The sequence below is a fragment of the Saimiri boliviensis genome, chromosome 7, assembly GCF_048565385.1.
Source record: "Saimiri boliviensis isolate mSaiBol1 chromosome 7, mSaiBol1.pri, whole genome shotgun sequence".
Classification (NCBI taxonomy): domain Eukaryota; kingdom Metazoa; phylum Chordata; class Mammalia; order Primates; family Cebidae; genus Saimiri; species Saimiri boliviensis.
Window position 1 is genome coordinate 44728241 of NC_133455.1, and position 72089 is coordinate 44800329.

At 35.6% G+C, this 72089-nt stretch overlaps 1 protein-coding gene and 1 pseudogene across 2 annotated transcripts; one reads left to right on the forward strand and one right to left on the reverse strand.

Annotated features, from left to right (window-relative positions):
- Nucleotides 1–737: 737 nt before the first annotated feature.
- Nucleotides 738–37730, forward strand: C7H12orf50 (chromosome 7 C12orf50 homolog). 2 transcript variants are annotated; one of them, XM_003927858.4, is made up of 12 exons: nt 2066–2185; nt 2523–2643; nt 20267–20422; nt 21430–21507; nt 21590–21703; nt 23309–23419; nt 28659–28766; nt 30088–30204; nt 31639–31740; nt 31989–32192; nt 34050–34142; nt 36874–37730. In XM_003927858.4, the coding sequence occupies exons 1-12, from the start codon at nt 2174–2176 to the stop codon at nt 36897–36899; spliced, it is 1242 nt and encodes a 413-aa protein (XP_003927907.1). In that variant the 5' UTR covers nt 2066–2173; the 3' UTR covers nt 36900–37730. The 2 variants fall into 2 exon arrangements, with proteins under 2 accessions (XP_039328113.1, XP_003927907.1); XM_039472179.2 differs by lacking the exon at nt 30088–30204 and having other exon boundaries at nt 738–2185.
- Nucleotides 37731–66560: 28830 nt separating this feature from the next.
- On the reverse strand, nt 66561–67400 carry LOC101044830 (small ribosomal subunit protein eS4, X isoform-like; annotated as a pseudogene).
- Between the last annotated feature and the right edge of the window lie 4689 nt (nt 67401–72089).

The following is a 72089-nucleotide window of genomic DNA, read 5'->3' on the forward strand; positions in this document are numbered from 1 at the left end:
GAAAATGGCAGAAGTTGGGAATGACTGCTATTTCTTTTTTAATTCCACATGCATAAAGGTAAATATTGTACTATTTTATAGTACTTCACATGCTTAATCTTTTTAGTAGAATGAAGGAAGATATGGCAGTAACTTGCATTGCTGAACCAAAATTTACTATTTTCTTGGAAGATATCTTATATACTTAAAATATAGATTAAAAAAGCCTGTCATGTATTTCTGACATACTGAATTTATCTGAAGAAATCTGAGATAATTTAAAACTATTATTTGCTTGAAACTACCCTTATATATGTCAGTTACATGCCTATAGCTTTTGAATATTCATATGGCACTTTTGTCTATATGATGGCACCTTGAGACATTAAATTTCTAATATTGAAACATTAAATGATGTAAGATTTTGTTTTAGTTAATATGATTCCAGTCATTATAAATTCAAATAGTTGAATTCAGGTAGCTGTCAAAGTTAGTGTAATAAATCTCTTTAATCTGTTTCCTTATTTGAAATTTTTTAACCCAATTACTAAGTTTTTATTTGTCAAAAGTCTAAGTAACAATAAATGTTTAAGTATCATTAAAAAAAGAAAAGAAAATTAATATAAGCCAATTGGCCACATATAAATTAAAGTTTATGAAGTTAAATGGGAAAAACTGATAATTCCCCCAAGGAATTAGGCTGAATGGATGTTAATAAAACCAGATAAAGGTTAAAAACTCAGTATTTGAAGCTTTGTGCTCATGCCAGAAAGAATCCAGTGAAAAAAGATGATATGTCTGGTTTTAAGTGCTTCCTCTCTGTTAGGAAACCTGAATAGAGTCAACCTCTCTGACTACAGGAATTAGATTCACTTCTATTACCTGTTAGATTAAATGCTAGGATGATAAAGAATAACAACAGAATCCATGTCCAGGTGGGCAGAGTGTCTTGTCTATTTTATTGCTGTATCCCCAAGTATTTGGCACAGTGACTAATGAGTAGTAAGTTACCAGTAAATAATCAAATGAATAAATAAAAATAATAATAGCTCACAACACCTTATCTCACGTTATTTTTACAGCTAACTTGTGAGAAAAGTATTTTTTTAATTTCCTGTTGACATATGAGGCAACTAAAGCACAGAGAGTATGAGTTAAGTATTAACTTTGTGACGATGGGCAAGTAGTGGAGCCAGATGTTCAAATACCAGTTTATTGACTTGAAAGCCCCTGCCCACTAACCCATGCTATGAGAGTACATGGATCTACTTTAACAAGGGGAAGAGAATGAATATGGAAGTAGGAGAGAGATAAAAGATAACTAACAACCGTGGAACATGTGTCAAAAGAGGGAATAATGTTATCCTCTCTGCCCACACAACAGGGGCTTATAGTTTTACCAAGTGTGCGTTTATATGTGAAAGAACATAGAATTTTTAAGAATAGCAGCCTATTGAAACAATCCACATCTACTTTTGTTGGCATAAAGAAGTCAGTGAGTATAGGCAATTGTTTATCTTTCTAAGCCAAAGGCACAAAACATATATATTTAATATATTATATCAAAACATAATAATTAAAATTCCACAATAACATACCTTTTAAGCTCCATAAAAACCTAACAGTATCTCCATAGACCAAGAAAACAGATTATCTAATAAAACGATTGATTCATAGACATCATTTTCACAATTAGAATATAGTTAGAAATTCTTAAAAATTTCATCTGGCTTTCTTCAGAAAGAGAAATTAAGTTGTTCTGTCACTGGATTGTGATCAAAGTGCCACTGGAGTCTTACATCTCTATTCCTAGTGGACCATATGGATTAACAGATAGCAAAAGGTAGCATTTTGTTAGTCATTTGTGGCATGTTATGCTATTTAATCATTAGGTTATCTTATTGCTTTCTCACTAAAGTTAGACCAATTTGCAGAAATTTAGACTTATCGTCTAATATTGGTAGAGTATATCTTTGTGATTCTAATTTAATCTACTCATATTTTCTTTTACTGATTAGCAGCCTATTGTTGTTGAACACTAATGTCAACAAATTGAGTTTTCTACACTGTTTACTTTTTCTTTTAGGGTTCCCAGTGCCGATTTCGACACTGTGAAGAGGCCCTTGGCAGTGACACTGTGTGCTCATTATGGAGAGAGAGGAAATGTTTAGATCCACTTTGCAGATTTAGACACATGGAAATGCAGGTAGAATTACTTAGCATCATCACTTTTTGTTAAAAAGCATTTCCCTTCAATAATGCTGAATTATACTTTTACAAAACAATAGGAAAGAAATCTTTCTTCCTTCTACTATTTGATTTTAGGCATTTTGCCGTTTTTTTCAACTTAATGGAGGAAAATGTTTTAGAAATACCCATTGCATCTTTTGAATAGCAGGGCTTAGAAACGCTGGAAAACACACATGATTCTAAATCAGTTAACTGTAATTGTTTTTGTCTCATTGTGCTGTATTGTAGCACATTGTATTTGTTGTGAATATGGCATCTAATCACTACATTTCCCCCCATCTCCTTTTATCTAGCAAAACTGCAGCATTTCATGCTTCTGGGAAACCCAACCTCTTGGTTGTGTGAAGATCAGTTGTATCTTTTATCACAGCAAACCTCGAAATATCAATGGATTATTTTTGCCACCAAGTAGCAGTGAGTACATTTTTTGAAAACATGGACATATCATATTCTAATCTGGTTTTTAGTGGCAGCATAGAAAGACACATTAAATACAGTATGACAAGATGAGCAATGCAATTTGATGGTCAACGGATAATTTGGAATGATTTTATCAGGACTCATGAGATGAGAGAAAGCTTAGAATGAACCATTAAGTAACTAACAAGATGACATGAACAAAGAGCAAGTTAAACTTTCTCTATGTGTATCTAAAATAGATATTATTCATATGAGGAGTAAGACAGCTACTGACCTCACTAAACAGAAGCAGGCTGTGACTCAGCAAAGTATCACACAACTGAAGCCAAGCTTAGAGATCATGCCTTCACTGGTGGTCTCTGTGAATGTGCAGAAAGCTATCTCATAGGTGGAGAGAGCAAGGACATGACCTGGGTTACACACTTCTGCTTCTAGCAGAACAGGCATGTGTGATGGTTCTTTCTAACTCCTCAATTGTGGAGAAAATGCAATGCCATTACTACGAAAGCCGTGGCTCAATTCAATCTAACTAAATTGTACTGAGACTCTACTATGTGATGAACCTTAAATTAGGTTCTGGAAAATGGATTCAGAAGACACCACAGTGTAAAGCAGTGAATGGTAAAAACCTTGCTGAAGAAGTCGGGACTATTATATTTCCCTGATGCTTGTAACTACTCTACTTTCCTTCTATGGCCACCAAGTTTTTCTGATGGAATGGTTTTTGTTTGTTGTTTGTTTGAGACAGTCTCTCTCTGTCACCCAGGCTGAAGTGCAGTGGCATGATCTTGGCTCATTGCAGCCTCTGTCTCCCAGGTTCAATATTTTCTTTCGTTCTGTAGGTTGTCTGTTTACTCTGTTGGTAGTTTCTTTGGCTGTATAAAAGCTCTTTGGTTTAATTAAATCCTTTTTGTCAATTTTTTTGTTGTTGTTGCAGTTGGCTTTTGGCATCTTTGTCATGTCCTATGTCCAGAATGGTATTTCCTAGGTTATCTTCCAGGGTTTTTATAGTTTTAAGTTTTACAATGAAGGCTTTAATTCATTTTGAGTTGATTTTTGTATGTGGTATAAGATAGGGGTTCAGTTTCCATTTTCTACATATGGCAAGCCAGTTATCTCAGCATCATTTATTGAATAGAGAGTCCTTTCCCCATTTCTTATTTTGTCACCTTTGTCAAAGATCAGATGGCTTAGGTGTGAGACATTATTTCTAGACTCTCTATTCTGTTCTATTGGCTTATGTGTCTTTTTTTGTGTGTGCCAGTAGCATGCTTTTTTGTTTACTGTAGCCCTATAGTATAGTTTGAAGTTGGGTACCATGATGCCTCCTTCTTTGTTCTTTTTCCTTAACAGTGCCTTGGCAATTTGGGCTCCTTTTAGGTTCCATGTCAATTTTAAAATAACTTTTTTCTAATTCTGTGAAGAATGTCATTGACAGATTGACAGGAATAGCATTGAATCTGAATTTCTTTGAGTAGCATTGCCATTTTAATGATGTTCATTCTTCCTATCCATGAGCATGGAATGTTTTTCCATTTGTTTGCATCATTTCTGATTTCTTTAGGCAGTGTTTTGTAATTCTCACTGTAGACATCATTTGCCTCTCTGGTTAGCTGTATTCCTAGGTATATAATTCTTTTTGTGGTAGTTATTAATGGAATTGCATTCTTGATTTGACTCTTGGCTTGGATGTTGTTGGTGTATATGAAAGCTACTGTTATTTATATGTTAATTTTGTATCTCGAAACGTTGCTGACATTGTTTATCAGATCAAAGAACTTTTGAGCAGAGACTATGAGGTTTTCTAGATGAAGAATTATGTCATCTGCAAGCAAGGGTAACTTTACTTTCTGGATTCCTATTTAGATGCCTTTTATTTTTTTCTCTTGCCTTGTTGCTCTGGCCAGGTCTTTCAATAGTATGTTGAGTAGGAGCAGTAAGAGAGGGTATACTTGTCTTCCATTTTTCAAGGGGATTGTTTCCAGCTTTTGCTTATTCAGTCTTTTGTAGGCTGTGGGATTTTTATAGATGGATCTTATTTCTTTGAAGTATATTTCTTCAATTCCTAGTTTATTGAGGGTTTTTAACATGAAGCAATGTTGAATTTTATTAAAAGCCTTTTCTGCATCTATTGAGATAATAATGTGTGTGTGTTTTTTTATTTTTTAGTTCTGTTTATGTAATCAGTTACATTTACTGATTTGTGTACCTTGAACCAAACTTGTATCCCAGGGATAAAATATACTTTATCATGATGGATTAGCTTTTTGTTGTGGTGCTGAATTTGGTTTTCTAGTGTTTCGTTGAGGATTTCTGCATCTGTGTTCATTGTGGATATTGGGCTGAAGTTTTCTTTTTTGGTTTTGTTTCTGTCACATTTTGGTTTCAGGATGATGCTGGTCTCCTAGAATGAGTTAGGGATGAGTCTGTCCTTCTCAATTTTTAAAAATAGTCTCAGTAGGAATGGCACCAGCTCTTCTTTATACATCTGGCATAACTCAGCTGTGAGTCTGTCTGGCCCTGGGCTTTTTTTTGTTGGTAGGTTTTTTCTTACTTGTATGGTTACAGAACACAGTATTGGTCCCTTCAGGGATTCAGTTTCTTCCTCGTTTAGTCTTGAGAGGTTGCATGTGTTTAGGAATGTATTCATTTCTTCTAAATTTTCTAGTTTGTATGCATAGAGGTATTTATAGTAGTGTCTGATAGTTTTTGTATTACTGTAGCGTCAGTGGTAATGTCTCCTTTGTCATTTAAAAAAAATTATTTTGAGACAGATCTGTCCCCCAGCCTGGAGTACAGTGGTACAATCTTGGCTTACTGCAACCTCCACCTCTAGGGTTCAAGTGATTCTCCTGCTTCAACATCCTAAGTAGCTGGGGTTACAGGCACATACCACCATGCATAGTGAATTTTTGCATTTTTAGTAGAGATAGAGTTTTGCCACGTTGGCCAGGCTTGTCTCAAACTCCTGGCCTCAAGTGATCCACCTGCCTTGGCCTCCCAAAGTGCTGGAATTACAGGTGTGAGCCACTGTATCTGGCTTCTCTTTGTCATTTCTAATTGTGTTTACTTGGATCTTCTCTCTCTCTCTTTTTTTGTCTTTATTAGTCTAGGTAGCAGTCTATTTTTCTTATTAATTTTTTCAGAAAATCAACTCCTGGATTTGCCAGTCTTCTGTATGGCTTTTTGTGTCTCAATTTCCTTCAGTTCAGCTCTGATTTTGGTTATTTCTTGTCTTCTGCTAGCTTTAGAGTTGGTTTTCTCTTGTTTCTCTAGTTCTTGTAGTTGTGATGTTAAGTTGTTAATTTGAGATTTTTGTTTTGATGCAGTCATTTAGTGCTATAAGCGTTCCTCTTAACATTGAATTAGCTGTATCTCAGAGAGTCTGGTATGTTGTATCTTTTCTCATAAGTTTCAAAGGATTTCTTGATTTCTGCCTTAATTTCAGTGTTTACCCAAAAGCCATTCAGAAGCAGGTTGTTTAATTACCATGTAATTGCATGGTAGTTTGTAATTTTCTTAGTATTAATTTCTATTTTTATTGTGCTGTGGTCTGAGGGCATGATTGTTTATGATTTCATTTTTTTTTAATTTACTGAGTATTGTTTAATGTTCAATTGTGTGGTCAGTTTGGAGTATGTGTCATATGATAATGAGAAGAATGGATATTCTTTCGTTTTGGGGTGGAGAGTTCTGTAGATGTTTATTAAGTCCATTTGGTCAAGTTTTGAGTTTACGTCCTGAATATCTTTGCTTTTCTGCATTGACAAACTGTCTACTACTGTCAGTGGGATGTTGAAGTCTCCCACTATTATGCTATGGGAATATAAGTCTCTTTGTAGGTCTCTAAGAACTTATTTTATGTATCTGAGTGCCCCTGTGTTGGATGTGTATGCATTTAGGATAGTTAGGTCTTCTTGTTGAATTGAATCATTTACCATTGTATAATGTGTGTGTTTTTTTTTTTAATCTTGTTGGTTTGAAGTCTGTTTGGTATGAAATTAGGATTGCAACCCAATATTTTTTTGTTCCATGTGCTTGGTAGACTTTTTTCAATTTTTTTATTTTGAGCTTATGGATATCATTCTATAATATGTACAATGGGTGTCCTGAAGACAGCATACTAGTGGATCTTGCTTCTTTATCCAGCTTGCTACTCTGTGGCTTTTAATTGGGGCATTTAACAACTTTACATTCAAGATTAGATTGATATGTATGAATTTTATCCTGTCATCATGTTCTTGGCTGGTTATTATGCAGACTTGTTTGTGTGACTGCTTTATAGTGTCACTGGTCTGCATTTGTAAGTGTGTTTTTGTAGTGACTGGTAACTGTCTTTCCTTTCCATATTTAGTGTATATTTCAGAACCTCTTGTAAGGCATGTCTGGTGGCAAAAGGAAAAAAAAAATCCCTCAGCATTTGCTTATCTGAAAAGGATCTTATTTATCCTTCACTTATGCAATTTAGTTTACCTGGATGTGAAATTCTTGGTTGAAAATATATATTTTTTTTTAATTGCATTTTAGGTTTGGGGGTATATGTGAAGAACATGTAAGATTGTTGCATAGGTACACACATAGCAGTGTGGTTTGCTGCCTTTCTACCTATCACCTATATCTGATATTTCTCCCCATGTTATCCCTCCCCAACTCCCCAGGAAATATTTTTTCTTTAAGAATGCTGAAGATAGGCTTCCAATATCTTCTGGCTTGTAGAGTTTCTTCTGAAAGGTTCACTGTTAGCCTGATGGACTGCCCTTTGTAGGTGACCTACCCTTCTCTCTAGCTGCCTTTAACATTTTTTTTCTTTCGTTTCAACCTTGTTATCTTTGTTTTTCTTCTACCTTCCTAATGCTATGTTATCAATCTCCCTGGATTGTTAGTCTTCTTTTCCCCAACCTCTTACATGTGCGATGTTTTAGGAGTTAGTTCTTATTGTTATTGTTGTTGTTGTTGTTGTTTTCTCTGTTTACTTTCTTGGTATTCTCATCTAGATTTTGAATATGTTCCACATGTCAGTGACTCCCAAATATAACGAGAGACTCTATTTGATCTGGTGCCCTGTTAGCACTCTGCATTTTTCTACCACACTGTATTAGTCCACTTTTACACTGCTGATAAAGACATGCTCAAGACTGGGCAATTTACAAAAGAAAGAAGATTAATAGACTTATAGTTCCACAGGGAACTATATTAATAGACTTATAGTTCCATATGGAACTATACCCATGATCCAATTACCTCCCATTGAGTTCCTCCCACAACATGTGGGCATTGTGGGAGTTGCAATCCAAGATGAGATGTGGGTGGAGACACAGCCTAACCATATCATTTCACCCCTGGCCCCTCCTGAATCTCATGTCCTCACATTTAAAACCAATAATGCCTTCCCAACAGTCCCCTAAAGTTTTAACTCATTTTATCATTAACTCAAAAGTCCACAGTCCAAAGTCTCATCTGAAACAAGGCAAGTTCCTTCCATCTATGATCTTGTAAAATCAAAAGCATATTAGTTACTTCCTAGATACAATGGAGAACAGGCATTGGGTAAATACAGCCATTCCAAGTGGGATGGCTTTGGGGTCTTTTGGGAAGGCATTATTGGTTTTAAATGTGAGGACATGAGATGCAGGAGGGGCTAGGGGTGGAATGATATGGTTTGACTGTGTCTCCACCCATATCTCATCTTGAATTGTGGGAGAAGTTGGCCAAAAGAAAGAGGCTACAGGCCCCATGCAATCCAAAATCCAACAGGGTGGACAAATCTTAAAGCTCCAAAATGGTCTCCTCTGACTCCATGTCTCACATCCAGGACACATGGATGCAAAAGATGGGTTCCCATGGTCTTGGGCTGCTTGCCTCATGTGGCTGTGCAGGGTATAGAGACCACTCCTGGCTGCTTTCATGGGCTGGTGTTCAGTGTCTGTGGCTTTTTCAGGCACATGGTGCAGGCTGTCAATGAATCTACCATTCTGGGATCTAGAGGACAGTGTCCCTGTTCTCACAGCTTCACTAAGCAATGCTTCTGAAGGGACTTTGTGTGGTGGCTCTACCCCCACATTTCCCTGTCACATAGCCCTAGCAGAGGTTTTTCATGAGGACCCTGCCCCTTCAACAAACTTTCTCCTGGCCATCCAGGCATTTTCATACATCCTTCCAAAGCACTAGGATTAGAGCCTGAATTCTAAGTCTGGAATCTAGGTGGAGGTTCCCAAATCCCAACTCTTGACTTCTGTGCTTTTGCAATCTCAACACCATGTGGAAGCTGCCAAGGCTTGGGGCTTGCATCCTCTGAAGCCACAGCCTGAACTGTACCTTGGCCCCTTTCAGCCATGGCTGGAGTGGCTGGGACACAGAACACCAAGTCCAAAGGCTGCACACAGTATGGGGACCCTCGGCCCAGCCCATGAAACCATTTTTTCCCCCTAGGTCTCTGGACCTGTATTAGGAGATGCTGCCATGAATGTATCTGACATAAACTGGAGACATTTTCCCCGTTATCTTGGGAATTAATATTTGGCTCCTTATTATGCAAATAATATTTGGCTCCTAATTATGCAAATTTCTGTAGCCAGCTTTAATTTTTCCTCAGAAAATAGGATTTTCTGTTGTATTCCATTGTCAGGCTGCAAATTTTCCAAACTTTTATGCTCTGTTTCCCTTTTAGAACTGAATGCTTTTAACAGCACCAAAGTCACATCTTGAATGTTTTGCTGCTTAGAAATTTCTTCTGCCAGATACCTTATATCATCTCTCTCAAAGTTTCACAAATCTCTAGGGAAGGGGCAAAGTGCTGCCAGCCTCTTTGCTAAAACATAGTAAGAGTCATCTTTGCTCCAGTTCCCAACAAGTTCTTCATCTCCATCTGAGACCACCTCAGCCTGGATTTCATCGTCCATATCATTATCAGCATTTTGGTCAAAACCATTCAACAAGTATCTAGGAGGTTCCAAACTTTCCCATGTTTTTTTTTTTTTTTTTTTTTTTGTCCTCTTCTAAACCCCGTAAACTATTCCAACCTCTGCCTATTACCCAGTTCCAAAGTTGCTTCCAAATTTTCAGGTATCTTTCCAGCAGTGCTCCACTCTACTGGTACCAATTTACTGTATTAGTCCATTTTTATGCTGCTGATAAAGACATATTTGAGACTGGGCAATTTACAAATGAAAGAGGGTTAGTGGACTTATAGTTCCATATGGCTGGGGAAGCCTCACAATATGGTGGAAGGCAAGGAGGAGCAAGTCACATCTTACATGTATAGCAGCAGGCAAAGAGAGAGAGCTTGTGCAGGGAAACTCCCATTTTTAAAACTATGAGATCTCATGAGATTTATTCACTATCACGAGAACAGCATGGGAAAGACTTGCCCCCATGATTCAATTACCTCCCACCTGGTTCCTCCTATGATATGTGGGAATTTGGGGAGCTACGATTCAAGAGATTTGGGTGGGAAACAGCCAAACTATATCACACACCCATATACTTGCTTGCTTTACTCCAATCACACTGTATACTTGCTTTTCCCAGCACATGTTAGCATATTTCTCCACAGCCTTGCTCAAAGATTATGTTTTACACAAGACTATTCTGAACACTGTATTTGAAATGTAGTCAGTCTTCCGATGCATGCCTTACACACTTCCAAACTTCCTTGCCTTGTTCAACTTTCTTATTGCCATACTCCCAATGATTGCTCAGATACAATATAATTTACTTGTTTAATGTATCTATTGTTTGTTGTCTAATTCCTCCCTATAGAATGAAAGTTACATAAGAGCAAAAGTATTTTGTTCGCTGATGAATCTCAAACACCGAACACAGCCACCAAGTATTGTCTCTCACATAGTGGCCAGTTCTACCCCAGGAATCCCTGAACAGCATTTATTTGTGTTATATCTGTAACTGCTTTCCCTCTGCCTGACATATTTCTGTATTCTAGGGAAAAGGATTCAATTTCCAGACTGTAGATAAACTAACAAGTTCAGTTGAAATAGGCATTGAACTACTGCATAGCCTTTTTATTTGCAAATACGTCAATACCTCAGAAGGTATAATTCGATTCCTGCTAGACTTAATATTTCCTACAATATTTCCAGGAACATCTATCTACCAAAGCCCATGTTAACCAAAACTGAGGTCCTAAATCTTTTTACCTTAGACAAAGATTAATTTGTAAGTAATACCTTCATGAATATCTACCTTTATGAATATCAGTAAATGCATATGATTAACTGATAAATGCAGGGTGGGATTATTACAAACCATTCATAACAAGCTGTAACTGGCTAAGTATAGGTTCATACAGAGCATTGTACAATGTGCGTAAGTTTGTTTTGGGTTAAAATATAATAAAAATTTAGGTTATTTAAATGTGCAACCCGTGAAACTTTCCAGGGCTTCTGCTTGACGAATTGAGACCTGTCACATAGTCCATATTAAGTAGGTGAGTTGGAGTCACAGCAGTGCTATCTAAATCACCAGCTGTCCTCTTCCAGTATGAGGCACTTGCCAAAGGCAATTTCTTATTAGATAATTTGCCATTGTATGTTATCTTTAAGCACTAAGTACAATTATCAGGAGTCCTCCTTTTTTTGTCTGGGGGTATAAAACTGCCGGTTATTCTTTTTACAATTTAAACTTCAACCTGCTAGTGAATTTTAAAAGATTTTGGACTCTTTTAAAAGATATTTTATTTACATGTTTATAAACCATGGAATTTTAAAAGACAACATAATCACTCTGGTTATTATCTCTAAGCTTAAAAGCCAACAGCTGCTAAACCGATTGAGAATGCTAAGAAAACATCATTTTGTTAATATTTACCGTAAGAATTCCCCAGACATTTTCTGAGTACAATTCGTGTTTTCTTTGCAAGCCTGGTAGGCACTTATTCTTTCTCCTATGGTATACATTAGAGGTTATTGTACTCTCTTAGACAAACTGTTTTTTATTTGTTCTTAAATTTGCTGAAGAAAAATTTGTTCCAAACACACTGGCTAGCTTGAACATGGAAATTGCTCATCTTTTCTTGGCTAGTCGCCATTTTATTCTGTAGGGAAAAACTGAATGCAATCATTTGATAATTATTTATTCTCAGTCAGTGTCCAGTGATGCTTTGGAAACTGATTTGGCCACTTTAAACAAAACTTTGGTCAGCTTTCTTTAGAATGTCTGGCCTATGTATTTATGACCTGCCTTTTATTTGAAGTCTTGAAAAGCCACTTGCTAAAAAATTGTTTTTAAATAGTTTAATAAATACTTTACTTGAATAGTTGAGTCAGTACACACAGGCTAATTTGTGTGTGTGTATATTTCAGAAAAGAAGAAGAAAATTTATAATGGTTATAAGGGTGAAACTTCTTCAACTTAGTTCTTTCCTCTTTGGGGAAGAAAGAGAGGGCTTAAGGAAATGCCATAGCACACCGAATGGTAGCCCCTGGGATAATCTGTGTTGGTTGGGAGATTTTTTATCCTGACTACATACTGCATCTATTCTCATCCAAGGTCCAAAGAGTATCCAAACCTACAAAAAAATAAAAGCAGGAACTCAAATATTAGTTCTTCAGGCTTAACATTTGTTAGTCATGTTTAAGACCTCCACAACTTGCTTTTTAGGACTGTGAAAATTTGCAGTTTAATTATGGCTTTAAAAAAATGAAGTGGAGTTATAAGAAATCAGAAGATCACATACCCAGTGTTTTAGAATAATCTGTTAAGTGTGCTCCATATGGCAGTGTTATACTGAGCACTTTTCATGCCTAATTTTATTTAATCATCATAAAAACTGGCCAAATAGGTATAGTTAGTCTCCTGGCTTTACAGATAAAGAAAATGAGGTATAGAGGCCAAATATCTTAGGCAATATAAAACTTCTCATAAGTGGCAGTTTCTGAATTCAAACATAGTTCTGTCTGACTCTAAAAGTATCTCACAAAAAAATCAGACATGACATTTAAAGTATACTCCAGTGCTTTTTGTCATTTGAATGACCATGCATCAGACCTCCTGATATGGATTCTGCCTTCTGAGGGCCTAATTCTAATCCATCCTACCCCATAGACTTCTTTTCAAAGCTATTAAAGTTCTTCATATTTAGTAGAAGACTCCCTTCCCCCTTTAATTTACAGTATAGAGTGAGATATTATAGCACTTCTGAGTTCTGAGTTATGTGTACTTCCATTAAATAAGGTTCCTTTTCTCTTTCTCAATATATATTTCCCTCTTTTCTGAAACATGTTCCCTTACATCACATGAAGCTCAGAAGCCCAGGCACCCCATCTGATGTTTGTCTTACCCCATGCTCTCAATTCTAGCTCCACATTAGAATTACCTGGTGAGCTTAAAACAGCAACCACCAAAAACCAAAACAGTTCTCAGTCACCACTTAGACCACCAATTAAACTGATGCTTCATTATACTTTTGTTTCCTCCCCAACTTTCTGAGACATTTTTTAACTTACAAGAATAGTTTACTATTCTTTAATTTACAAGAATAGTTCAGTGAACAGCCATGCATTCTTCACCTATATTCAGCAGTTAACATTTTGTCGCATTTACTTTCTCTTTTTCCTTTATCGTATTTATATATCTGCACATAATGTACAAATACATATTTCTTTATTTGTTTTTTGGAACTATTTGGGAGTTAGTTATCAGTATTTTCACACTTCATTGCTAAATACTTCAGCATATACCTTCTAAGTTCAAGGGCATTCTCCTATATAATCACACGTGACTATCATATATAGATAATTCTATCAATATTGATAGAATTGATAGAATCAACAATGTTTAATATTCAATCTGTATCAAAATTTTCTACTTGTTCAATAATGCTTGTAATAGCAATGCTTCCCCAAAATTTAGTATACATAGAAATCACCTGACAACTCTTGTTTAAATTGTAGTCTAATTCAGTATATCTGGGTTGGAGGCTGAGGTTCTGAATTTCTAATAAGATCGTAGGTTCTTAGGATCAAACATTGGGTACAACAGCTGTAAAATTGTTTTTTTTCCCCCCCATCCAATTTCCAATTAAGCATCATTCATTGCAACTGGTTGTCATGTCTCTACTTAATCTCTTTTTAAAAATCTTATATCTCTTTAAAAAAATTCTCAGGATTTTTTTTTTCTTCCTTGTCATATACATGTGTTTTTTTAGAGATAGGATCTTGCTCTGTTGCCCAGGCTGGAGTGCAGTGGTGTGAACACAGTTTACTGCATCCTTGACATCCTAGGCCCAAGTGACCCTCTCACCTCAGCCTACTGAGTAGCTGGGACCACAGGCTCATGCCCCCATGCCCAACTAATTTTGTAATTTTTGGTAGAGATGGGATCTCACCATGTTATCTAGGCTTGTCTTAAACTCCTGGGATCAAGCAATTCTCTCACCTTGGCCTCCTAAAGTGCTAGGATTACAGGCATAAACCAGTGCACCCTGCCCCATGTCATATACATTTTAAGAGTTCAAGCCAGTTGTTTTGTAGGATATCTTCTAAGGTGATTTGTTCATTTGTTTCCTCCTAATTATGTTTAAACTATTTTTTTTTTGCAAAAATACTACAAAGATCAATCCGTTATTTAAAGATCTACACAAGCATTGTATAGATTTGCCCTAATGCCGTAAGCAAACAATTCCATGTGGGTGCCCTTAAAGAACTAGTGAAAAGGGAAGAAAAATACTTTGTGAAGAACCTCTGCTCTGTGAATTTTACAAAAATTAGCATTTCTTGTACTCTTCGAACAAGAGAAGGACAGTGCCCAATTCCTAATGAGTCTAAATAAAAACAACTTGTTTGGTTATAAATAATTTGTTTAAACCAAAGGTTCTTTTAACCAACTTGTTTTGTATTGCATGTGTGTTCTTGCTATCGAAGTATTTACAGGAGTAGGAAATACTGCATTATGATGATAATGTTTATGACATCTGTTTTAAAAAAACAGAATTTGTTTTGAAAATTGACAAAGCATGGAAAGTAGATGTTGATGAATGAAATGCCCTGCCATGATATGATGTGATATGATAGTCTATTGTAAGTACTTGTAGAGACTCTCTTGGTCGTAAATGGTGGAGTAGTGCTAAACGTTTTAACAACTGACTTTTTTCCCCCACCTTGCTCCCCTCCCTCAGAAAAACAAACTGGAAAAAATCCAAAACAAAACAGCTCTGGTTTTTCACATTTGCCAATTACCATGAAGCAAATAGTTTCTCTACAGCCAATTTCAAGCTATAAATGTGACATCAGTACACTTGCAAAATTCCTGAAAATTTGTCAGTTCTCACATGCTTGTTTGAGCCCATTCCAGTACATTACTGATTTTAAGGAGAGAAACCCAACTCAATTTTATTTATGGGAAAACTGGAATTCTTGGCTAATGTAATTGAAGAGATTAAGGACAGAGCTGACCCCAGACCTGGCTGGATCCATATTTCCTTCACCAACTCTTGGCTCTTAGCCAGTTGTCCTTCTGTATATACTGCAGTTACTCCACAAGCTCCAGACCTAGATTTTGGAAGCAGGATAGGCTTAGATTAAGAATAGTAGCTCTAGCTCAGATTAGCTTGAAATATGAACCTACCACATATTTGCCACTATAAACATGGACAACTTAATATCTCTGTGGGCCAATTTCTTCATCTGTATGGTAGAGATAGTAATAGTACCTGTCACTGGGTTTTAGACATTTAACAGATTAATACTCAATAGTTTAGAATTCTTGGCAAAGAGTGAGTAATCAGTCTTTTCATTAGCATCATCATTCTAAATTAACATCAGAAGAAATAAGTCTTTCTTATTCAGCTAAAGCATGAGTATTGAATCTCATCTGATGATGTTGAAAACATGCTCATCCTTAATCGTTGTTCAAGCTAGGGGATTAGCCAATCTTTGGGTCCCGGGAGTCATCCTTACTCACATTAAGTAGATTGAAAATGGAAAAAAGGTGATTTCCTAAAATATACCCTGATATACTTTACCTAAAATGAGAGCAAAAAAATATATATTAAAGAACAAGCAAAAATAATGATTGCTATACAATATTTTAAAAAATATATTTTTCAAAAGAGTTATATGAAATATATGTGATCACATCAAAGTTGATCTTAGTGACATGAAGCTATGCTTTGGGTAGAAAAATCAAGGTGACAAAAATTATGTATAAATTAATGGAAAGTGTATTATAGTAGTTTCTTAAAATGCAAAGACCATTGGAATTTGTGATCTCATAGGAAAGTTACTCTAATCAACAAAGATATAATAATATGTGTCAAATTCAGCACATTTTTGTTTTAATTATTGCAGAGAGGTAAACTTACCAGCATCTGAAGTTTTACTGCATTACTTGGTTACTTGAATTATTTATTCCATATTTCTAATAGGATAGTTTCTGTTAACTAAATATGCTCTTTCCCATCATATCTCTTTCTCCCGCTGATATGTATTTAAACACATGTAATAGAAAGGTGTGATGAGCAATGGTCTTTATTTGTGATGAAATATAAGACATTTTTCATTAAACTTTTTAATTATAAGTTTAAATAGTTGCAAAGGGTGTAATTTTCAACATTTTATCAATACTGACTTTAAAGGTAAAAGCTTTCTCATTATGAATTTATCTAATGACATCTTGTAATGATTTGATACTTATCATCTACTTTAAAAATACAAGAACGATAATCTTAATTAAAATTAAACAGGTTCTGAGACTTCTTTGGAAGTGCAGAGCCGGAAATAGTCAAGACATGGTTGAAGAATAACAAAATTATAGGACTTGTTCAACCAGATATCAAGGCCTACGAAGTGATAGAGATTAGGACAGTGTAGTATTAGCCACGGGCTAGACAAATTGATAAATGAAACAGAGTAGCTGAAACAGACCTTTCCATAGATGGACATTTGATTTGTTAGGAGAACGTGATAAGCACTACATCACAGAAACAGACTGGACACTTGATTTGTAACAGGTAGCATGGATGAGCAATGGGTGGTCTTTTCAGTTAATGAGGGAAAAACAGACTTCTCCCTCATGCAATAGATAAAAATCAATTCTAGGTAAATTCTTGGTCAAAATATAAAAGGCCAATATTTAAAGACTTCAAAATACAATAAGGACACAAAATATTGACGATTTCAGAGAATATGAATAAATTTGGCTGCATTGAAATTAAAATTTGTATTTTCAAAAGCATCGTATAAATGTTAAAATCGTATAAATGATAAAAAGATAACAACAAATAAGAGGATATTTGCAGCATGTGTGCTTATGTGACTCCAAGGAAAGACCTGAACTCAACATTTGAATATGAATAAGCAAGAAAGACCAGAGGACTTAATGAATAGGTTTCTCTGTTTCACCGCTATTGAGATTTTGGACTGGATAGTTCATTGTTGGAGTCTATCTTATCTATTGTAGATTGTTTAGCAGCACCTTTAGCCTCTACCTGCTAGATTCTAATAGAACTCTCCTTGTTTTAACAACCAAAAATATATTCAGCCACTGTCAAATATTTCCTAGTAGGTAGAGAGTAAAATTACCTCTACTTGAGAACCACTGTCAGAACAATAAGCAGAAAGCATAAACAGGCATTGGAAAAGGAAGAAACTCAAATGTAAATAAACAAGATAATCAATCTTATTAATAGGAAAATCCAATGCAAAGCACTTTGAGATATGATATACCCATTATATTGGCAAATATTAAAAATTCTACCAATTGTTGGTGAAGACAAAGAACATTAGGAATTTCTGTGCACTTTAGGAGGATATGTAAATGGATACAAGCACTTTGGAAAACAGTCCAACATTATCTTGCCCAGTTAAAATTATGTATAACTTAGGACCAAGCAATTCCACTTTTGAAGCATATATCCTAATGAAATCATTACCATGTACATTTGGATACATGTATTAAATACAAGAATGCACATAACAGCATTGTTTGTAATGGCTAAAGGGTAGAAACAGTCAAATGTGCAACAAAAGTGGAATGCATAAATAAAGTGTGGTATATTCCTTCAATACTAGACAGTGATGAAAATAGGAGAAACAGGTGAGTAAGGAGGTATTTAACAGATAAAATATTAAATTAGACGAGAAAGAATAGATATTGCTTAATTCTATTTATAAAACGTTCAAAAATAAGCAAAATTAAACTTTATGTTTAGAGATGCACACTTAGTAGTGAGATAATAAGAAAAAACAAAAAGTGATTACAAAAGAAATTAAGGAAAACCTTGAAAAATGGAGCCATGCTTGTTCATAGATTGACTTTGTAGTTGGTATGTCAATATTCTCCAAATGAATGCGTAGGTTCAATGCAGACCTTATCAAAATCCCAATGGACTTATTTTCAGAAATTGAGAAGCTGATTCTAAAATTTATATGGAAATTTAAGGGGCCCAGAATAGTGAAAAAAATTATGAAAATGGAAACCAAATTTGGAGGACTTACATTTCATGATTTCAAAATCTACAAGTTACTACAAAACTGAAGTAATCAAGACTATTTTCACTGGCATAAAAATGGATGTATATGCCCTTGGGACAGGATTATAAGACAAGAAATAAACCTTTATATGAATCGGTTTATGTTCAATTGATTTTCAACAGGAGTACATAGGCCATTAAATGGGGAAGATAATAGTATTTTCAACAAATGGTGCTAAGACAACTAGATAGCTACATGCAAAATAATTAAGTAGCACAACTGCATCACATTATAAAAATTAACTCAGAATGGATCAAAGAACAATATTCCATTTTGGAACATTGGATCACTCCAAAAAAGAAATCCACACCCATTAAGAGTTACTCCTCATTTCTTCCCGACTCCCAAAACCTACACAGTCACTAATTTACTTCTTGGTTCTACAAATATATTTTTGTGATTTTACATAAATGGAATCAACATTATTGTTTTGTGAATTACTTCTTTCACTTAATGTGTTTTCAAAATTCATCCATGCTCTCACATGCTACAGTACTTTATTACTTTTTATAGCCAAATAGCACTCCATTGTATGAATATGCCACATTTTATTTATCCATTTATCAGAGAATGGAAATTTAGGTTGTTTCCACTTTTTGACTGTTATAAGTAATGTTGATATAAACATTTGCGTACAAATGAACATTTGTATAATATGGGCATATATTTTTACATCCCTTTGTATATAGTTGGAAATGGAATAGATAGGGCTTGTGATAACTCCATGTTTAACCTTTTGAAGAACTGTCAAATTGTTTTCTAAAGTAGTTGCAGCATTTTACAATCCCAACTGCAATGTATGAAGATTCCAGGTTCTTCACATCCTTGTCAACACTTGTTATTGTCTTTTTAATAAAAAAAATGTAATAATTGTAATCACTGTAGTCTGAAGTGATATCTCATTTGGTTTTGTTTGTTTTTGTTTTGAACCAGTCTTGCTCTGTTGCTCAGGCTAGAGTGCAGTGGGATGATCTTGGCTAAGTGCAGCCTCAACCTCTCAGGTTCAAGTGATGGTTCCACCTCAGCCTTCTGAGTGGCTAAGACTACAGGTGTGCACCATCACACCTGACTAATTTTTGTATTTTTTGTAGAGATGGGGTTTTGCCATGCTGCCCAGGCTGGATCTTACTCATTCTTTCTGCATCACCTTAGGGTTCTGAATGTCTCTTCATTCTCTCGCTGAGAGGGCTGGGAACTGCTTTTCAGCAAAATCTAGGCCTTGTTGGCAGGTGCTATCATGACTCACCTCCATGTGCCAGGGGGCTGGCTATTTTTCATTTTTTGCTTATCCTTTTGATGTCATATCTTAGAAAGCTTTGCATAACCTAAGGGTTCTTCCAAGAGTTTTATAGCTTCACCTCCTGGATTTTGTTCTTAGATCCACTTTGCATTAATTTTTGTTTATAATGTGATGAAGTTGTGCAACTTAATTACTTTGCATGTGGCTGTCTAGTTGTCCCAGCACCATTTGTTGAAAATACTATTCTTTCCCCATTGAGTGGTCTATGTACCCTTGATGAAAATCAATTGAGCATAAATTGATTCATATAAAGGTTTATTTCTGGTCTTGCAATTCTATTCCAATGATACGTAGATCTATTTTTGTTTTTATGCTGGTCCAGATAGTCTTGATTACTTTAGTTTTGTAGTAATGCCCATATAAATTTTAGAATCAGCTTCTCAATTTTTGCAAATTAAGTCTGTTGGGATTTTGATAAGGGTTGTGTTGAACCTATAGATTAATTTGGAAAATATTGCCATACCAACAACAAATCAATCCATACACAAGGATATTTTTCCATTTCAACATTTCTGTAACTTCTTTCAACAACTTTTTTTTCTTCTTTCAACATTTTTTTCTTCTTTCAACAATCTTTTCAGAATATAAATTTTGCACGTATTAAAATTAATTCCTAAATATTTTTTCTCTTTGATGTTATTGTAAGTGGGATTATTTTTATTTCATTTTCAGTCTGTTCATTGCTAATGTGTAAAAAATAATAATTATTGCATTATTATTATACATGTTTTAAAATAATATATAGTTAATTAGGAGGGCAATGATTGATTATTGAATATACTTATCATCACATATATCTTTAATGGACTAAAATGTTGCATTTTCTCTGCAGATATCACACTACAGAAAGAAAGTCAGGAAGGAATTCCACTCCAGACCCAGAATCAGGAACCTCTAAAATCTCAGGAAAATATATCACGACCCATCCACAATCCTTTAGTTTTAAAAACCAATTTTGAGGAAGAAGAGGAAATAGATGAACAAAATGGTTAGTAGATCTTTTCTCAGGTTTATAATGAGCATTCACAAACCTCGCAACATTTTCTACATATGTGTTTAATTATAGAGGTTTATGATGAAATATATAAGGCAGATTTTGCCGAGAACGTAACTTTATTGTATTAAACAAATTTAATTCGTTATGTTCTAATTTGTTCTATGTCTAACATATTTATGATCATTTGGATTGGAAATTCTTTGTTGTATGATGGCTGGGAGACATATCTGATGCTTAAGTATATACAGGTGTATATATGAGTATATATAGAGATACTAATAAGCTCCCTTTTTAATATAAACTGTTTCTAAAACACATTGATGCACATGTGTTTCTGTTCGTATACATATGTATTAATAATATATTAGCTTCACATTTAATCCTTGAGTTACAGAGATCTATGTAATAGTTACTAATCTATAAAGCACTGTCATCTGCATTATTCTAGGTCATCCTCACCAGAGTATGAACAGGTTTAGAACGCAGGTCTTTGCAGTTTAGTTCATCCTTTGCCTCCCCTATCAACCCAGCACAGTGACGCCAGAAAGTGTGTATATACAAGATAAACATGAAGAAAAATAAACTCTCACTCTGTCTTTGTGCTGGAATGTGTCCTTCTGTGGGCTGCAGGCTACCATAGTTTCTGTGCTTAGGAACACACAGAGCTACTTATTACTGTTTCTGTGTGCTGCAGCTCCATGCCTCTCATGCCTATGTCAACCTCCAAATAAACATACACCATCTCAACATTGAGTAGATACATTCAGCGTCTCATTTCAAAGTACATAATACATAGTCCTTTCTTTTCTCTTGACTAATTCTTTTTAACACTTAAAATGTAGCAACTTGAAACTATTACTAGTATGTAAAATTATTGACTTTAAACATATAAAAACATAATCTATCCATGAGAACAATATTTGGGAATTTTCTTTATAGTTTATAAATTTTCAGATTATTTAGCTTTGGGAAAATTTAATTAAAAATGTATCCTATAGATGCTTCTAGTTTATGGACAAAGACTCCTGAAGAAATTGAAGAAAAAAGAGCAATTAAGGAGATGTGTTATAAATCTGGTAAGAAATCAAACATTTTTTGTATTTTATAATACTTGATATGATCAATATATTAACCATTACTTTTCTTATGGTCGATTAGGAGAATACTACAGATTTCATACTCCTCCAGATATTTCATCCTTGAAAAGTGTGGCCCCTACAGCAGAAAAAGAGTCAGAAAAGCCTTTGGAAAGTGGCAGTGAATTGCAAGAAGGTAAGAAATGAAAAGGCAGCATTCATAGTGATATATAAGATACTTGGTGTGATGGACTGAATTATTTAGTGTGATGTACAGAAGAATAAAGTGATAAATAATACATTGTAATTGAGAGCTAGAAGAAAGTGTTTGTATTGGATGACCCAAAGCTGCTATTAATGGGATTATGTTATCCTAGAGAAATGACAGAATGAATAGACTTCATAATGCACAATGACACTACACACTCCATGGGGTAATCCTGTAAATAATTTGCTTTTACCATTTTATTTGTTTTTGAGATAAATCACCCCTGTGAAAGAGGTCTAGATTTTTCTTTCTGAATAGGAAAGTAAGCCTAGCCCAAGAAGAAGAGATTACAGAATGACGCTAGCGGCAGGACAAAGATTATTTGGTCATTGAATGAGAGTCTTCTGTGGGCCAGGCTATTTCAGGGGCCGTGCTGGAGGACAAATCAAAGGCTCTGTGTTTTATGGCGCTTACTTCTGGAGAATCTGATTTATTGTGGATGAACATCCACGAGAGGTTGTGCAAGTCTGTTTGTATCGAACTATTCAAACGTGTGGCGGTAGGTGGCAGCAATACACCATCAGATGGAGAAGAGTCTGCAAGACTTGGGAGCCATACAGGGAAGGACAGATTGCAAGTCTACACTACTTAGAGGAGAAAAAACAAAAGGAAACAGAAACAAAAGAAGAAAATAAGTTAACAATGAACATTATAAATGGCATATTATGAAGACTATTATATGTACTTTTGCTTTGTATTATGCTTTCAAGGCTTTTATTTGTAACTACTTTCAGTTAATTCCTATATACCCTTCACCTATATTTCCTTCAGATGTTAGCATTTTACCATATTTGAATTTTCACTCTCTCTAAATATACACATTATTATAATTTTCTGAACTGTTTGAGAGAATAAGTTATAGAAATGATATCGCTTTGCTTTTGCATAACTGTAGTATAAATATAAAAATCAGAAAATTACCACTGATACAATATCATTTACAACCTTCTTTTACCACAAATTTTACCAATTATATCATTAATGTCCTTTATAGTAAAATTAATTTTTCCCCTGGTCTAGGATTCAATCCATAATCACACATTGCATTAGGTTGTCATGTCTCTTTTATTCTGCTTTTATTTTAGAAGAAAATTATCTAGAAGTGCATAACGAAAGCCGAGAGTATTATTTAATTATCAGTGTAATTAGCATTTTGTAGTGTTAATACGTTTTATCTGATTTTTCATGGTGACAAGACAAAAATCAAAAGCAATATTACAAAATTAATTGTATGAGAAACATATCAAACTAAATATATTATGTACATACAATAGTGTTAGATAGCTTAACATTTTTTAATTGCCATTGAATAAATAATTCAAATAGGAGAATATACTTGCTTACTTCTTTGTTGACAATTACAGAATTTAAAAGTCATATATTTATTAATTTATTGTTTATCAGATCACTGTTCAAACAATACTTGCACTAACTTGAAAGCTTTTTTACTTTCATCATGAATTCTGCCATAAATTTCTTATTTAAACATCTAATAATTTCTGGAGAAATTATTTTTCTTCTTCTTATTTCTAGGAGATAGTCTTACAGTTCCGACAAAATTTAGCCAATATGAAAGGCAAGGTGAAATAAAAACATCATTGCATAGAAAACCAGGGACTGACATTGCTGCTTCTGAAAATGGAGGTAAGTTAATTTATTACTGATTGACTGAATCTATCACCACATAATAAATGTCTGATTTTTATCTTTTACAACTAATTTTTCTTTTTTTGACCATGTCATGTTTAACACAGGGAGTTGGAGGTACATCACAAAATCAGTTGCTTTCAGAGACTAAAATGTCTCCCAAATACCTTGAGTGAATTTGTGTTCAGTGTGTAAGACATTCCATTTTCCATATTTTAATGAGAAACCAGATGTGTGTGTGCTTGTGTGTGTGTGTGTGTGTGTGTGTGTGTGTAGGCTTGACTCCAGAGTGTAATGAATTTAGGTGTCATGTATGTGCTGTAATATACTATAACAGAGCTGTAAATGAAAAAGGCACTTAATAAGTCATTTGAATAAGTCTGTTTTAAAGTAGCTGTATTCAAATATATATCATGTGTGCCAACACATCACATTGTAACTGTGTATTATACCTTAAATATTTTGGAACTGCTTTTTAGCATAAACATGTTGGAAAATCAATCCTTTGACTGAAAATTTCAGACATTTGTTTTAAAAATATATAAAGAGTTTGTGGTGAGATTGAAAGGTGTGGCTGTTGAGAACAATGTGTGTGAAGGTCAGGAAGGGAGTTGAGAGCAGGTATCAATAAGTACCAGTATATCTTACGCATATTGGTGATGCTCACTGCTGTCCTGGTGTCAGCCATTTTCTTCTGTGTATGCTTTTTTTTTTTTTTTTTTCTGGTGCTAAAGTAATTTGATTCTTTCTTCTTTCTTATATCTGAAGCATTTTAGTCTAGCTGGCATTGTTTGGTTGCCTTGAAGCAATAAGTTTAGCTGCAAATTAGAAACCCTGGTAGTTTCTCCCATCAGAGTTCCCACTGTCTATATAACCTGTATAAGTGGGATCCACTTAACCTGAGCAATTCTAATTGAACATTTTGTTGAAGTATTATTAAATCAAATTGCCTTTTGGTTAATAAAACGTTATCTTCAACCATTGATAAACTAATGATTTCACATAGAAGTAAACTTTCCTTTACTTTTATATATTAGTAATATATTCCCAACTTTGTTGGGTGTTAGAAAATGTGAGAATGTCATTATACAGTCATTAGCCTATCTACCATTCTTTTGGTATGGTTGTTCAACCAGTTGATTGCTATAATATTGTTATAAATTACTATCATAAACTGGTTGAACAACCATACCAAAAGGATGTTAAAAAAAATTCCATCGCCGGGCGCGGTGGCTCAAGCCTGTAATCCCAGCACTTTGGGAGGCCGAGGCGGGTGGATCACGAGGTCAAGAAATCGAGACCATCCTGGTCAACATGGTGAAACCCCGTCTCTACTAAAAATACAAAAAATTAGCTGGGCATGGTGGCTCATGCCTGTAATCCCAGCTGCTCAGGAGGCTGAGGCAGGAGAATTGCCTGAACCCAGGAGGCGGAGGTTGTGGTGAGCCAAGATCGCGCCATTGCACTCCAGCCTGGGTAACAAGAGCAAAACTCCGTCTCAAAATAATAATAATAATAATAATAATAATAATAATAATAATAATAATTCCATCATCTGGCATTCTAGATTCTGGCATAGTTAGGCATATTGATTTTCCAGGCATCATAATGTTCTCTGTGTCGCTAGATGAAAGAATCTTCTGGGTATATGTATATGATAGATATATCTAAACATATTGAGACCCCTATATTCATAAGACATCTTTGAAATGAAGATGATCAAAAACTGAAATTATAATGAGTTAGTGTTCAATTTCAAGAAAAATACTTGAGGTATTGTCTTAATATTATTTTAATGTGTTATACACTTTAATAAAGTTCACAGATCTGGAGTGAATAGTTCGTTAAAATTTTACGTGTGTATGTATCAATATAACCATATTTATGGTACTCCAGATGGCTCCTTCTCTCCAAGTCAGTAGTCTTCTCCCAATGGTAACCGCTACTCTGCTCACTCTTACTATAGGCTAATTTTGCATTTTTTGATGTTTATATAACTGGAAATATACAGTTTGAGCTCTTAGTTTGGATTCTTTTACTTAATGATCTTTTTTATGAGACTGATCCATGCTGTTGATTGTAGCAGTAGCCTTTTTACATTGCTGTAAATATCTATAGACAGATAGATACATACCACATATATACACACAGATCTATATATAAGATGTATACTATAAATATGTATGTATATATAAAAACATGGGCATTTCTTCTCTATATATAGTATATACATATACACACAGTTGATACACACACAAACTCACACACGATTGATTCTTGTTATTCCTGGTAGCTATGTTCTATAAAGCTGACATGAACACTGAATTAGCAAACACTGAACCATTGCACCTTGGGGAAATACATACACGCACATATATACATACATCTCACAGAGATTATAATCTTAAATCATAGAAATTACTCATCCTGGTATATTCTGTTTTCTTTATTTTACAAAAGAGAAAACAAAGTTAAGAAGTGTTAAGTGACTCTCCTGAGGTTCCCCCACCAATAAGCCTCAGAACTTGGATTCAGATTCCTTCCACCTCTCCCCAGAGTCAGAGCTTCTTGCACTGTGCTGTGCTGCCCCCTCCTGTCTCCAGCCATTCTCTGGTCATCTCTGTATGAACTGAAATGAGAATGCTGAGCATTGCCATTGTTAGACCTCAGCTAGAAATATGTGGGTCTACAACTAAAAAATTTCACCACTCTTTATACGTTTGTAAACAAATAAGAAACAACACACAAAAGTGCCATGAGTATCGATATTGGGATTTTAATGAACAATATTTCCAGTTTGGGACTATTGTTAACATTCCTGCACATGTCTTCTAAATGCTATAAGTACTCCTTTTCTTTGAGATAAGCTTGCTCTGTATCCTAACCCAGAATGAGAATTTTCAGTCCTTTAGCTTTAGCCTTTCTCGTGGGTGGCTAGTGGTACATCTTTGTAGTTTTAATTTGTATTTCCCTGATGACTCATAATGTTGAGCACATTTTCAAAAACTTATTGGCCATTTTGACTTTCTCTTTTGTCTGGTGCATTTATAAGTCTCTAGTCCACCTTAAATTTTTTTTCTTATTGATTTCTCTAGATAAATCTGGATACTTTCTGCCAACCTACTGTCCTGCTCACTAATTCTCTTCCTCTCTGCTCTTCAATCCATATTTTAAATTCTAAATTTCTGTTTGACCTTTTTATTGATTTTCTACTTAAATTCTCTTATCAGTTCTCTATTTTGATAATGTTCCTGTTATTTTTTCCAACTTCTTGTTTGATAACACTTGGATAGCTCTCATTTTCCTCAGATTTTTGCTCATTTGTTCTGTCTTACTATGCCCTTCTAATATTTTATTTGCTACTGAACATTATAGATGAAAATTACATAGTGTATGAATGATGTTTTTTAAGAGAGAAACTTTTCTTCTGGCAGAAAGCTAGACTATCAGCTGGCCACCTTAATTCTGTGAAGGACTGGTTTTGGGCTTTACTAGGGATGATAAATTATTTTTCATTTCTTTGAAGGTATAGTCCTCATTCCTAGGATATGACCCTTACCCCTACAGCATTGCTTTACTGGGTTATCAACTGAGACATGGGGTATTCACCAAGATATCTCTACTCTGGTGAGGCTTCTGTGCCAAATTTTACCTCCCAAGCAGTATGTAGATGCTGAAATCTCTGACCAGTTTTTAACCTCCCAGATGCTGTTTTGCTTAATTCCTAGGGTTCCATTCTGTACATGAAAAATGTGGGAGTCAGGTAACAACCTAAAGGGAGTTTTAGTTTTATGCCTCTTTCAGGGGAACTTCTTTGTTGTTCTTCCCTTTTCATTTCCCGCCTCAAGTTCAAGCCAATTAGACAGTCCCAGACTTTTGGCTCTTTTTTACCTCCTCGGTGTCACTTTGTTTGTTACTTCCTTACATGATGAACTAGACATGCTTTCAGTGAGAAATCTGTAGTGAGTGTGGAGTGTAACTCCTTCAGGGAAAAAAACCAGGGTGAATGTGAACATACAATTGACTATGTGTGCCTCCATTGCTCTCAGGGATTACACTAGCATGCATTGGGTTGTTTTCCAATCAGTGCATTTTGGCATTTCATAATTGGTTTTGGGATGAAAGTTATTCTGATAAAAGCCATTTTTGTCATGGCAGAAACCAATTTTTTTTTTTAACATTTTCATCACTGGTTTTGTGTAAGCCCCTTGAGGCCAGGAACTGTATGTAATCAATCGCTATAGATAAATATCTGTAGTAGAATGCTTGGCACATTATGTGTACTCAGTAAATACTTGTAGAATAAATGATGATATGTTTAAATGCATTGAATGACTGGGTAATGTAGACATGTTTATAAAATTTACAGTTAATTGGAATTTAATTTGTTGGAACAATTAGCCATATCTTACAGGGTAACCTCAAACTATAATAAACATACATTCTTACATTTAGTTACAAAACATTAAATGGTGGCTTTTCTGAGTCGGGGAAACCCAACATGATGGAGTTTGTGAGGGGAAGATATAGTGGGTTTTTTGGCCACAGTGTTTCACAATTTAGGAGTTTTCACTAGACAGTAAACTCACATTGGATTATTAGAAGTAGTATGGAAAGATAATTAAATGCGATTTAAAGTACTCAGTAGCGGGTCTGATACCTAGAAAACTACTCCATGAATGGCAAATATTATTATACTAGTTTCCTTGATTTCTCCACAACTTAGTTCACATTTGGGTGACATTTTTAAATAAGGTTATTTGACATAAATATTTTATGCTAAGAAAGGGTAACTTGTACAGTAAAGGAATTTGGAATTTTGTCTGTAATGTTTAAAGCAACTATGAATATTTATCCTGGAAAATAGAAGACCTTGGGGAAACATGAAAACTGCTTTAAGATATCTGAAGATTTTGTATGGAAGATAGATTACATTTACTTTGAGTATCTCTAAAGGGTGGGGCTAAAGATTATTATAAATTAAGGAAAATTTTGTTGACTCTATGAATTTTCTTGCAATTATATGTAAGTTTACATACTGTGTATTCATATACATATATATTGATACACATATATTAATCTAAGCATATAGATGTATGGAGACAGGTATGGTATCACTGAGAAGTGTCCAAACAAAGGTGGACAAAAGGGGTGTTGTAGACAATGTTCCTGTATTGAAAGGTAGTTTGTATCACTTTCTTCCATCATTGCCACTGACAGTAAGGTTTTGTCATAGGAGGTGACTGTTATGTTCCACAGAGGATCATGTTTCTTGGAGTAGATGAAAATGAAGCTTTAATGGAAGAGAAAGAAATCACCATATCAAAATGTTCAAATACTAAAGGTAATGAATTATTATATAATTTTGATTCATTTGCAATTTGGCTAGACAAGTTAAAGGTAAGGTTGCTTGTTATAAAAACCAGTGTAAAAGGAATGGTAATACAGCAACATATACACCGAATAGGAATCAAGAGCTCTAAGGTTCCAATCCTGGCTCTGTCCATAATTGTAAGACCATGACAATTTTTCCTTATCTGAAAAATAGTCTGTGAACTGTATAATTTCTAGGAGTACTGCTAGTTCTAAAGTTACTGGCTCTCTTAACTGGTAATACCAAGTCCTTTAATATGTAATATCAGTATAAATGAATTTTCTTGGAAAATATTTTGAAAATTTTAAAGAGTTTAATCTCGAAAAGACATCAGTATTTTATACTTGTTGCTAACACTAGTCTGTGAATAATCAAGACATATGATAAAATACATCCTCTGTAGTTTTACACTACCTTTAACTGCTTAGAATCCACCATCTGGTATCTCTCTGCTGAGTGCCCCTCAGTCACAGACTAAAAATACAGCTGTCCTGTAATTAGGGAGCTTCACATACTCTCAATCACAATGTAAACCCATTTTATTTACTATCTCTGCTACGAAATATTCTCAAGCATAAGAAAGGGCACTAGTGATCAAATTATTTCTGTGGAAAATTGTAAATCTTTCTCTCATTTTCTCACTCAAAGATGGAAAGGTTTTGCCCAATCCATCAAAGAAACTCTTAAAGCTATACTAATACAGTAGCTGCCAGCTATGTGTGACTGTTTAAGTTAAAGTTGAATAAAATTTAAAAAATCAGTTTTTCATTGGCACTAGCCACATCCCATGTACTCAGTAGTCACAGGAGGCTAATGGCTGCCATATTGAACAGCACAGATTTAGAACATTTTTATCATTGTGGAAAGCCCTACTAAGGAGTTCTGCTCCAAGGCAAATAACAAGAAGTTAGTTCTGCTCCAAAGCATATAACAAGTTAAAGTTATTACATTTAAAATATGTTCAGAACCCCAACTTATATGGGACCATTCAACGTAAAAATTTAAAACCTTTTAAAACTTTTGTATGGAGATATAAAAAATATTGCCACAATTTTTTATTTACATATTGAAAATAATGGCTATAGTTTCAGAGTTTTGTTTTGTTCCTGATGGCATTTGGAAATCCATGTGGCAGTTAGGGAATGTTAATGATGCTTTCCTCACAATTAACAAACACATATATTATTTTAAAGAACTGTTCCCATCATGTAATGTTTGAATAGTGAAATACCAACTGAGATGTTTTTTAAGACTAATATTGACATTTTATTTTCTTAATTTGCTTTAAAAGATAACAAGGACAGTCCTCATCCAAAGCGTTCCCTAACTACCCGACTAGTACCTACAACGCATGTATTAAATGCTACCGAGAATATCAGTATGAAGTGCAGAGAGGATCCCTCTTCAAGTGAGACATTAGCTCTATCACTTTTTGGCCTTAAATATAATTGTCTTACCATGGATTTGTATTGGTTATTTAAAGCATAATTTTAAAAAAGAAAAAAAAAGGCTTCAAAATTATTTAGAATTAAGAATTAAAGACACAATATCCTCTACTAACTGACAATGAACTGTGATGTAGGTCCTAGTGCATTATATGCTTTCCCCCTAGTTTAATTTTGGTCTTAAATTAAAAATTTACAACCTTTTTGGAAGATTCACTAGCATACCATTTTAAATTTCACCCATAGTGGAATAATGCATTGACAGCTTTTTATTATGCTTTGGATTGTTTTTTATTAGTTTGGCTTCTCCTTGACATTCAGTTCAATGAACTACTTCTCTTGATACAGTTAAGGCTTGTGAATCTTCCTGATCACTTCCCTTCTTTCTTTTTTTCCTTATTTTATGTATTGAACTCCTAAAATATTCTTGGATCACAGCCTGACACTGATAGGAATAATTGTGATTTGTTTCCAAGAAGCCCAGTTTAGTAGCACTTGTTAAAAATATGGATTCCAAATCATTGGACTGGCAGCTTGGGAGTATGGCAGAGACATGATGTTTGAAGAAGGGACAGTGAATCAGATCTTTATTGGGGGCTTAAAGCTTAAACTGAGAGTTAGGGCACAGAAAGATTTATTAGTCTACTGTAGAAAACTAGTATAATCTACACTGTATCTTTGGTGATCAGTTTCTCTGTGCAGTGGTCACTTGTGATTTTTCAGAAGCCCTGCACAGTGAAGTGACAGAATGTCCCCTCTACAAAATTGTTTAAAAATTTTCTGGAGACACGTACCATAGAAATTCCTGAAAAATTGAGAATATATATAAAATTTTTGATGTGAAAATATGCAAATAAAAAGTGAAAATTTAATATTTTTAGAACTTACAAATTCTGATTACTTAATCTTGACCAAACTCTCTGTACAACCAACTTAAGACCTTAAAAGAATAAGGTAAAATTCACTGAAAGTATTTGACTTTAATCCAACTTCTTAAAAAGTAGTAGTTTTCGCTAAAAAGTACAAAAAGATTCGTGTTGAAAATAAGGATTCTAAAACTACTTAATATTAGCAGTATAATGATATTTATAATTATATTTTGAATGCAATTTTATGTTCCTTTAAAACAATCCACACGTTCCTTTGGAGAAAAGTATTTTTCTTTGAGGAAAGCTACTTATTAAAGGTTATCTCATCAATCTACTTCCAAGATAGATTTTTTTGGCACTTAAAAATAAATCACCTTTTGTTCTAAAAAGTAAAGTGATTAGGGTAGTACATTTATTTTTTACTCTTGCTTGACATGTGAATGCACAGATATGTAATTATCACCTACAGTAATTTCAAAGATAAAAGCATCTCTTTAAAAAAAATGTAAAATTTGTATCTTTTCTAAGTGAATGTTGTCCAGCCGAGGAAGCCTCATTTTAAAGGTGTGAAAAAAAGAAAATGGATTTATGATGAACCAAAGAACTTTCCTGGCTCTGGAATGCAGAGAGGTAAAGTGTCCATATATTTGATATTTATAAATTGTAATTTTAAAAGAGAGTAAATATCAGATATCTTCTACCTGAAAAACAAATTACTGTCATGTGACATGGATGTTACTTTAGGTGTCAGCTCAGCTTCTCTAAACTTCATTATTTTGGCTTTCATTATGCCGTCAAGTACTTACAGTGCAATATGTTATTTGTGGGTGTGAAACCAGGCTGTTTTATTGCTCACTCCCTCCTGTCTTTCTTTACAGCAGTACAGACCCCAAGTCCCCAAAATAAAATGAGTTACCATCGCAATAATAAAAATCGAAATACTGAGAATGCATCCTATGTTCACGTTCAAAGAGATGCCATCAGGAGTGTCTCGTTGAATGCACCTCCCCGTAGCAGGCCCACACAGGGGTCCTACAATAAAGTCCATGTTAACAAGGAACCCAAACCCAACCTCAGTCCAGGTGAGAGGTCTTTTCTTGATGTGGTTTACTCGTGTCTGTGGTTTGCATTCCCATGGAATTTTCCGATGGCTTGGCTAATCTTCACTGTTACCTACTCCCCTCTTCTTTTTCCTGGCCATCACCACCACAGAAACTAGTGAGAAAATTTCTTCCATGTGCACTCCTGCACGTGATTTAAGAGATGTGGAAGAAAACTCGTGTTGTGTGCAGATGACTTCACATTGCACCTCCCTACAGTGTTTTTTTTTTCTTCTTTTATCAGAGCACTGCACTTTGTTCCCCCTGGACAGCTTCATGTCACTCTGAAGGATTGTTTTTAAATGGCTGACATTTTCTTTTTCCATTAACTACATTGTTCAATTATCACCATCAGACTAGTGCCTTGACATTTCTGTAGGCCTTCATGATTATTTTCTGAAAGGGTTAGTTTGGGGATTAACTGCCATATTTTTGACAACCTCTCCTCCCTCTCACTTTGTATAGATTGCTTCTAAATCATTTCATCATGTAATAGGCAAAGTCATAGTATATGTCAGGAAGTACAAGGCTACCAGGGAGAAGAGAACCAAATCTCTTTTTCTTCCTGTTTCTCAGATGGATTTTGCTCTTTTGAAATTGAGTTTCATTTCTTTCAACTTAACAAAATGCTGCTCAATTCTATATGATTTCATGTTTGTATTTTTCCTTGTTCATGGTCTGATTAGCGGAGTTCTGAATATTTTGTACTTTTGGAAGCATAAGACTGTATCTTTCTCAGTTTCTTTTACAATTTAAGAAATACATATACCTACTATGTACCCATAAACAAAATGTTACCCATAAACAAAATGTTTATATACACCTACTATGTACCCACAATGTTTATATACACCTACTATGTACCCACAATGGGTATATAGTAGGTGTATATAAACATTTTGTTTATGGGTACATAGTAGGTGTTTCTTATACAATTTAAATAGACATTTGCATTATTTGAGTTATTTTTCTCTTTTCTTTAGAATAGAATTATATAGGAATGTGTATATGTAAATCAGGATATTCTTAGGTGAAACTGGCTTTTAATTTTATTTATTACTATTATTTTATTTATTGTTATTGTTATTATTGTTTAATTGCAAGTGGATGGCTGTGAAGTTTTAATTGCAAGTAGATGGCTCTAATACAGTGAGTACTAGAACAGTTGCCAATGTCTAGATTTGTGTGAAGGTGCCAGAGTTTATACTCTGTATTGCTTTTGCACCATTAGTGCAAATGTCAACACAAGAGAAAAGCAAATTATTGGTATTGTGGATCATGTTTGAGAACACAACTGCATAGTAATATTTGAAAACACAAATATAACATTGTTAGATAGTATTAGAAATGTAGATATGTCAGAGAAAAATAAGTATTGAAGGACCAGTTCAGGATATAAATGCTTTGGCTGTCTGGGGTAGTGTGTTCACTACTTCATCATACCACTTACTGCAACCATGAAAGTCATTTCATGGAAGGACACAGGACTTGGGCTGTACCTTATAGTTTCACAGTTTTTAAATAAAAGCTCTAACAAACATTAGCAGAATTTATATAAAGCTATGATGAAGCAATGCAGTGAAAATTTTTATTACATTTAGATATCATACTCTCCTGTATCTTACCTTTATTTGAAGCATTGAACAGCCAATTAATAATCTCTAACCATGTTCACTTATAACTTAAATTGTCTTAATAAACTAACCTGATGACTTAGCTTTGAAATGGCAAAATAAATTAGAGAATAGCTTCACCCCTGAGATATTTATAACTTTAAAACACCTTTGGAATATAATTTTAAAGTTATAAAATATTTAATCCTGGATTTTTTTCCCTCAGACAAATATATGTCAACATCATATAATGGTTCAGCCTGGCGAAAACGAATTCCTTTCTCAAAAACCTATTCAAAAAGCGAAAAGATATATCCAGGTAACTATTTATAAGTGGTTTTAATGTATTAAGCAATTCTGAAAATGAATAAGTTTTTAAGTGCAAGGAATATTTTAGAAAACAGGAAGATAAATATAAATTTTGAGATATATATGCACATTTAATTACTTGGAGTTTAGGAGTTATCTTGTCTACTAGTAATTTAATTCCACTGTTTTGCTGTCTTCCTCTTGCCTATTTTTATGTGTTACCAGAAAAGGTTTTTATACAGTTCTCTCCTGGGCAACAAACAGTAATTGCAGCAATTATATAATATGTTAAGATGGATTTTTGCTGTGCTACAAAGCAAATACATTAAACTGTGTTTTAACACAAGACATTAAGGCTTTGCTATATCTACCATAGACAAATATTGGCAGGTACAGGCTGACAGGACATCCAAGATGAAATTTCTCAGCCAGTAGGTTCTGAGGGACTGTGGTCTCCCCCTTGTTGAACCCTGTCCTCTGGGAGACTGGGGATCCTTGGAACCTCTTCAGGGCAGAGGTTTGTAGTAACCCGACCTCAAGTTGTTCTTTTGCTAAACAGTTTGGCGTTTTCTTCCAGACTGTCCTGGGCTGGTTCAGTAGGTTTGGAAATCCACACAGGATAAAATGCTTTCAGTTACATCTCAGACAACTGAATGTTGCAATAAAAGTTCCAGTTAGGGAAGTCCTACTGACTACAACTGTGACTCAAGGCATGGATCTGTGTTACATGTTTATATAATGGGACAACTGTTTTCCTTGTATCCCCCATTTTTCCCAAATCAAACTATGTGCAAGAGAACTCTGTTGCAGTGCTATTTAATTGATTATACTTTCCCTTAACTTTGTGTGAATTTTCATATGTTATTGCACTGAATCTGGGGGGTGGGGAAAGAGGTGAGGAGTTGATGAATATCCTGAGTGAAACTTGTTGAGCTCTACAGCCTTTCTCCCATGGTCCTCTTATGGGCAAGGAGATATTTGGAGTATTAAAGGATGTGCTCCTTCCTTATCCCTGTCTTAATGACTTCTCTTGTCTTTCAGTAGCCTTCTCCCCTCCCATTCCAGATAGTTAAGCAAGAATTACAGAAGGATATTTGGGAAAGGAAGGGCCACTTCAGCACATAATACATGTACCATCTATGTCTAGCTGTGAATCTATGCATCCAGGTATGGCTGCATTGCAATTCCCAGATACAATCTAGGGAGAAAAGCTTTGAGGAAAAATTTTGCAATGTTATCTGGGCTAGGGGGAAGGCAAGTCATGTCTAATATGAGAGGACTGGAGACAGCTTCTTGAGATTTTCAAGTGCAAGTTTGCATGGGAGGGCACCTCAAATTCCTGTGAGGCTCAAGTAGGAGAGAGTTTGTGGGAGGGAAGTGAAGTCTTCTGGCTGGGACTAAAAGGATAAGCACCAGAAAGAGGGTCTTGTTGAGCCATATTGGGGTGGGGTGGTATTTAGCTGTAATCTCAACAGATTGCTTCTGCCAGAGAGTCAAGGAGAAACTGAGCCAGCGTCCACTGACCAAAACTTTGTTAATTAAAGTTTTATGGTCTGAGGACTAGCTGCAATGACATCACCTGGAAGCATTTTAGAAATGTAGACTCTCCATCTCAGATCTGATGAATTAGAATTTGTGTTTTAACAACATTCCCAGGTGATTAGGATACACATTAAATTTCAAGAAACCTTAGACTGGCTACCTAGGCCACCATTAAAGAAAAATAAGAGCTCAGCACAGCGCCCACCCATGTCAAGACTGTTGAAATTATATTCTCTTACTAGCTCTCTCACAACCGCACCATTCTCTCCTGTTCCACTTCCAGAAATTAGGATCAGTAGCAGGGAGGTGGAGTACAGAGAAAACCCTGAAAAAGAATTTTAAATCTGAATGTGACTGAAATTTAAAAGTGAAGTGCCTAATAAATCAGTGAATTGGACTGAATTTACATGCAAAGGAAGAATGAGGACTTAAGAAATTAAATAGATTTTATAATGAAATCATTTGTTTTCTTATTTTCTTTTGATTAGGAAATGCATAACCTCAAAATGGTTATCCTTCCCAATTGCTGTCATCACCAGAATAGGAAGAGAGAGATTACCTTGGGTTTCTTCCTGCACATGTTCTTGCTAGGTCACAGAGCAGCAATTTCAACCTTTCCCAGGGGACAGATGGACTGCTGGAGGAAAGGAGGCAGAAAACACAAGCTGCCATGAGTCTGTTCCTCTAAGGGACTGGCAGCCAGGGCCATAGAAGTGTAAATGAACAGGAGAAGCCTTTTGGAAAAATGTTGTTGGATACTGCGGGGATAATGCAATAATAGAGGAAAATGCACGTGTCTGTGGGAATTAGGGGCAGAAGCTGAGGGCGACTAGAGATGCCATTCTCATCAGCGAGCCTCCCTTGAGGCCACATGTTCTTTGTAATAGGGATATTGCTGGTGTGAGTGGAGGTGCTTGTCTTCATATGATGGAGCCTTCCTTCTGCTCATTCTGCATGTCCCATAGCACAGCCTTATATATCGTGTCACTTTCATCCTTTTCCACTCCTCCATCCAAATACAAAACACAGTAAGCATCGAAAAGAAGTGGGCTATTTGAATGGCATCTTAAAATTTTATAAATTAAAACAATATGATTAGCTTTTGCTTTTCCTTTAGATTTAATTAGCAAAAGAGGAACAAAAATGTCAGTGCACTAAACAAGAAAATAATTGAAATATTTTGTATATTTTATTATTAGAGCCAAGAAGAAATGGGAGCAAGTAACCTGGAGGTTGAGAGAAGAGAAAAATGAGAAAAAAGTGCCAGACATCATCTGATTTACAATCAAAAATGAAAATTCAAAGAATGAGATACTCAAGTACTCTATGCTGTTTACTGGATAGCCAAAGATGATAAAAATGCAAATTCTGAAAATAAGATGCAGGAAGTACATTGTGCTCTTTCAAAACTGATAAAAATGCAAATTACAAACAGCTGCCAGTGTATTTATGTAGATCTGGAATTCATTCCATGCATTACTACAAACATTTTAATAAAATTTAAAAGTTTGACAATTAAAATCACTCCTTAATTGTAAACCAAACTAGATTGCAGAGATTGAGAAGTAAAATTGTGCCTTTGATTTCTATTTTGCAATATTCCTTATGGAAGAAACTCACTTTTTATTTCTTTACCTGGATTTTAAGCTGGGCCCTCAGCAATGATAACACGTAAAGTATAAATAAATTGAATGAAGTCCCAGCATTACAGTTTGGTGATGAATATATTAGAGGAATTCCAATAGAAATACACTTTAATGTGTGATAGAAAGAGACAAAGATTGGTTTATTTTTCAGGACAGTTGTTAAACAATGTGTTTTAATTGGCAGCTACAGAATCTGCTGAGGTGTGCTAGATTCAAACCAAAAATAAACATTTTCCTACCATGAAAATAAAAATCATATGGTTATATTGGAGAAAAGGATGTATTTAAGAAAAAAAGTGAATAAATAGCATGGTGTCCAAAATATCTTGGTGATATTTTAAGGCGTTAGTAACTCCAGAAGCATAAATATTTACAAATGAAGAGAGACATTATTTGGAAATGAATTTTGATTTCTTTTTGGCCTTTTTAGAATTGTGTTTTGAATAGTACTTCTTAATTTAATTTTTAAAATTTTCATCAAAATTAACCACCTGCAGTGACTGAAACAAAAACATAGAAATTTATTCTTTAAACTTAAAAACACGTTTGAAAGCAACGTAAGTAATTAGCATTTAAAATGATGTTTTTTAAGTTTGTAGCATTTATACTTCTGAGTTTATTAAAGCTTAGAAAATCACTAAGATTTTAGGATATCTCATACTTACCTTTGCATGGATTTTGTGGTTATTGATATTTTTTTCAATATTTTTTGGGGGGAAGGAATCGAGGTTCTTAGAAATATTTTATTTTAAAACATCTTTTTATGATGTGAAGTAAAAAGCCCTAGTTTTTGTCTTCTAATGGTGCTCTGTGTACACACTTTCAAGCACATGGGGATATAATTTATTTTTTAACAAAGGAGAAAATATAAATAAAAACTGTGGGTTGAGTGCAGTGGGTCATGCCTGTAATCATAGCACTTTGGGAGGCCAAGGCAGGTGGATTGCTTGGGCTCAGGAGTTTGAGACCAGCTTTGGCAATATGGTGAAACACTGTCTCTACCAAAAATACAAAAATTAGCTGGGGTTGTTGGTGCACCCTGTGGTCCTAGCTACTCGGGAGGCTGGAATGGGAGGATCACTTGAGTCTGGGAGGCAGAAGTTGCAGTGACCTAAGATTGTACCACTGCACTCCAGCCTGGGTGACAGAGTGAGACCCTGCCTCAAAAACAAAACAAAACAAACAAACAAACAATAAATAAAATGAAAATCATGCCAGCAAAATATCTTGGTGAGATAGAGTTGAGAGGGATGTAAGAAAATAGCTGAGCTGACAGGCTGTCTAAATTGAAGCTAATGGGAGACATAATTCCATTTAATAAACAGGTCTATGTCCTTCTAAAACTTCAACTAGTTATGGAGAGGGAAAGATTCTAGGAAGAAAATTCAAAAGAGCTTCCTGAAATACAGATTCTCAGTGTACGTTTATTATATATTAAGTGCTGAAGAATCAATGAAGAATAAAATCTGAAGGAAGGCCTGAATGTGATTGTACAAATGTTGTTCCCGAATAAATGGAAATTTTTATTGTGATAAGTTTTGTCTAAAGGACCACATATATGACAGCATTAGCCAACTCTGTTTCTATATGTATGATTTAGGAAAAAGGCAATTGGTTTAAATGGTGGTAAACTACAAACCAGGGAGGAAGAAGGTAGCAAACCCCAAATAAGAAAATATAAGAGACAACAAAATAAGTGAACAACAAAAACATTAGTAAGCTAGCAGAAACCTATGCTTGCTGATTCCTGAACATGCAAATAGTACATGTAAACTTAAGTTTCACAATGCCAGTGGGTGCGTAATTACTTTTGTGTCACATCTAAAAGCTTTTGATATCTTTCACTGGAGTTCCATGACTCTACTCTTCAACATGCAGCATTGATAAAAATGATAATAAAAGTAGCATGTATTAAATGCTTAGTATATTAATTTGCTAGGACTGCTGTAAAAAAGTACAACAAATTGAATGTCTTCAGCAACAGAAATTTTTTTGTCTCATAGCTCTGTAGGCTAGAAGTCTGAAATCAAAGTGTCAGCAGGGTTGACCTTTTCTGAGGGCTGTAAGGGAAGGATTTGTTCCAAGTCTCTCTCCTTGGCTTGTAGATTCCTGTCTTTTCCCTGTGTCTCTTCACATGATTGCCCTCTATATATGTCCCCATGTTCAAATTTCCCCTTTACATAAAGATAACAGTTTTATTGTATTAGAGGCCATCCTAATGACTTCATTTGATCTTATCTCTTTAAAGACCCTGTCTCCAAATAAGTTTACATTCTTAGGTAGCAACGATTAGAACTTCAACATATGAGTTTTGAGGGGGACATAGTTTAGAGAAGGTCTTAGACAAATTCGCTTTTAACATTCCAGTCTCCCTATGCTTTAAATCCTTTCATCTACAGTAAGCAAGGGCAGATCTGGCATTTCTAGCTAATTCACTCTTGGCCATGTTTTTGGCCCGTGTTGAAGACAATAAACCAAATAGAGCTCTTTCCTCTTTCTCTCTCTTTCTTTCTTTCTTTTTCTTCTTCTTCTTTCTTTCTCTTTCTTCCTTTCTTTCTTCTTTATTTCTTGTTCTTTCTCTTCTTTCTTTCTTTCTTCTTTCTTTTCTTTCTTTCTTCTTTTTTGGTGTAAATTTGAGACAGCATCTTGTTCTGTCACTTAGTCTGGAGTGCAGTGCCATGATCATGGCTCATTGCGGCCTTGACCTTCTGGACTCAAGTGATCCTCCCACCTCCACCTGCTGAGTAGCTGGGACCACAGACATGTGCCACTACACCTGGCTAATTTGTATATTTTCTGTAGAGACAAGTTTTAAACCTGTTGCACAGGCTGGTCTTGAACTTCTGGGCTCAAGAAGTCCACTCACCTTGTCCTCCCAGACTGCTCGGATTACAGGTGTGAGCCACTGTGCCAAGCCAATTAGAGCTCCTTCTAACTCTCCAAGCCACCACATTAAATGTGGAATCTTTGCACAATGGGTCTATGTCAATAAATTTGGTCTGATCCAATTTTATTTTCTTTCCACCACTATTCCACACCTTTAGTATCCATTCCCAGACATATTCCCTGTATTCCAATCTGTATAAATTAGAAAACTTAAGTAGCTCTTTTGGAGTGTATCATACCTCCTCATGGATCACATTTTGTACCTCATCTTTAGGGGGCTGAATCTAGTTATGGGTCTAGTATCAAAGAAGGTTAGTGGGGTCTTGAGGGGCATTAGTATCTTTTAAGACAACTGTTAGGATTAATCTCAGATGGGGGTGGAGTGGTTGCTTCTACTGAGAGTGGAGCTACTATTTTTAGTGGTGAAGAAAACTCAGAATTTAGGGGCTCAACATCCCCATTTTTATCAGTCTTGCTAAATATCCCCATTCCAACTTTCAGGAAAACAGCCCTTCTCAGTCAATGTCATCACTAGTTGACACCCCTTACAAGCCTGGGAATTCTATTTGTATTGTAAGTTATCCACTTGCAAGATGAAATCTAGGGTTTGGTTTTCAGCAATTTCAGTCTTGTGGCTGCAGGAAATAACACTTTCTTTTCAAGGCAGGTATGCAACTTTCAGGTCATTTATTCAGCCCTTGAACTGGAAATTCAAATCCTTGGGTTCATAATTTTTTTTCTCCACTTTCTTCAGGGATATTAGAAGCAAGCAGCAAAGCTTGTTATACTTGTTAGTTTGACAAAACTGTTCAAAGATCTCATAAATGTGTCAACAGATCTTTGCCTTTTATAAGTGGTTGGTTGATTAGGAGTTTCCATTTTGCCTATTCCTATTGCCACGTTATGCCATGAACTATTAATCTATCTAGAGTTGGAAATAGAGTTATTATTGTGTTTAATCAGATTATAGAGCCAATTCCGGAAACCTTAGGACCAATTCAAAAAAACCCATCCTTAGGATTTTACTCCTCTAGAATTATACATGGTATGGACATCTGTATTAGTCAGCATTATCCAGAGAAATGCAGCCAATAGAATGCATGTCTATGTATAGGAAGAGATTTAGTTTAAGAAATTGGCTTGTGGAATTGTGGAGGCTTAATGAATCTAAAATCTAATGGGGAAGGCGAAAAGGCTGGAGACTCAGAAGGTAGTTGCAGTTCAGGTCTGAAGGCAGTCTGCTGGAAATGTCCTTCTTGCTGGGGAGAAGTCAAGTTTTTTTTATTATAATCAGGTCTTCAACTGACTGGTTGAGGCCTACCCACATTATGGAAGGTGAGCTGTCCAATGTAAATCTCATCCAAAATCACTCTCACAGAAATATCCAGAATAATGTTTGACTAAATATATGGGCATCATGGCTCAGGCAAGTTGGCATATAAAATTAACCATCACATTGGACCTGGATAATCCAGGATATTTCCACTATAAATAGGCAGGTGGTTATCAAACTTACCCTTTGCCGAATAACCTAACATATCCACAGATTCTGGGGATCCGGATGTGGACATCTTTGGGGAGACACTTTTTTCTGCCTAACATGACTACCTTTCGTGTGCATAATAAAAAATAGTTGTTACTATGTAGCAGAAACTATACTACATAAAATAATTCACGAAAAAATTAAATCTTCTCTTCACCTAAACAAACAATGAACTAGGAAGAAGCCACCCTGGGCTAGAGATGTCAGTCTTGAAGCCATTGTGGTAAGTCTCCTAATCAAGGTTTCTTCCCCATTACCTTCCCTTTCCACTTCTGTTCCTCAAGCACGTATCAAAATATGCAATTTGTGAACATTACATTTAATTTTGAGTTTTCTGGCAACCAAGACAAGAAAGAAAATATAATTATATCAGAGAATTATACTAATGCTCCACAAAACACTTTTTTATAGTACTGCTTTTGAGGTGAAACACATTTTATGTAAACCTAACTGAAATTCATTCAATAAATGTTAAAAGAGCACCTTTTAGATCAAGCCTTCTGCTACGTATTATAGATACAAAGATAAATCAAGTCTTTCTAAATGCTTCTAATATAATCAGTGATACAAACAAGCAGTTTAAGCATTTCTGTGATGTAATGTGTGCCATAGTGGAAGTACAGAGTAGGTGCAATGGACTATAAGAAAAGGCATGTTTCATAGATATTTCACCTGACAGTCTTGCCTGACATTGTTCAGTTTGCAAGATTTCTTAAACATTTTCTTGGTGCTAGCATTCCTCTATATGAGGAGCTGTGTTGATTTATAGTACTGCTTGTGGTAGTGGCCTATCTGGACACTGGAACTACTGTGGGATAAAGGAGAGATTGTTAAATTTTAAGGAACACTTCCTTTCTGTTTTGAAACAGAGAACTTGTGCTCATGTGTTCCTCAGAGAAGTGTCACCAAGAATATTAGTTTTAGAGTGAACATTTCTACTTGGACACGCACCTGCATTCCATTTTGTGATTATACTTTGCATAGGATTAGCTCATTTATTCTCCCATTAGGTTATGAGTGTTTTCAAGAAAAGAACAATGTCTTTCCTTCCTTATATTCCTTGCACCATCTTTCCTTCCTTATATTCCTTGCACCTGACATATAATTGATACTTAATATTTATTGAGTGATCTAATATCTGTCACTGAAGCTTGCTTTCCTTGACTCAGCCAGAGCAGTCATTAGAAATCTGGATAATTGCCATGAGCTGTGTGTTCTGAGGAACTCTCACTGGCTAAGGACTCCACGGGGCCATGGTGACATGCTCCTCCTTCTAGGGCATGCTCTGGAACCAGGGATGCTGGATTTCTCTGTAGTAAACACCCTGAAATCATTTGGAATGCTATATAAGCCTCTGCCCTAAAACAGTGCTTCAAAGGGTAAACCTTGCTATCAGATGGGTGGGGAAGGAGAAACTGTTTGCAGGATGTTGAAGGAGGTGGAGAATGTGGGCTGCTCTGTCCATACATGTGCATAGGGTCTCTTGAGGTTTGGGACATATTATAGTAGGAAATGGGAAGAGAAACAGGATGCAATTCATTCCAGAAGACTGAAGCTTTTCATGCTTCTAGTTTCTGGAGTAGAACTCTGAATTGTCCCAGGATTTTAAATATAAACCTGGTTTTTGATATCATTACATGGATATATTTGATAGCTTGATTTATAACTTTAAAATATTTAGGTATATGGCATATAAGTCTTCATATCTACTCTTGCTTGAGGCTCTGCAAATAATCTGCTTAGCACACACAGGTGAACGAGCAATATTTTCTGTCTAATTATCATTTTTTTCTTATAAATTCTGTAACACTTGTGATATTCACATGGATTGTTTCTGGTTTCCTTTATTATGCAAACCATGGAGAGAAGGAGAAAGACTGGCTGTAACAAGAGTCTGGCTTTTTGCCAGGGATTTGTCATCATAGCAAAGGAGCTAGGCTGAACAGAAAGGCAGTGTTAATTACATTTCTAGAGCATTTCAGATGGAGAATGGACCACACAAAAGTATAATTTATAATTTTTTAAAAACTTCTATGCATCCTAGGTAATTTATGGGGTTATTGTTACATGAAACTGTGGTAGTTATTAAGGAAGCCTTGGGCAAAACCATCAGGTCTGTGTACCATTCTGTGAAAAGCAATACATACCATTGTTCTTTGCTATTAACTAGAGAGTTATTTGGACAAGTAATTCAAACATGTTTAGTCTATAATCTCTAATATTTAAAATATGTAGAAAAAAGCCTAAGATCTAGAATAGATTCATAATTTATATCTAGAGATGGTATAAGATTTTCTGAAGTGATTTTTTTTTTCCTCAATAATTTCCATGCTACTTTCCCCTCATCACATTACTATTTGTTGTGAAAATAAGGTCTCGCCTGTAATCCCAGTACTTTGGAAGGCCAAGGCAGGCAGATCACGAAGTCAAGAGATCAAAACCATCCTGGCCAATATGTTGAAACCCCATCTATACCAAAAATACAAAAATTAGCTGGGTGTGGTGACACATGCCTGTAGTCCCAGCTACTGGGGAGGGTGAGGAAGGAGAATCGCTTGAACTCAGGAGGTGGAGTTTGCAGTGGGCTGAGATCATGCCACTGCACTCCAGCCTGGCGACAGAGTGAGAATCCATCTAAAAATATTAAGTCTCTCTCCCTCTCTCTCTCTCTCACACACACACTCACACACACACACACACATACACACACACACACACACACACACACACACACACACACACACGGGTGGGGGAGGGAGAGAGAGAGAGAGAGAGAGAGATAAAGACAGATAGATAGAACTTAGTGCCTGGCACATAGTAACAAGCTATCCAGTAACTTCTTACAACTTGTAGCTGTTATGAAACAAATAGTTGTAAAGAATGAAAATTGCCGGGCGTGGTGGCTCACGCCTGTAATCCCAGCACTTTGGGAGGCCGAGACGGGTGGATCACGAGGTCAAGAGATCGAGACCATCCAGGTCAACATGGTGAAACTCCGTCTCTACTAAAAATACAAAAATTAGCTGGGCATGGTGGCACATGCCTGTAGTCCCAGCTACTCAGGAAGCTGAGGCAGGAGAATTGCTTGAACCAGGAGGCGGACGTTGCGGTGAGCCAAGATCGCGCCATTGCACTCCAGCCTGGGTAACAAGAGTGAAACTCTGTCTCAAAAAAAAAAAAAAAAAAAGAATGAAAATTAGAGGCTTCAGTTTCCAGTAGTATGATACACTATATATTCAGAGGCTTATATTTTTTGTAACAACACACCCACATATGTCATATTTAGAAACAAAACAATATAAAACAAAAGCATTTTTTTCAGTGTATAACAGAACAGGTTGGGGAAATAAAAGGATTGCCTCAGAGGCTAGAATGACAAAGAGAGACTCCAGAAGAGTAAGAAAAATTTAGAGCTGGTGTTTGTCCTCAGGTATTTGCATATCCCTGCCATAGATTTGGAACTTCAATTGTCAAGAATAGGGGAATAAGAGACAAAGTCTAGGGCATGACCACAGTTGGGGGTAGGATCGCAAATCCCATAAAATGCCAGGACCCATTAAGGGTGAACTACAAAGGAGGGAACTAGAAAATGAATCATTACTTTGCAGACAGAGACAGTATTAGTATATGTCTTCTTCTCCTAGCATTTCAAAAGACCTTAACTTTTTCAGGTGAATTTTGAGCTTAATTCACATGATTAGGATGTCCTAACAAACTTCAAGCCTAAAATGTAATATAAAGTATTCTAAAATTGGTTGTGCCTCCAGGCATGTGGATGAAGAAAAGGTAAATAATTTGTAGTCTCTGGCTTTTAAACTTAGGCCTCAAGGAATCACCAAAGATAAAATTCCAAGTAACACAAATGTATAACCCACTCCCCAGTATTAAACATATAGAAATAGCCATTGAGTCAAGAGTAGCAGCAAATGACAGAATCAGACCTACAAAAAATAATTAAAAGGTAAAGAATGCATTGAAAACATGAAGAACTGATAGAAGGCTATTAACATTGACCGGAAATACGTGAAAAGAAACCATACAAAACATTTAAAAGTGAAAATAACAGTAGAAATTACATAGGTGTAATAATAAAAGATTAGGTAAAAAGATTTGATAAGCTGCTGAACAGAGTACATATTGAAGAATGTATTTGAATAAATTTGGCATCATGTATCACAGTCTAAAAATGGAAAATACAAAAGAAAGGTAAAGAGAGATGGAGAATGAAGTAAGAGTGTCACCTGTATCTTCCGGATAAGACAATTAGAGAAAATGTGAGAGCGATGATAAAGAAAATAGCTGTAAAAATTGTTGAAAACAGAAATAGTTGAAATTGGTTGAGACTTGCTTTATGGTCAAATTTGTGTCAGTTTTCGTAAATGGTCCATTTGTGCTTTTGAAAAATGTGAGCTTTCCAGCTGTTGAACATAGTGGTTTCATAGTTTGCTATGGCTGTGTTGCAGATTGCCATAAACTCAGCTATTTAAAATTCATTTTTTAACTCATAGTCTGGTTCTGGACAGAGGTCCATGGTATGACAAAATTCTCTGAGCAATGTCTTAGCACAGTCACATTACTTTTTGGAGAATTTAGGGAAGAATCTACTTCCATGTTTATTGATGTTGTTAAATTAACTATGCATGCCATGATTTATAGGATAACTGCAAGTCATATTGCTGCTAAATTGGTAGAAAGAATAAAACGAAATGAAAAAAGATGGAATGGGCCACATGGCAAGTAATGTAGGTGATATTTCAGAGCTAAGAGTGGCATTCAGTTGACAGCCATCAAAAAAAGAAATAAAAAATAAAGAAAAAGTTGTATAAAAAACACAAAATAAGGTACCAAAAATAAAATGTCTTAGTAACCATCATGTAACTGGGGCAAATTCTAATCAAGAAATATGCTGTTTAAAAGAGACCCATGTAAAACTTCAGAACATAGAATGTTTTGACAGTAAAGTGATAGAAAAATATCTATTGGTGAATACTAATTTTTAAAAAAGCTAACATTACTGTATTAATGTAATGTAAAAGACCATTGTGACAGAAAAAAAATGATTAGGAACATAAAAGTTTCTGTTCACTGAGCACAAACAATGCTGTTTTTAACCTCATAATAACTTATAAACATATATAAAATCAAAATTGACAGGACCGTAGATATTAACCTTTCACCATTATCATAATGAAAGACTTTAAACACCACACTCAGTAATTGATTGATCAAGTGCAATAAAGATATAAAATATTTAAGCCAATTAGCAAGCTTTACCTAATGATATATAGACTATTTTGGTAAGCAGAATTTTAAGATGTTTACCAGGCTTTCTGCTGCCACCCATGATATACATGACCTGTAAAGTCCCCAGGACTGTGAATATGATGGAATATCTTTCCCATGATTAAATTCTCATTCATAGCACATTTGACTTTAAGAAAGAGACATTATTCTTGGTGGACATAATATAATCAAATAGGCCTTTAAGAGGTTCTTGGTTTTTATCCCGAAGAATGAAACTAGCATCATGAAAAGAAAACAGTGCAAGGAAGATTCTGTTGCTGACTTTGAAGCAAAAAAAAATGGAGAGTTCAGTCATACAACAACAAGAATTGAATTCAGCCAACACGTTCCAGTCCTAAAGTCACATAGAACCCCCTAAATATACTTTCCAAATAAACAAGGGCATGTTTCTAAGAAATTAGGCACTAGTCCTCTGGTATTTATCACTTAGGCTGTGTTTTTATGGTATTTATCTTACTTAATTCGGTATTCTTGGTTGTATATAACTTAGCCAACAATGCAATGATTATAAATTTGTACCTAAATTCTCTTTTCTTTGGTTTACTTGAGGGACCCAAATAGCTTGTTTTTAATGCTAATTTTAGGATATGTCTATGTTATTTTTAAAAAAAGTTTACTATAGACAGCTATTTATTTAAAAATGTTTTTTGGCTCCTTTTACCATAATCTGCCATTTGACATGGAGATGAAAGTTCTAGCTCAACAGTTTTCTTTTACTTACACTTAGTTTGCCACAAATTGGAGCCTCAACTGCCTGGCAAAAATAAAAGCCACTACTTCTACTTTGCTCCTGGCGTAAACTCAGAAGGACAATTTGTGCCATTTGTAGGTTAATCGAAACAGATCATACACAGCAAGGCAGGCAGAACTCTGGGTTTCAATCCAATGTGCTTTGAGTTGGCATTGCTAGATGGTCCTGTTTATGAAGATAATTCTCCTTATTGTCAGGATATGTTTATGTTCTTTTCCCCCAGGGGAAAGACTGCCATAGAACAAATTAAGGTTGATTAGCAAAAAGGCTGGGTAATTGCCAATAAATTCAGTAAACTTCCATGAGCTTTTGAGCCAAAATGGTGTTTTCAAGGCTTCTTATTTTGCTGTTTGCTGGTTGTTTGACCTTGGGAGAAATACTTAATCTCTCAACATTAATTTCCTAATTTATAATAATAATTTTCTGATAAGGTTGTTTCAAGGATTGGAGGTACTATATTAAATACCAAGAGTTGTGCCTAGCTAGTGAGTGGTTTTCAGTAAATGGTCTATATATTATTACTGAAAAATATTTGACATGTTATTATCAATTACTGATCAATATAGGATTATGCTTTTAGGACATAATCTAATATTTAAATTGTATTATATTAAGCAGCAACTAAATATAAGTAAGATCTGTATGTTTCTGCTGGGGCATAGGTTGGAAATATAGTTTGAAGATGTTTTTGAGAACAGATTGGTTATTCTCACACTTGCTTGCTTCTTATACATGGGATTCCCTGGTGACTGAGAATTTACGAATTCTTCCCTTTCTTACATTTTTGATTCAGAATCAAATCTCTATCTAATATTTTAATAGAAACACATTTCTAAAACATAAAGGAACAAAATAAATTTGATACATTACACCACCAAAAATTAAACAATAAAACACAAGTTGTAGCAGAATTTCAATTATGTTTCCCTTTTTAAAAAAATTCTGATTTAATAATGTATGCTTTCCAGGCATGCAGCCTTGGGAAATTTCTAGCCCAGAGCATTGTAGCTCTGCATATAGTCACCTAAATGATTTTTATGGTTTTTCCACAGGAAAATAATTTTAAATTTGCTTCCTCCTGACACCCAGAAGCTTCTCCTTTTTCTCCATAGCCGGTGGGTTATTATGTTTAAAGGCTATAAATTGCTTAACATTATACTGAGTAAATTATAATAGAAACAAACACTGTTTTATGAAAAAGATATATTTTAAATTAAATACAAACATTTATTAGTATATGGTCAACATTATCCACATTATGCTTCTTTCCTGGGCCTAAATAGTCAAGAGATGACTATTCATCAGAAGAAAATATTCTTTTACATAAGTGTGCACTTTTTGGATCATCTTCATACTAATATTGTGTTACAAATTTGTAAATTTCGCTTTCCAAAATGTATTAATATAATATTTTCATGTACTATTATATCAATATGTGTTAATTTATTAATATAATAAGTCAAATATTATTTATTTTTAGAAGTGCATACACTTTAGAATTTGCTCCTTGTCAGACTTTATCCCGTGGTTTGCTTAAAAAATGATTCTCACAAAAAGCAGATGTTGTAGCATTGCTAATTTCTATAGTGTAAAAAGTCCTGCAGAGCCTGATTTAAAGCTACTAAAATGAAGTAACTGATCTCAAAATTGAGAAGAAATGCACACGGCTGGCTCTTCTAAGCTGGAAAAAGCTCTCTCCAGCACATCTTTACATATTTTTCATGTGACAATGACATAATTAAAAATAATCAGATTAAATTTAATTTATATTAATTGAATGCTTATTCTGAACCAGTTTCCATTCAAGACATTGAGGTTATCCCTCCAACTGTGTGTGTGTATATATATATATGTGTGTGTGTGTGTGTATTTGTTTATTGTCAACTTTTACCTTCAGAAATAATAGCTTCATGAAGGCAAATACTTTATTTTAGTTCATTTTCAATTTCTCTAAACCTAGAATGATGGTTAACACATAGCAGACAATGAATAAAGATTTCTTGCATCAAAGGATACTCAAATGTCAACAAGCTCACAATCTATCAGAAAATCAAACAAAACGGTTTTTAAGGAGATACGGAAACTAAATTATATAATTACCAAGTCTCAGTATTTTCTCAAGTTAAAAGTTAAACTATAATAAATTCCATAATGCTATATTAATAAAAATGTAATATGTTCACCTAACATATTTCACTGAAAAACATGTTATATGTTGATTGTGATTCTGCAAAGAATAAGAATGCCAACAGCAGTAGCAACAGCAAACCTTTTTAGAGCGCTTATTCCATGGTAAGAATATGCTAGTGAATTCATATACATGAGAGCATTGCAGCTCTAAGTTGTTCACAAACTTGCTCAAGTAAGTTGTTGATCAATGCTAGGCTCCATTCTGAAGCTAAACCTTTCATTGAATTTAAGTTCTTAACTCCTAATCAGTCTCCTAAACACTTACTTTTTTCCTCTGTTGTTTCAAAAAGAGTATAAATTATGGAGAGTTCACATTTCCATGTTGATGCTTTGCAATTCACAGAAGCAGGATGAGCCATTAAGATTATTTTTCAAAGTAAAAGATGCTGTACCATTGACAACAGAATCTCTTTAAAGTGTGAAAGTTGGTCACAGGATTTGAATGAATTCACTACTAGTTGTAAAAGGAGGGAATTGAGCCAGATGGATTCATAGCTGAATTCTACCAGCTGTACAAAGAAGAACTGGTACTAACTCTACTGTAACTATTTTTAAAAATTGAGGAGGCAGACTCCTCCCAAACTCGCTCTGTGAAGCCAGGATTACTTTGGTACCAAATCTCAGCAAAGTCACAATGAAGAAGAAAACTACTATATTAGGCCAATATCCCTAAGGAACATAGAAAAAAACATCTTCAAAAAATACTAGCAAATTGAATTCATAAGCACATTAAAAAGTTAATTCAACATGATCAATTAGACTTCATTCCTGGAATGTAAGGTTTGTTCAACATACAAAAATTAATAAATGTGATTGACTCCATAAACGGAATTTAAAACAAAAACCATACAGTTATATAAATAGATGCAGAAAGTTTTTGATAAAATCCAACATCCCTTTGTGATAAAAACCCTCAAGAAACTAGAGATTAAAGAAACATACCTCAAAATAATTAGAGCCATCTCTGACAAACCCACAGCCAATGTCATATTGACAGAAAAAAACTGGAAATGATACCCAGTTCACCATAATTTCACAATTTTTTTTTTTTTGAGACAGAGTCTTGCTCTGTTGCCAGGTGCCAGGCTAGAGCGCAGTGGTGCAATCTCGGCTCACTGCAACCTCCACCTCCCAGGTTCAAGCAATTCTCCTGCCTCAACCTCCCGAGTAGCTGGGACTACAGGTGCGCACCACCATGCCAGGCTAATTTTTGTATTTTTAGTAGAGACAGGCTTTCACTATGTTGGCCAGGCTGGTCTTGATCTCTTGACCTAGTGATCCGCCCACCTCGGCCTCCCAAAGTGTTGGTATTACAGACGTGAGGCACTGCACCAAATTTTTCTTTTAAAATATACCCCAAAAAAGAAAATAAGATAAACTTCATTAATTTTTCAGCTATTGATTTCAGTTACTATGATTAGTTAGCTCTCTTCCTAATTTCCATTTTGGAATTTTCTTTCTTATTAGAATGTCATTTTTTATAATAGGAACTCCATTTTATTAATGGCTATGTGTTCTAAAATACTATTTAGTGGATTCTTCGATAAAGTTCTTGGAACAGAAATTCAGAGGAGGCAGGGCATGGTGGCTCACACCTGTGATCCCAGCACTTTGGGAGGTGGAAGCAGGAGTCAGGTGAATCCTTTGAGTCCAAGAAGTTTAAGACCAGCCTAGGCAACACGGTGAAACCTTGTCTGTATTTAAACATACATAGACACATACACATACTAGCCGGGTGTGGTTTCATGTGCCTATATCCTCAGTTACTTAGAAGACTGAGGTGGGAGGATTGCTTGAGACTAGGAGATGGAGGTTGCAGTGAGCTGTGACCGTGCCACTGCATTTCGGCCTGAGTGACAGAATGAGACTCTGTCTAAAAAAACAAAAGAAGGAAGGGAGGGAGGGAGGGAGGCAAGGAAAGAAGAAAGGAAGGAAAAATGAGAAAAAAGAAAGAAAAAGAAAGAAAGAGAAAAAGAAAAAGAAAAGAAAGAGAAAGAAAGAAAAAGAGAGGAAGAAAGAGAAAGGGAGGCAAGGAAGGAAGGAAAAAGAAAGAAAGAAAGAGGAAGAAAGAAAGAAAGAAAAAGAAAGAAATAAATTCAGATTAAGTAAAGAGAAGTGATAAACCTTAGCATGTGTTTTCCTAATGGAATCTACTTTTTTATTATTACCCTTTATTCTTCTTATTTTACATTATGCTGAAGTTCTAGGTAAAATCCCATATGAAATGCATTCATATGTATACTTCACAGACTATAATGGAGGTGCTCAGCCTATTTAAGTAAGCATTTACTAAGTTTTGAATAACTGAATTATTAAAACTTTTTTTTAAATTTAATTATTAAAGTTTAAACTTAGGTTTTGCCCCTAAAAGAGAAAAAGTACTTTATTAGCATTTCTTTCTCAATTCAGTTTTGTTCTTTCAGGGAACAAGTATCTACTTGAATACTTCCTCTCTAACTTTATCAAGATGCCAGGAATAAAATACTGAGGAATAAATTTAACCAAAGAGATGAAAGATCTGTACACTAAAAACCATAAAACATGAATGAAATTAAAGATACACAAAAAGTGAAAAATATCCTGTGTTTGGGCATTGGGAAAATTAATATTGTGAAAAGTAATCATACTACCCAATGCTCTTTACAGATTGAATGCATTCCCTATCAAAATTCCACTGCCATTTTTTGCAGAAATAGAAAAAAATCTCAAAATTTGTATAGAACCACAAAAGACCCTAAATAGCCAAAATAATCTTAAGCAAAAAACAAAACTGAAGACATTACACTCCTGATCTCTAAATTTACTTCAGACTTCCAGTAAATAGAAACAGCATGGTATTAACACAAAACCAGACGCAGATATTAATTGAACAGAATAGAGAACCCAGAAATAAATCCACACATTTATGGCCAACTAGTCTTTGACAAAGGTGCCAAGATCATACAATGGGGAAAGGACAGCTTCTTTAATAAATGGTGCTGGGAATACTGAACATCCATGCAGAAGAACAAAATTGCAATCATATTTTACCCCACATACAAAAATGAATTCAAAATCGATTAAAGACTTAAATGTAAGGCTGAAACCATAAGCTTCTGGAAGAAAACATAGGGAACAATCTTCTTGACGTTGGTCTTGCCAAAGAGTTTTTAGATATGACCCAAGAGACACAAGCAACAAAAGTAAAAATAGACATTATTTTGTCTATTTTTTTGTTTAGATGTTGCATTAAACCAAAAAGATTCTGACAGCAAAATAAATAATAAACAGAGAGAAGAGACTATGTGGAGGAAGAACATATTTGCACATCATATATTCAGTGAGGGGCTAATATCTGTCTAAAGTATATAAGGAACTCAAACAACTCATTATTAGCAAGAAAACATATAATCTAATTAAAGAATGAGCAAAGGACCTAAATAGACGTTTCTCAAAATAAGGCATATGAAAGGCTAACAGGTATGCCAAAAGGGGCTCTACATTACTAATCATGAAGAAATGCAAATTGAAGCCACAATGAGACATCTTTAGACTCTGGTAAGAATGACTTTTATCAGAGAGGCAAACAATAACAAATTTTATAGTAAGGATGTGATAAAGAGGGAACTTCTGAACACTTTTAATAGGGGTGCAAATTAGTATAGCCATTGTAGAAAACAGTATGGAGATAACTAAAAAACTTGAAACTAGATCTGCATATGATCCAGCAATTCTATGTTTGGTTATATATCTAAAAGGAATAAAATTAGTATGTCAAAAAGACAGTCTTTCATACATATTGCAGCATTATTCACAACAGCCAAGATATGGAATCAACCTAAATGTTCACGAATGGATAAAAGGATAAAGAAAATGTCGCATGAATATACATGGAATATTATTCAGCCTTTAAAAAGCAGGAAATCCTGCTTTTATGACAACATAAATGAATCATTTGTGACAGCCTATATGAATCTGGAGGCTATTACGCAGTGTAGAATAATCCAGCCATAGGAAGATAAATACTGTATTGATCTCCCTTCTATGTGTAATCTGAACAAATTCAACTCACAAAAGCATTGAGCAGAATGATGGTTACTAGGGCAGGTGTTTGGGGTGCAGGGAATGGGGGAGATATTGGCTAAAAGGTACAAGCACACAGTTAGATAGGAGGAATAAATTCTGGAGATTTACTATACAGCATGGTGATTATAGTTAATAATAATGTATACTTGAAAATTGCTGAGAGTGGATTTTAAACATCCTCATCTCATAAAAGTAATAAGGATGTTAGGTAATGGATAGGTTAGTTGGCTTTATTTAATCACTTCACAGTGTAAACCATTGTGATCAAAACCATAAATGTATTCAGTTTTAATTTGTCAGTTAAAAAGTAAACTTAGAAAATATCAGAGATGTAGCAGTGAACAAAACAGGAAAAAAATATCTGCCTTCATGGACCATTTATTGTACTGGGGAGGAGACAACCAGACATTTAATTATAATAAGTTTAGACAGAGGTAAATTCAGAGGGACTGTGAAAATTCAAGGGGAAAGATGAAGCAGGTTAACTAGATAGCAAGAGAGGGTGTATTAGTCCATTCTCACACTACTATAAAGAACTGTCTGAGACTGGGAAATTATAAAAGAAAGAGGTTTAATTGCATCATAGTTCTGCATGACTAGTGAGGTGGCGAGACTTCAGGAAACTTACAATCATGGCAGAAGGCACCTCTTCACAGGGTGGCAGGAGAGAATGAGTGCAAGTAGGGGGAATGCCTGACACTCATAAAACCATCAGATCTCATGAGAACCCACCCACTATCATGAGAACAGCATGGGGGAAACTGCCCCATCATCCAATCACTTCCCACAGGGTTCTTCCTAGGACGTGTGGGATTATGAGAACTACAATTCAAGATGAGATTTGGGTGAGGACACAGCCAAACCATATCAGAGGGGACGGAGTAGAGTTTACCGTTTTGTGATGGGTAAGGAAGCTCATTTACAACATTTTGGAAGAAGTCCTGTGAAGGAAGTGGGAAGCAAGTTATGCAGGTATACCTAGTAATATACCTAGGTATGGTATTCCTAGGGATACCTAGGGTTAACACATTCTGAGCAAGAGGTAACAGAAGGGCAGGTATGGTGGCTCACCCCTGTAATCCCAGCACTTTCAGAGGCCGAGGCAGGTGGATCATGTGAGGTCAGGAGTTTGAGACCAGCCTGGCCAACATGATGAAACCCCATCTCTACTAAAAATACAAAATTTAGCTGGGTGTGGTGGCATGCATCTGTAATCCCAGCTACTCGGGAGACTGAGAAGGGAGAATTGGTTGAACCCCGAAGGTGGAGGTTACAGTGAGCTAAGAACAAACCACTGCACTCCAGCCTGGGTGACAGAGCGAGACTCCATCTCAAAAAGAAAAAAAAAAAAAAAAAAGAAAAAGAAAAAGAAAAAAGGAAACAGTAAATACCCACGTGGAATTATTGGCATTGTCAAAGAAACACTGCACCAGGCAAATTTAAGTAGGCAAGAAAGACTGTATTTAAGACCATTGCGGTAGGAGAGAGAGATTGAACTCAATTCTACAAAGGGTTAGAGATTTTTAAGAGCTGAGCTGGGGTAGTGGAGAATCACAGGCCACCTGTGTCTGTTAATTGGCCTTATCCAAAAGAAAAGTAAATTATCTTGCATCTTCATGACAGGAGGCAATATCATAGCTGAGAACAAGAAAGTTAGGCTCCTACGTCCCATAGAAACTGGGAGATAGGGGCTGTTATAGTCTTTGATGATTATATTTCAAAGGGATGGCTTTCAGGTCCTTGAGAAAGATAGTCCTGGATTATAAAACCTCAACAAGAAGCTTTTAAAAAGGTTTACATCTCAAAGGGACAGAGAAAAAATTGACAATGGCATGTGTTCTAAAGTAAATGCCCTAAGGAAAGAGAGGTCAGGAGCCCAGAGGCAGGAAAAGATCTGTTCAAAGTTTAGTCAAACTGAGGGGAACTTTAAGAACTTCTTGGTCACTGTCTCCAAGAGGCCATTGTGTTTGGATCAAAAAGAGAGAGAGAGTGGCTGGGCACGGTGGTCCACACCTGTAATCCCAGCAGTTTGGGAGACCAAGGTGGGCAGATAACCTGAGGTCAGGAGTTTGATACCAACCTGGCCAATATGGCAAAATCCCATTTCTACGAAAAATACAAAAATTAGCCAGGTGTGGTGGCCAGCACTTGTAGTCCCAGCTACTTTGGGAGGCTGAGGTGGGAGAATTGCTTGAACCCGGAAGGCAGAGGCTGCAGTGAGCCAAGATTGTGCCACTGCACTCCAGCCTGGGCAATAGAGTGAGACTCTGGCTCAAAAACAAATAAATAAAATAATATAAAATAAATACAAATTAAAAAAACCCAACAAAAAAAATATCTAAACTAAAAGAGAATGTATGCATTCTAAAAGATGAGCTCAGAGCAATGGCTTGTGGAGACAGGTCATATAGAGATTCATAAGCCAGTAACAGACTTTCAGCCTTTTCTCTGAGGGCTGTGGGAAGCCATTTGACAGTTTTGAGCAGTCACACCACAATCTACTTTTCATTTCTTACTACAGCGGCTGCTGACGCTTAGAGACTCCATGTGGGAGAGGATCTGTGGCCTTAGGGAGACTAGTGAGAAGGTTGTCACCCTAACTCTAGTGAAAGAACACATGTCTTGGTCAAGTTCGTGGTGGCAAGGGTGTATTCCAATATATTCAGTAAGAGAACCCACAGGTTTTCTCATGGATTTGTAGGGTGAGAGAAAGAAAGAGGTCAAGATTAACTCAAGCCTTTTAGTTTGAACAAATGGAAGACTGGAGACTAGGAGTATGGAGTTTGGTTTTGACCTGTGTCCAGTTTGATGCTTCAAAAGGAATTCCTATGATGACAATTGAAAATACTTATATCTATTTTAAGTATTCATATCTTTAAAAGTTTCTAAATCTTAATTATTATATTCAGTTCTTTAATTAAAATACAACTATTTATTATGCTGAGCATAGACTTCTTATCGAATTTCACCAATAGAAGAGGCAAACCCCTGAAGAAATTTTGGTAAGATAAAAATAAATAAATAAATAAGAGAAGTTATCAGTGTGCTGAACACTAGAGGTCAGCACTATCACACGAATAGAACATGAATCTAAAAAGGATTCACAATAAAACATTTTGTTCAGGTACATTTATTTCTAACTCACTGATGCTAGCAGTAGGAGTCTTCAGAAATGAAAATAAACAAAGCATAACCTTTCATCAGAGACATTTTGTAGAGAGAAAAAGCAATTTATTTCAGTTTATAAGGGTCCACAGAAGCTCTGATGTAGCTGGGGGCTTCTACAGTTTTTGAAAATGAAAGCATAAAGCCAGAGGAAGCAGGGACACTCCAAGGCATATTGTTCTCTTGATGCCCTTGTTGAAATCATGCTGGCAGCGATGAACTGCATAGGGTAGAAAAGAGAGCAGCCCAGGTTGCCGCAGTTCAAATCTGGTTTTCCTCTCAAGGGCTAGGCTGCAGCTTCGGTATCGGTGCCTACGACATTGCTATCCAAGTCCCTGCTTAAATCGGGTGTAGCTGTTGGGGCCAACAGATCATGAGTGCTTGAGTTAGGAATGATAATCTTCCTTTTGTTGGGGAATAGAGAGGATGCAAGAAATAAAACAAGAAAAGAAATAAGGCACAAAGGAAGAAAGAGCAGAGTTGAAGCAAAACTAATAAAACTTTAGAGTCTGCAGAAGGATGGGAAAAAGTTTACATATCTGAATATGAGTGAAAGAGACACATAGAGTTGTGTAAAACTAGTAATATTGATCTTTGTTAAAAAATAGGTAGCGGCTGACATGGATAAATAAACTACCAGGAGCTAACAAACTAGTTTTAAATTTGAGATGAGGAAGATTATGTATTGGAGAAATGTAGTTATTTTAGCAAATTGAAAAGGGGTGTGTGTGTGTGTGTGTGTGTGTGTGTGTGAGAGAGAGAGAGAGAGAGAGAGAGAGAGAGAGGTAGAGAGAGAGAGAAACTATTTCCCCAAGTACTGCTTCAGCTTCATCCTCTATTAAACTGCTATATAGAGCTAGAAATATATTCAATCAAGGTATATTTCTTGACAATGGTACTTACAAATAGAGTGCTAATAGGACGATGCCATTATGTGTAAAAAATTACTGTCTCACTTCCTCTTTGGAATAGAGAAAGATATAAATATTTGTTTATACCATTTTAGAGGGATATTAGGACATAATAATCTATTGCCCTGAAATCTTGAAGGACAATAGACTAAGTAGACTAAAAAACCATGAAGGCAAATTATGCACATGTGCTTACCAAAGTACCATAACTACTAATACATTATTCACACTCACTGAAAGGTCCCCATTTTCCCCTTACTTTATTCATCTCTGTGATCAGTTACATGTTGATCCTCCTTTCAACCACGTTTCCTTGTCTCCTCTAGACACAGAGTTTTGAGCAGGACTTTAAAGTACTGATGAATTTTTTTCCACTTATTCTTTTTTACTTGGATCATTAAAGTCAGCCTTCCTTACTTCCCTCCAGCCTGCCTGCCTTCCTTTCCTTCCTTCCTTCCTTCCTTCCTTCCTTCCTTCCTTCCTTCTTTCCTTCCTTCTGGCTTCCTTTCTTCCTTCTGGCTTCCTTCCTTTCTTCCTTCCCTCCACCCTCCCTTCCTTCCTTCTTTCCTTCCTTCCTTCCGTCCTTCCCTCCCCCTCCCTCCCTCTCTCCTTTTTTCCTTCTCTCTATCCCTCTTTCCCTCCCTCCTTCCTTTCTTTCCTTGCTCCCTCTCTTCCTTTCTTGCTCTTATTTCTTGCCCTTCTCTCTTCTTCCTTCTTTCCTTTTCTCCTTATTCCTTTTTTCCCTTCCTCCCCTTTCCCTTCTTCTCTTCCTTTCTTCTGTCTTCTTGTATTCAGTGAATACTTATTAAGGTCACTAAGAATAGTACAAGGCAGACACTATGCAAGATGGAAGGGTTCCAGAACTGAAGAAAACACAAGAACCCTTCCTCCAAGAAACTCAAGATTAGTGTAGGTAGGCCGATATGAGAAAAATTACAATGCCATTAATAAGTGCCATATTAAAGGAATTTGCATTTTCTCAAGTTTAACACTCATAAATCAAGAAGGCAGAACATCTCACTTTACATATATGATAAAAGGATTAGAGAAGTCAAATAATACACATAAAAACATTCATAACAAATTCATAATTTCAAACAAATAGTGAATGGGCTTCATAAAGTTATTTCTCTTGCAGTTTTCAAAATTAATTTACTGCTACCGCAGCCTCACCTCTCATTATGACTTCTTTCATGTTTTCAGAGGAAGCTTACATCATTTCTTTTCCTTGTGACCCTTATTCAACTTCTTTTTCCCTTGTGTTGCCTTCATTGCTAGATTTTTTTCTTAACCGTTTTGTTTTTTACCTCTACAGTGAATGTATCATATTTCTTTTTGTCGTAAATAATTGAGTTACTGTCCTTTCTCTGCCTATTTTCTAACTATTCAACCTGATATAGTTTGCTTTAAGTGGTACAAATTTGTTTATTAGATAAGTTTATGTCCCTTTGAAAATTAGCAAGATTTTAGTTCTTGAAAGATGAGATATGATTTACATTATTTTTAATTAATAAATTTTAATTTTTAGAGCAGTTTTAGGTTTACAGCAAAATTTAGCAGAAAGTATATAAAGTCCTATACATCCCCTGACTCTACACACACCTTCCCCCTCTATGGACATCCCACACCGGAGTGGTGCATATGTTACAGTGATGAACCTACACTGACACATCATTAACACTCAAAATCCATGGTTTACATTAGGGCTTATTCTTGGTGTTACATATTCTATGAAGTTTCAGCAAATGTATAAAGACATGTATCTACTATAGTACATAGTTTCATTGTCTTAAAAATTGTCTATGCTCTATCTGTTCAACTCTCCCTTCCTATTAGCTCATAGAAACCATTTATACTTTAACTGTTTTCATAGGTTTTCCTTTTCCAGAAGGTCATATATTGGAATCACATAGCACACAGTATTTTCAGATTGGCTCTCATTTTTACTTAGTAATATGCATTTAATGGTCCTTCATGCCTTTTCCTGGCTTGACAACTCATTTCTTTATAGCACTGAATAATATTCTATTATATGGCTGTACCACAGTTGGTTATCCATCCATATACTGAAGGACATCTTGGTTGGTTACAAGTTTTGGCAATTATGAATAAAACTGGTCTGAATATCCAGGAACAGATTTTTGTGTGAACATAAGTTCTCAACCCCTTTATGTAAATACCAAGGAGTGGAATTGCTGGATGTTATGGCAAAGGTATGTTTAGTAAGAAACCACCAAACTGAATTCCAAAGTGGCTGTACTGTTTTGCATTCCCACCAGCAATGAATGAGAATTCATTTTGCTCCACATCCTTGTTAGCATTTGATGTTGTCTGTATTCTGGATTTTGGCCATTCTACTAAGTGTGAAGTTATATCTCACTGTTGTTTTAATTTGTAGTTCCCTAATGAAATACAATGTTGAACATTTTTTATATGCTTAAGTGCCATCGGTATACTTTGTGAGGTGCATATCTTTGGTAAAATGTCTGTTCAGGTCCTTGGTCCATTTTTAAATCATGTTTCATTTTCATATGCTGTTTTATGATTGTTTAAATATTTTGGTTAGCAGTCCTTTATCAGGTATGTTTTTTGCAAATATTTTCCTTCAGTCTGTGACTTGTCTTCTCAATCTCCTTATGGTAACTTTTCACAGAGCAGAAGTTTTAAATTTTAATGTGAGGCCCATTTTATCTATTATTTCTTTCATGTCTTTGGTGTTGTATCTACAAAGTAATTATCATGACCAAGTTTATCTAAGTTTTTGTCTCTGTTATCTTCTGGGATTTTTATAGTTTTGCATATTACATTTGGGTTATGATCCATTTTGAGTTCATTTTTGTGAAGAATGTAAGATCTGTATAGCTATATATTCATCTTTTTGCATGTGGATGTCCTGCTGTTCTTGCACCTTTGTTAAAAAGACTCTTCTCAAAAGAAGACATTTATGCAGCCAACAAACACATGAAAAAAAGCTCATCATCACTGGCCATTAGAGAAATGCAAATCAAAATCACATTGAGATACCATCTTATGCCAGTTGGAATGGTGATCATTAAAAAATCAGGAGACAACAAATGCTGGCAAGAAAGTGGAGAAATAGGAACATTTTTACACTGTTGGTGGGAATGTAAATTAGTTCAACCATTGTGGAAGACAGTGTGGCAATTTCTCAAGGATCTAGAAATAGAAATACCATTTGACCCAGCAATCCCATTACTGGGTATATACCCAAAGGATTATAAATCATTCTATTATAAAGACACATGTACATGTGTGTTTATTGTGGCACTGTTCACAATAGCAAAGACTTGGACCCAACCCAAATGCCCATCAATAATAGACTGGATAAAGAAAATGTGGCACATATACACCATGGAATATTATGCAGCCATAAAAAAGGATGAGTTCATGTCCTTTGCAGGAACATGGATAAAGCTGGAAACCATCATTCTTAGCCAACCGACCCAAGAACAGAAAACCAAATACCACATGTCCTCACTCATAATGGGTGTTGAACAATGAGAACACATGGATGCAGGGAGGGGACATCACATACCAGGGCTTGTTGGGGATGGAGGCTAGGGGTGGCATACCACAGGATGGGAGGACAGGGGAGGGATAGCATTAGGAAAAATACCTAATGTAGGTGATAGGGTGATGGATGCAGCAAACCACCATGGCGCGCATGTATCTGTGCAACAAACCTGCACATTCTGCACAGGTATACCAGAACTTAAACTATAATAGAAAAAAAAGAAAAAAAGGACTATTTTTTTTCTCCATTGTATTGCCTTTACTTCTTTGTCAAAGTTCAATTAACTGTATTTACTTGGGTCTATTTCTGTATATTCTGTTCCATTGATCTATTGTCTATTGTTTTCACCAGTGTTACACTGTCTTGGTTACTGTAGCTTTATCATAAGTCTTGAAGTGCAGTAGAGTCAGTCATCTAACTTTCTTCTCCTTCAATATTGAGTCAGCTATCTGGGTCTTTTGTCTCTGCATATAAATTTTAAAATCAGTTTGTTGGTATCAACAAAATAACTTGCTGAAATTATTATGAGATTGCATTGAACCTACAGATATATTTGAGAATGGACAACTTGATGACATTTAGCCTTCCTATCCAGGAACATGGAATATTTCTCCATTTATTTCATTATTCCTTGCTAACTTTTATTAAGGTTTTGTAGTTTTCTTATATAATCCTTATATATATTTTGTTAGGTTTATACTCATGTCTTTATATTTTGAGTGATAATGTAAATAAATGGTCATATGGTTTAATTTCAAATCCCACTTGTTCATTGCTGGTTTATATTAAAAAAATAACTTTAGTATATTAACCTCGAATCCTACAACCTTGCTATAATCACTTATTAGTTCTAATAGGATTATTTTCTGTTGTTGAATTTTTCAATTTTGTATATAGATAATTATGTCATCAGTGAACCAAAAGGATTCTATTTCTTCCTTACCAATCTGTATACCTTTTATATCTTTTTTCCTGTTTCATTGAATTAGCTAAAATTTCCAGTCTGATATTGAAAAGCAGTGGTGAGAGGGAACACTTATCTTTTCCTTGATTTTATCAGGACATTTTCAAGTCATACCATTAAATATGATGTTAGCTGTGAGTATTTTTGTAGGTTTTCTTTATCAAGTTGAGGAAATTCCTCTCGCTTTCTAGTTTGTTGACAGTTTTTATCATGAATGGGTGCTGGATTTTGTCAAATTTTTTTTTTACATCTATTGATAGAGTTATGTGATTTTTCTTCTTTACCCAGTTGGTGATGTTAATTATGTTAGCTGATTTTCAACTGTTAAACTAGCCTTGAATACCTGAGATAAATCCTATTTGGTTGCAGTTCCATGTGAGCTTGAGACGAATATGTAATCTCCTATTATTGGGTGAAGTAGTTTACAGATCTCAATAATATTCAGTTGATTGATGGTGCTGTTGAGTTCAACTTTGACCTTACTGATTTTCTACCTGGTGGAACTGCCCATTTGTGATAGAAGGCTGTTAAAAATCTCCAACTATGATAGTGTATTTTTCTATTTCTTCTTGCAATTATATCAGTTTTTACCTCATTTAATCTGAAGCTCTAGTTAGGTACACACCCATTGAGGATAGTTATGTCTTCCTGGGATATTGACTTCTTTATTATAACATAATATGCTTCTGAATTCCTGATAGATTTCCTGATACTGATCTCTGCTGTGACTGAAATTAATATGGTTAGTCTCATTTTCTTTTGTTAAGTGTTAACATGATGTATCTTTCTACCCACACATTCAGAAGGCTAAAGATACATAATGAAATACATTGTTGCTGTTGTAATTTGAACAAGTGCTTTTCTATTATATCAATTTAGAATTAGAAAAATAAGAGTTTTTTTTTTTACTTTTACTTATTCTTTTTCTGTTTTCTCCATTTGTTTATGTAGATGAGAGTTGTTGATCTATATCATTTGTCTTCTCTCTACATAACTTCTTTTAGCATTTCTGTGAGGCAGTTCTATTGGCAACAAATTCCCTTGGTTTTTGTTTGTCTAAGACAATCTTTATTTCTGCTTTACTTTCGAAGCATAATTTCACAGGGTACAAAATTTATTTCCGTTTTCTTCCTTGCATAGGTTGCAAGAAGAATTCAGATGTAATTCTTTTTGCTTCTTCTCTACAGGGAAGATGTTTTTTCCTTTGGCTTCTTTTAATTTTTTTTTTGACAATCTGAAGTTTGAATATAATATGCTGATATAGTTTGGCTCTGTCTCCCCACCCAAATCTCATCTTGAATTGTAATCCCCATGTATAGTGGGAGGGACCTGGTGGGAGGTGACTAGATCATGGGGGTGGTTTCCCCCACGCTGTTCTCATGATAATGCATGAGTTCTCATGAGATCTGATGGTTTAAAAGTGTGTGGGGCTTTCCCCCTTATACTCTCTGTCTCCTGTTGCCATGTAAGGTATGTCTTGCTTACCCCTCACCTTCCACCATGATCATAAGTTTTCTGAGGCCTCCCCAGCCATGTGGAACTGTGAGTTGATTAAACTTTTCTTTATAAATTACCTAGTCTCAAGTAGTTGTTCATAGCAGTGTGAAAAGAAACTAATACATATGCTTACATGTATGTGTTTTGGTATTTATCCTGCTTGCTATTCTCTAGATCTTTGTTTTGTTAAATTTATGCAGTTATTTAATTGTTTTTAGAATGGAGTGGCGACTTTTGAGTTCCTTACATGCCAGACCAGAAGCTGCAAGCTGATTTGTATTAATTTTAACAATGATGGAACAGAGAAGAAGAATGGTAATAATGGTAATAGGAAAGAGATAGTTAAAAATAATAAAATTATTATATACTAGAATCACATTCTTAGCTATGATGATCGTGGTTTCCCATCAGAGAGTGAGTATATTAGTACATTTTCATTAATTTGCTATATTTTAATCTTTTGAAATATTTAATCTTTGTAAATTTCCATGTCAAGTGATTATCAAAATTGCTGCTTATATTTAAATATTCAAATGTATTCAAAAGTATTGAAAATGTGTTTCCAAGGTGAAACAATGATCTTGAAAATTATAATATCAAAAAAGTTTATTGTCAAATTATTTTAGATTTTCCACATATGAATGCCATCTCTTAGAGCTGCAGATTCCACTGTAATCCGTCTTAGATTCTGAGAAGCTGTAAAGTGAAGAAAAGTTTAGCTTTGTTTTTCCCAAAATGAAATAAAAATTAGTTAACTACTGACCCTTCTATTTTCCTGAATAACACATGTTCATGTCTTGTGCAAATATAGTCCTGAGAACATCTTTTGAGAGCCTCTAGATAGTTCTTTCATAGATCCAGTAATTCAATAATTATTTATTGAGCAAACACAGCTTATTAGAGTAAAAGAAAGATGAATTCAGGCCAGGGTGCCTTTCAAGAATTTTCCTCTTGCACACATTTATCCTTCCATCTAGAAAGAAGGCTTTGTCACCATTGCCTCATAGAGAGAAGGTCTCACTCATGAACACTTATGAATCAATTGGGAAGAAGTAGACAGTGCTGAACTTTAGAGCTATTGTCTGTTGTTGAGCATTCTTCAGCTAGACTTCACCTCAGATGCCAGCAGGAGTGGTAACTGTCACAAACTTAAAGTTTGATGATGTCTTTTCTGATTTTGTGAAAGAAAATATTAATTATATAAATTGGTATATGCTGGGTGTGGTGGCTCACATCTGTAATCTCAGCACTTTGGGAGGCTGAGGTGGGTGGATCATTTGAGGTCAGGACCAGCTTGACCAACATGATGAAACCTGTCTAGTAAAATACAAAAATTAGCTGGGAGTCGGGGTGGACACCTGTAATCTCAGCTACTCAGGAAGCTGAGGCACGAGAATTGCTGGTACCTGGGAGGTGGAGGTTGCAGTGAGCTGAGATGGTGCCACTACCCTCCACCTTGCGTGACAGAGGGAGACTCCTTCTCAAAAAAAAAAAAAGTGGTATAAATTTCTTCAGATGCATTTGTTCTTAACCAGAAACAATTTTGCTTCCCTAGGGAATATTTGACAATGTTTGGAAGCATTTAACTCAATTAGTGGACTGTTACTGGCATCTAGTGGCTAAAGGTTTCTGTTAAACATCTTACAATGCATAGGACAGTGCCCATCCTCCACAACAGAGTTATCCAGTCTCAAATGTCAATACTACTAAAGTTTGAAAAACCCTGTCACAAAATGTTATTAAAACATTAAAAAATCTATAATGTAAGTATAATTAGGCCTGGGATGACCATAGTTTTACAAACACTGAGCCTGGTAAACAAATCACAGGAGAGAGTAGACCTTCCCAGTGTTCCCCTTTTAGAGTGGTTCTTGGTTTCAGAATTTTGTTTTCACTCTTTATACTTAGGTGTTAATACTTATGGACACAGTCATATGTCCTTCCTTTGTCAAAAGTTCCTTGTGCCAGTTTTCTACAATGTGTCTCTGGCCTTAGGTTTTTAGAGAAAATGTCAGGTAGGTTGATCCTCACTCCTCGGGATTGAAGGTAAGAAAGCTTCACTACAACTTGAAATCACTTTTCTCAATGTGAATACTATTTGTGAAATCCGACCATTAGTCTTTTATATAATGTGCTATACGGTAGAAGAGGGACTACTCAACCAATAAGATGAGATTAAAAACAAGAAGAACAAAGAGCAGAGTGGATAGAGGATGTGCCCAGAATAATCAAGACTAACTTTGGAACCTCTCCAACTTTGTACCTTTCTAGTTGAGTGACCTTGGACAATTACCCAGGCTATCTCATCACCTAAATAAAGAGGAAAATGAGGCATCTGTCTTATTGTTTGGCTATATGTGAACTGCTCATCACAGTGTCTGATATGTAGGAAAGTTTCAATAATTTTTTTTATTCATGCTGTATTAACCTTAATTAAGTACTAGGATCTTTCTAACATGTCTGGAGACCATTTCACCCACTGCTTTGCTTGGCCATCTGTCTTGTCTCTCTTCAGCAATGGTGAGGTGGACAACTTTTCACTGGGGAAGAGAAATCCATGGTTTGTTGCCTTTGTCAAAAACGAAAATATTTGAGAGCTGGGTGGCAAAGCTGTTGCCACTGGCTTCTTTCGCATTAACCACGTCAAAAGATCCAGAATGTCTCTTTCTGTTCGTAATCACATCAATTCTTCTCAAGGTAGCATTCACAGTCACAGGACACCTGTATTGACAGGTTACCAGTGTTGAACTTAATGAAATCTGTAATCTTGCCAGTCTCCAAATCAATTTGAATGGTGTCATTTACCTTGATGAGTGGATCCAAGTAACGGATGGTGTGAGCATCTTGAATCACCAGATGAAGCATTCCTTTTGTGACCACAAATATTTTTCTCACTTTGCACAACTTGTGCTTGATCTCCTCAGGTGTAATACGATGAACAGCAAAATGACCTTTGGTGTCATACAACAGACAAAAATTCTCTTCAGTCTTGTCAATGCTGATGACATTCATGAATCTAGCAGGATAGGTTATATGAGTTCAGACCTCACCATTGATCTTAATGAATCACTGCATGTAAATCTTCTTTACTTTGTCTCCAGTGAGGACATATGTAAGGCTCTTCCTTAAGAAAAATGATGATGGGGAGAGATTCTTTCAGCTTATAAGGACCAGTAGATGTACAAGGAACAAACATACTAGTCAGTTTATCCACAATCCAATGTTTAAGCTGCAACCCATGTTAGAAGCTTCTTGGGACCATAACCCATGGTTGCTGTATGCACAGAAAGAGTCAATAAATGTTAACTATTATTATCATTTTTTGAAATTTATTTATTTACCAACTATTATTGCATTTCTATTACATGCCAAGTTTTGTGCTAGAAACTGAGGATTAAATGATAAGCCAAAACAATGCTCTCATGAAGCTTATTTTTGAGAAGGAGTGAAAGACACGAATTAAATAACCAAAAAAATAATATGTTTGTGGTTGTCATAAAGAAAGCTACATGGAGCTATAACATATAACTGAGAGATGTGATCCCTTCTGGATCCCAAGAGGTCCTTGGAAGATCCTACTCATGTGCTGAGAAGCCTTTTGGGTCTTCGCCTTGTGATAGCTCTTCCTTCTCCTTCAACATTAAAAATAGTCACCATTGTTCCTGGAGTTAGGTACCACGGGCTCCAAATTTACATCTTAAGAAATAATTTGTACATGTTACAACAAAAGGATAAAATAGGAATGAGTCACCTTCTTTTAAATTTCTATATCTCTCTCTGGTTAGAATTTATCTTTGCTACTTTCTAGTTACATATTTTTCCATTAGAGAATATAAACTATGCCACTACCTTGAGTATAAAAAAGAGGTTGTTCTTGGATCTTATTGAGGTAGAGGATAGACAGGACTTATTTCTTGGTTCCAACAGGATGAAGTGAAGAAACTGGCAGGAACCAGCAGATGGCAATAAAAAATATCCCTAGCTGCAGTTATTGTCCATTAGCATAAGACGCTCCCGCCCAGTGCTAACTAAGCCAGTTTACAAATGCCATGGCAGCAACATGGAAGTTACCACCCCTTTCAGTGGCAATGACCCAGAAGTTACTTCCCCTTTCCTAAAAATTTCTGAATAATCCACCCATCAATTTACATTATCTTGCCCCTTAATTTCCATGTAACTGAAAGTAGGTATAAGTGGGAATAAATACCGTTGCCGACAGCCCATATGTTGCCAACTCTGGGCGCACTGCCTATGAACTAGCCCCACCCTGCAAAGGACAGTAACATTCAAAAAAGATTGCTGATTAACAGCACTGGCTTGCCCTTGAATTCTTTCCTGCTGAAAGCCAAGAACCCCCTGAGTTAAGTCCCACTTTTGAGACTTGCTTCTCCTATATCATTATCCCTACTCATCAACCTGTTTATAAAAGACAGAGTCAGGTATTAGAAGAACTGAGGATATATTTTTTATTTGACTGCAGCTGCCATGTAGTATCTGTAGAAAATGGCTATTGCTATATCTCTCATTTTTCTAAGATGAATGGGGTTGGGGAGACGTTTGTACTCCTCAGCCATTTAAACAAATGAAAAAAAACCTCATTAGCAGAGGGCTAAGAAAACAGTGAAGTAAATATGTGACTGTTATTTAATATTACCTTTGATATAAAATAGAGACTTGTCAAGAAATTCTTGGCCTGACCTCTCTTAAGGGTCTGATTATTTGTTTTATAACTTCAGAAAAGGATCAGTCCCTTCTGGGGCCTGTGGCAGGGATGGTTAGCTGTCCTCTGAAATTGATTTCCCCTTTCTTTCTTAGAATAAAGCTAGACTACATTTAATAGCCTCTTTTGCAGTTAGGTGAAGCCATGTGACTAAGCTTGAGGCCAAGCAAGTGACCAGAGTGATGGATGCCCTTCTGGGCTTGGCACGTAAAATACCTCAAATTGCTCCTCCGTGCTCTCTCTCCTTTCTGGCTGAACAGGATCACAAGCCCCAGGGTGAATCTGGAAGCCACATATTTTGAAGATGGCAGAGCCTCCGTAAGTTGAGTCCTGAAATAAGCATTTGGAGCAGACCTCACCTCCCTATTCCCACAGGAAACACCTCTCAGAGACTTTTATGAGAAAAGGAAATGTATTTCCTGTTCCTGAAACTACAAAATTTGGGGGACTTCTTTGTTAATTATAGCACAGTTGCACTACTTAATATGGAGCATGATGGAAACAAAGGACACATTCACGATTATGAGTATTATGTCAAAATACTTGTGAAGTCAGAGTCTTCCCTCCGAGGAAATGATGATTGAGTTCTTTATGGTTGCTATTATTGCTACTGATACGGTAGTTCTGAAATATTTATGCACTTATATGGAGTACTGCATTGCCAAATTGGATTCAAGGGACTCAGAGATCTAACCTGGTATCAATATCTGCTACACAATTATGAGGATGAAGGATCTGAAAAGGCTCAGAGAAAGCAGAGGGAGGTTTGGAACATCAAGTATGTTTCTCGCAATCCTTCCTTTCAACATTGGACATGTCCCCTGGCCCAGAACAGATGAGGTCTTTAAGTGTGGTTGCCTGTCTCCTCACACGGCGGGAATGCTGCAATTAAAAAACATCTTTACTCTCTACCCCAGGGAATTGCAGAGCTTACATGACATCCCTCAGGCAGGTATGCCTCCTAGATCCTGGGTCCTATTTACTGTAGATAATCTTTATCCAGTGATATCAGGGATATTTATGAAGTATAAGGGCATTTCAGAGATAAAATCTCTTCTTCCTAATATATATTAATGGCCTATTTACCCAGAGGTTCACTTGACAAGAAGTGTAAACTGCCTGTGTCCCCTGCTGCTTCTTTTCTTCTCAGGGGAATTTCCTTATGAAGAAGGTAAATGTATCCCATCCCAGCTTTTAAAATTTATTCTTTACTATTTTATAACTCTATTATGAGGAAAATGGATAGATTAAAGGTATTTTATATGCATCGCCAAGGACTGATCTGGGTAAGGATAAAAGAAAATGCATTTCAGCAGCCTTGTATTTATTAAGCATTCCACTTTGCACTAAGGAAATTAGTGGGCCACTGGACTGGATCAGGACACAGTCTTGTGACTCTGCATCCAAAACTATTTTGTTTAACTCTGTCTCCCTAATCCATGAAGCACAGTCCTGTGGCTACGTTGACTGTACTTGTCTGTGAGTCATCTACTTCTGTTGATCATATGTTTGTAACAGTAAGTGGTGTTATTTTAATTCCTTCTTGAGATTTCAGTCTTAAATTTTGGTGTGGTAGTCTCTACATTTGGCTTTGGGGGAAAATAAAGGAAAGGCTAAAGAAAGAATTTTTGAAAAGCCAGGCGCGGTGGCTCAAGCCTGTAATCCCAGCACTTTGGGAGGCCAAGGCGGGTGGATCATGAGGTCGAGAGATCGAGACCATCCTGGTCAACATGGTGAAACTCCGTCTCTACTAAAAATACAAAAAATTAGCTGGGCATGGTGGCATGTGCCTGTAGTCCCAGCTACTCGGGAGGCTGAGGCAGGAGAATTGCTTGAACCCAGGAGGCGGAGGTTGCGGTGAGCTGAGATCACGCCATTGCACTCCAGCCTGGGTAACAAGAGCGAAACTCCGTCTCAAAAAAAAAAAAAAAAAAAAAAAAAAAGAAAGAATTTTTAAAAGAGTTAAAAAATTAGGGTAGAGGTCAGGCACAGTGGCTCACGCCTGAAATCCCAGCACTTTTAGAGGTTGAGGTGGGTGAATCATTTGTAGTCAGAAGTTTGAGACCAGCTTGACCAACATGATGAAACCCTGTCTCTACTAAAAATACAAAAATGAGAATGGTGTGGTGGTTGGAGCCTGTAATCTCAGCTACTTGGGAGGCTGAGGCAGGAGAATCACTTGAACCCAGGAGGCAGATGTTGTAGTCCAAGGTCATGCCACTGGCTCTCCAGCCTGGGTGACAGAGTGAGACTCCCTCTCAAAAATAAATAAACATAAAAATAAATTAAAATTAAATTATCCTAGTAAGGCAGGATAATTTTCAACTCCAGGTAATACAGAGAACACCACAGAGATATTCCTCAAGAAGAGCAACTCCAAGGCACATAATCGTCAGATTCACCAGGGTTGAAATGAAGGAGAAAATACTAAGGGCAGCCAGAGAGAAAGGTCAGGTTACCCACAAAGGGAAGCCTATCAGACTTACAGCAGATCTCTCAGCAGAAACCCTACAGGCCAGAAGAGAGTGGGGGCCAATATTCAACATCCTTAAAGAAAAGAACTTTCAACCCAGAATTTCACATCCAGCCAAATTAAGCTTCACAAGTGAAGGAAAAATAAAGTTTTTTGTGAATAAGCAAGCACTCAGAGATTTCATCCCCACCAGGCCTGCTTTACAAGAGCTTCTGAAAGAACCACTACACATAGAAAGGAACAAACAGTACCAGCCTTTCTAAAAAAATTATCAAAAAGAGCATCAATATAATGAAGAATTTACATCAACTAATGGACAAAATAGCCAGCTAATGGCAGTATTAAACTCACATATATTATTATTAATTCTAAATTTAAATTGACTAAATCCCCCAATCCAAAGACAGGCAATTTGAATAAAAAATTAAAACCCATCAGTATGCTGCATCCAGATCCATCTCACATTCAAGGATACACAAAGACTCCAAACAAGGGATGGAGAAAGATTTACCAACCAAACAGAGAGCTAAAATAAATAAATAAAAAGCAGAAGTTACAATTAAGCAACAAAGATCAAAAGAAGCAAAGGACATTATATAATGATAAAAGGATCAATGCAACAACAAGAAGAGCTAAAGATCCTAAATATATATGCACCCAATACAGGAATATGCAGACATACAAGACTTATAAAGAGACTTAGACTCCCACATAATAATAGTGGGAGACTTCAACATTAATATTAGACAGATCAATGAGACAGAA

Excerpts from the sequence above, each read along its gene's own strand:
- C7H12orf50 (XM_003927858.4), top strand. Across the intron at positions 2,644-20,266 it reads ATTTTTGCCACCAAGTAGCA|ATATCACACTACAGAAAGAA; the intron begins GTGAGTACATTT and ends TTTTCTCTGCAG. Across the intron at positions 30,205-31,638 it reads CAGAGAGGATCCCTCTTCAA|TGAATGTTGTCCAGCCGAGG; the intron begins GTGAGACATTAG and ends ATCTTTTCTAAG.